This window comes from Theropithecus gelada, chromosome 8 (assembly GCF_003255815.1).
Source record: "Theropithecus gelada isolate Dixy chromosome 8, Tgel_1.0, whole genome shotgun sequence".
NCBI lineage: Eukaryota > Metazoa > Chordata > Mammalia > Primates > Cercopithecidae > Theropithecus > Theropithecus gelada.
Window position 1 is genome coordinate 27,426,359 of NC_037676.1, and position 71,032 is coordinate 27,497,390.

The 71,032-nt window shown below is 44.3% G+C and overlaps 2 protein-coding genes across 6 annotated transcripts in view; one reads left to right on the forward strand and one right to left on the reverse strand.

Moving 5' to 3' along the window:
- Positions 1-4,464: 4,464 nt before the first annotated feature.
- Positions 4,465-56,914, forward strand: EXTL3 (exostosin like glycosyltransferase 3). 2 transcript variants are annotated; one of them, XM_025394259.1, is made up of 7 exons: positions 4,465-4,651; positions 16,497-16,590; positions 18,933-21,553; positions 34,512-34,639; positions 40,816-40,960; positions 46,191-46,319; positions 53,857-56,914. In XM_025394259.1, the coding sequence occupies exons 3-7, from the start codon at positions 19,406-19,408 to the stop codon at positions 54,064-54,066; spliced, it is 2,760 nt and encodes a 919-aa protein (XP_025250044.1). In that variant the 5' UTR covers positions 4,465-4,651; positions 16,497-16,590; positions 18,933-19,405; the 3' UTR covers positions 54,067-56,914. The 2 variants fall into 2 exon arrangements, with proteins under 2 accessions (XP_025250044.1, XP_025250045.1); XM_025394260.1 differs by lacking the exon at positions 4,465-4,651 and adding an exon at positions 13,033-13,465 and having other exon boundaries at positions 53,857-56,911.
- Positions 56,915-69,642: 12,728 nt separating this feature from the next.
- Positions 69,643-71,032, reverse strand: part of INTS9 (integrator complex subunit 9) — a 123,454-nt gene continuing 122,064 nt past the window's right edge. For 2 of the 4 annotated variants that reach the window (XM_025393804.1, XM_025393801.1), the window contains one exon: positions 69,643-70,308. In XM_025393804.1, coding sequence (XP_025249589.1) covers positions 70,132-70,308 — 177 coding nt within the window. In that variant the 3' untranslated portion in view covers positions 69,643-70,131. Of the gene's footprint in view, positions 70,360-71,032 lie in introns of all 4 variants that reach the window. The other 2 variants (XM_025393800.1, XM_025393802.1) reach the window with 2 other exon arrangements.

Sequence of the window (71,032 nt, forward strand, 5' to 3'; positions counted from 1 at the left end):
ATTATCTTCCATCATGTGTAACTGAATTGATGATCACTCATGAATACTTATGAATACCGTTATGCTTTTTATCTGGTGACTTCTTTTTATGTGGTAACTTTCGTGGTGTGAGGGCAGGGCCATGTTTTACACATTTTGCATACATAATAGAATCTTGCATATATTTCTATAGATGCTCAACTATTTGCTGATTGAATGAATGAACAAATGAATGGTGCATGCCTCCCTCTTTTGGGAACAAGCTCTATTTAAGGTGAGGCCCCCAACTGTGATGTTTGGACCAGGATGACCTGCTGCTTGGCTAAAGCTGATTGATTAAAGGGGTGGACATGTGACCCAAGCTGGGCCAATGATGTCTCTCTTATGGGAGTTTAAAATTTGGAGCTGAAAGGAGAGTGGATGCTGCTGATGCTCGGTCCTTGTGATTGTGCTCCAGACAGAAGACCCACAGGCTCCTGCTGCTGGGTACCAAAGGTTCAATGCATCCTGCTTTTCCTAATTTCTAGATGTAAATAAATATCTACACACATCGCAGGGCTGGGTGCGGCGGCTGACGCCTGTAATCCCAGCACTTTGGGAGACTGAGGTGGGCAGATTGCCTGAGCTCAGGAGTTCAAGATCAGCCTGGGCAACATGGTGAAACCCCATCTCTACTAAAAATAAATTAGCCAGGCATGGTGGTGTGTGCTTGTATTCCCAGCTACTCAGGAGGCTGAGGCACAAGAACTGCTTGAACCCAGAAGGCAGAGATTGCAGTGAGCCGAAATCATGCCACTGCACTCCAGCCTGTGTGACAGAGCCAGACTCTGTCTCCAAAAAAAAAAAAAAATCTACATACATGACTGTTAAAAACAACAATGCAAAACTATTTTGGATTCAGTTTCAAAATACAAAGTAGAGATAATAAGTGCTGTAAAATGTCAAAATATGGAGAGATCAGTAAAGACAGTGAAGACTCACTTCATTGTGCATACTGTTGCCTTGGCTTCCTTCTTGAGGACAGCTGCTGTGAACGTGACCATATTTTCCAAGCCAGGATTTCAGTGTTAAGGGATGGGCCAGGAGGGGAGTTACGGGGATTGGGAATGAGAATGGGATGTAGGTGTGAAACTGTAGAGGATCAATGGTAGAGATCCTACAAGTAAAGGCTTTAAGTCTTGGAAACTGATTGAATGTGAAGGTAAAGAGAGAAGTTGAAAATGATGTCAGGTTTTGAGTTTCTGGGTTAGGAAAGATAAAGGTAACTATTTTAAACAAGGACATTTGAGAAGTGCAAAGTGGGAAGGGATAAAGATGAGTTCGGTTTGGGATATATTAAATTTAAGGCCCTGGTGAGATAGCCAGATGAGCTCAAGAATTAGGAAGATTTGGAGTCCCATGTGTCCTTTGCTCCATGCTGTGTGGTGTTGGACACCTTATTTATTTAGCTTCTTGAAGTCTCAGTTCCCTATCTGGCAGCCGATACCTCCCTGTAAGGATTGAAGTGAGGCAGTGAATAAAAGGGTTTAGCTTATTGCCTGGCAATTAAGTATTCATAAAGTATATATTAATAGGGTGATGACGGCCCTGGGTGGTGGCTCACACCTGTATCCTAGCACTTTGGGAGGCCAAGACAGGCTGATTGCTTAAGCTCAGGAATTTGAGACCAGCCTAGTCAACATGGTGAAACCCCATCTCTACAAACAAAACAAAACAAAACAAAACTTAGGCTGGGCGTGGTGGCTCATGCCTGTAATCCCAGCACTTTGGGAGGCCAAGGTGGGTGGGTCACTTGAGGTCAGGAGTTCGAGACCAGCCTGGCCAACATGGTGAAACTCCGTCTATACTAAAAATGCAAAAATTAGCTGGGCATGGTAGTGCGTGCCTGTAATCCCATTTACTTGGGAGGCTGGGGCAGGAGAATCACTTGAACCCAGGAGGTGGAGTTTGTAGAGGGTCTAGATCATGCCACTGTACTCCAGCCTGGGCAAAAAGAGTGAGACTCCATCTCAAAACAAAACAAAAGCAAAAAACAAAAATTAGGCACGGTGGCAGGGATGTATGGTCCCAGTTACTCCAGAGGCTGAGGTGGGAGGAACACCTGAGCCCAGGGACATCGGGGCTGCAGTGAGCTGTGATTGCACTACTACACTCCAGCATGGGCGACAGAGCAAGATCCTGTCTCCAAAAAATAAATAAAAATAAGGATGATGATGATGATGGGAGGGTGTCCAGAGTGCTACTGGCAACAGGGCCCCAAGCTCTGCTGTAAAGGACCAGCTTGCAGATGAAGATGATGCAAGGAAATTGGCTGAAATTAGCAAGAAGAGAGTGTGAGGAGGAAAAAAGAAAGTAGCCCCAGTCATATCGTTGACAGAGAACACAAGGTAGGAGAAGGAACAGGAGACAGAGAGGGGAGCAGGAGAGTGCAGGCTCACAAGATCAAAGCGGAGGGGGGGTCAGCAGCAGGTGAATATCCCTGTTCCCTAAAGCTTCATAATCTTTTTTTTTCTTCCCTAGACGGAGACTTGCTCTGTTGCCCAGGCTGGAGTGCAGTGGCGCAATCTTGGCTTACTGCAACCTCTGCCTCGTGGGGTTAAGCGATTCTCCTGCCTCAGCCTCCCAAGTAGCTGGGATTATAGGCGTGTGCCACCACGCCTAGCTAATTTTTGTATTTTTGGTAGACAGGGTTTCACCATATTGGCCAGGCTGGTCTCGAACTCTCCTGACCTCGTGATCCACCTGCCTGGGCCTCCCAAAATGCTGGGATTATAGGCCTGAGCCACTGCGCCTGGCCAGCTTCATCATCTTTAAAAGCAAGGAAGTCAAAGTTAAGGGCAGCAATGTGTTAAGTTACTCCAACGTAAAAGAAGACAGTCCAACAGGTAGCAGGTACCTGCATGTCCTCTCCCGCCAGTGTGGAGATGAACCAAGGCCTGGTAGTTCTTCCGTCTTCTGTGGTATCTCCTCCCACACTGCCAAGCCCCTACCTGCTACCGCCGCGTACCTTTGGAGGAGAGCCAAGTAGAGGAATTGTTTAAAAAAAAAATAGAATTTATGATACCCAGGCAACACTCACTCCATTTTCATTTCCTGCAATGCTTCTGATTTTTAAACTTTGCCTCCTCCTCCTCTCTTGACTTTCCTCAACAAATTGGTAACAGTAAGGGGTTGCGTATGTACACATCTGATGGCGATAAGACTTGGAAAGCGTTTGTTTATAGTAATCAAGAAGAAAGGACAGGAAAAGTGAACAGGAGAGGGGAAAGCAAGAGAAAGAGGATAGGAAAAGGAGGATCCGAGTAGGGACTGGTTTGGGGGTGGAGAGATGAAGAGTGTGCTCTAGAAAACAGGTTGCTATGGGTTTTTAAAGGTTTGTTTTGCAAATGTCATCCTTAGCCCAAGCTGTCCCCCGTGGGCATCAGTCTTCACCGTTTTCTCAGCCTCCTCGCTGGAGCACTGGGCCTGGGCTCCAGCAGGAAGGGCAAGTGGATAAGGCCGGCAGCTGCGAGCCTGTCTCTGGGGTGCAGTTCTTCTAAAGGCAGCCGACCACCCAAGCGCAGGGCCAGAAGCCAGCCTGGCCGGGCTCTACCCGGCTTCTCCAGGCCCTGTGTGTTTGGGGTTCCCTGGCGAGGAAACCCTGAAGTAGAAGCCCTGTGTTCTGGGTATTAAAAACATTAAAAAAAAAAAAATACATTGAGACAAATTTGATCGTAGCTCATACTGCAGTTACAGGTTTTAAAAGCTGGCTTCTAAGTTAAGCAGGTGACCAGGTAGGGTGCCTGCTCCCATCCCCATCCCCTGTTCCATTATCCAAGAGGTCTTGTCCTGATTTCGCCAAGTGTGGAAACACACAGTTACGTGTTCCTTGGGACTGTGGAAAATGTGCAGTTTGGGGCTCACAGGGGCTGGCTCTTCAGCATTGACACGGTGTCCTCCTTTCCTGTCTTGTTTTGGTGATATCTCACACGACTGGATTAACCTGTTGTTTTTGCAAAGCCCCAGGATTTTCCTAAGCGTCCAAGCCGTCCGGCCTTGTCTTTGTTATGAAATAGTCAAAGGGCTTCAAAACTGCAGGCCGTTGCCGCGCACGGCGCCCGTCCTTGGAGGCCTTTTCTCTGGGGATGGAGTTTTAGATTTCAGGGGTTTGTGACTTGACTTTTCCTGGGCCAGCGCTACTGCGGAAGCGGCGGTGGCTCGGGAGTCAGAGCCGGTTCCCGCGCCGCCGGGAGCATCCTCCCTGCCCTCCGCGGTCGCGTCTTCTCAACTGGGCCCGGCGGCCTTTGCAGGACGCGGGTTGCGAGGCTCCGAAGGCGGCCGGCGCGCCCCCCGCACCTCCCACAATCCCCGGCGCCCGGCCTCGCGCCCTGACCCGGGTGTCACCGTGGCGCTGCGGGAGGCCTCGGCGGTCTTCGGACGCGGTCGGGAAAGTGGAGAGCGCGTGCCCGCGTCCGCGCCCCCGCTCGCGAACGCCGGCTTCGGCCATTTCCGGCGCGTTGCCCTTCGGCAAGTTCCGCAGGCTTCTGTCGGAAATGGCTGCCGGCCGGCAGGGGGAGCGGCGGATCCGGCGCGGCCTGGAAGGCGGGCGGCTGGCAGCCCGAGCGGCTTCTGGGACGCTGACTTTCGCGCAGGCAGCGGCAGCGGCGGCGGCAGGTCCCTAAGCTGGAAGCCGGTAGGACTGCTAGCCGCGCGTGAGCCCGAGGAGCGGGGGCCGCGCCCGGAAGGGCTCGTGGGAGGGTGCCGGGGTTGGCCCCGAGCGCTGGGGACGCGGCGGGAGGAACCGGGTCCGCGGTGCCCTGGGGAGGCTGCTGCCCGGCGGCGGGAGGCGTGCAGCCTCCGAGCGGAGTAGGCCTGCCCGACGGCTCAGGGGCCCGGGGAGAGGCCGCCAGGCCCTCGGCCGGCAGCGGGGAAGGCTAACGGGTCCCTGGGCTGGGGCACCCCCTCCCCGCCCCCACACACCCTCTCTCGCCCCAGTTTGGGCTGCTCGGGACCCGCCTCCACGTCTTTTCTTGCACGCTCGGTTGCAGCTATTGAGCTTCCTCTGCTCCCTAAAGCCCTCCATCCTCTGTGGCTCGCGGCGTTTGTCCGGCTGCTGGCCCGGAGCATCTTCTGTCGGCGGAGGCGCAGCCCCGGACTACCCCCACCCCTTCCCGTGCACACCTTCCCACATCTGCCCCCTGCTTCTACACGCAGTCGCCTGCTGCCCTCCCCGCTGGCTCTTTTTGCCGAGCTCGCCTCCTTTCAGGAGCCACAGTCAGAGGAGCCGCTTCCTGTCCGATGGTCCAAGTGCTGCAGGACCCTGGCTCCCAGGCCCAGCTCCCCTAGAGCCGGCCTCGCGCTGCCCGGGCGGGACCGGACAGGGCTGCGCGGGGCGTGTGTGCGCGGCGGAGCTCCGAGCCCAGCGACGGGGACAGCACCTATTCCGAGCCCCTCGGAGGCGAGGCAGGGCTGCCCGGCTGCTGATGGGTGCTGCTTTCTCTTCCCCACATTGAGCGAGAGGTTCGGCTCCTTTTATTAATAAAATCTGTATGGCTCTCAGAAGACTTAAATTTTGTGGATTTTGCCCCTCCCCCGCCAGCCGCACCACCCCACCCCCGCCCTTCCCCGCAACCTGGATTGTTTTGCTTCCCCTTTTAAAAACTCCAAAAGCTTCATCAAGTCTTCTTGGTTCGACTGCTTTGGTGGAGGAGGAAGCGCAGAACACCACCACATGTCCATTTTTTTCCCCATATGTGATTTACTTAAGAGGCGTCTTTAGCATTTCTTGTCACTTTGTGCTATTCTTTGTCCAATTTAGGTAGCTTCATTTTTACTGGCCAAGCTCCCCGTGTGTTCTTTTGTTTTTAAAGGCATTGTGTGTTGCAGCCATGCAGACTCTGCAGTTTTCTGTATTTTGTTCGCCAGCGAGTCCTGCATTCTGATACGGTGACTGTGACCTGTGTGCTGGTATAGTAACAGCGGGGCACAGAGTCTGGAGCGAAGCGAAGCCTTTTCAGCGACTTGCTGTTTAGCAGAGGGACTTTTAAATATTTTGTGATGAAAGAACTGTTTTCTTAAACTGTTATTTGGTGTGTTAAAAATACCTTATCCTGTGGGAATTCCCCATTCTTTTGCCCGTGGGGGGCCCGAAGGATCATAAGAACTCACGAGCATGAGAGAATCTAGCTTAACTAAGTGCTTTCTGGAGGAGTCGGAATTGTGGCTCTTCTGACTTCCGGAAACGTGTTTAATATCCAGATGTGAGGGGCATACCTACCTAAAAAGTGATTGACAGGCATATGTCTGTATCCCTCCACCTCTGGCTTTTCTAGTGAGGGAAAACTCTGTTAATATTTGGTGTGTAGTTGGAATCTTTCAGTGATGAGGCCTCAGAGTTTTGATCTCAGAGTAAAAAGATTTCAAGTGAACAGTTTGGAGAGAAGTAAGTCAGGGGCCAGGCTGAGCATGGGAAATGTATTTTTAGGAGAGAGGGCAAGTCCAGAGGGTGGTTTGAAGCCAGCAGAAGAATGTCTTAAACTAGACAGAGACCGGTTCTTTTCCGCAGGGCCCTAGGCCAGCTGTGGATTGGAGGGTTATGGGTGATGAGGGGGTGCAGGAGTGATGCGGAGACCCTGTCTCAGTTGAGACTGGTGGTCTTCTGGAGGAGGGTGGGAGGGATTCCCTGTTGTAGACTCCGGTGTTAGGAGAAAAAAATGAAGGTCCCACCAGACCTACTCTTGGTAAAGGTTCGAGTGCCTTGGCATGTAGAGTGAGGCAAGGAATATGAAACCAGGACCTTTCATAACGTCTTAAAACTGCCCACTCCATTCACTGGTTATTAAGTTTAGCTCAGAAAACTTCTGTTAACATATTTCTGTTTTATTTTTGTTACCTCTTCATTTCGGCAACTATCATTTCGAAGACTTTCAATGATAGGGCAGTTGACTAAGAGGGAAGAAAGGATTTTTCACTTTAGAGGTTTCATGGAAATAGCATAGCCCAGGCAGAGAGAGTTGATGAGCTCCAGAGGGACAGAGGTGGGCTCACCTGTAAGCTTCATCTTTTCTTTTCTTGGCGGAATCAGTTGTACAGTCCTTTTAAATTTTCAATCATTCAGACCTCTTGGGTGATGTTACTAGGGAGAAGAGAAGCAGGATTTAAAAAACCTGTGATCTTGAAAATAGAAGAGGAATGTGGAGACTCATTACTAACATACTTCCCTCTCCCACACTTAGGCCATAAAGTGCAGTGTAGGATACTACTCACACCCAAATGACCCATTAAAAGTCTAGAAGTGGAGCCATAGGAAGATGAACTGTAGAGTCTGTTGGAGAGTGAAAGCATCATATACCTAATATATAAGAGTGCCTACTATACGCAGCCATACAAACGGAATCCATAACGGAATGAGCAAAGCTGTATTCCAGTGAACCTTTATCTACAAAAGCAGGCAGCTGCCACTTGCGGGTGCCTGCCTTAGAGCGCCACCCCTCACACACATGCCTTTTCTTTGGTATATTCCTTCATTTGGCTGTATCCAGTACCTTTTGGACTGGTCAATAACATTAATGGTTAACGTCCTGGATGTTTGCTTTGTTGACTGCTTTCCCTTTCAAACCTCTTCTCCAACTTGCTTTTACATGTTTTTTCAGCAATTTTGATGTACTCTTTCCAGCATGGCTTCCTTTCTTTGTTTTTCTTTTCTTTTTTCTTTGAGACAGAGTCTCGCTTTTTTCGTCCAGGCTGGAGTGCAATGGCATGATCTCAGCTGACTGGAAACTTCCGCATCCCAGGTTCAAGTAATTATCCTGCCTCAACCTCCCGAGTAGCTAACATTACAGGTGCGCACCACCACACCTGGGTAATTTTGTATTTTCAGTAGAGATGGGGTTTCACCATGTTGGCCAGGCTGGTCTTGAACTTCCACCTACCTTGGCTTCCCAAAGTGCTGGGATTATAGGCGTGAGCTGCAGCATGCGGCTTCCTTTGTTTCTGAAATAGAGCTGTAAAATATAAAAAGCACAGTGGCTTCAAATGCAGAAAATAGTTGATGGGATCCCAAATTATTAATGGAGTCTGTGGAAAATTAAGAGGGGCCTTAAAGGAAAGCCTTATGCTTGAAATCTTGGAGGTGAAACGAGAAGGAGGTCTTGGAAATGGCCTTGCTGCCTTGAGTAGATAGGGTGGTGAAATTTTCCCCACAGTAAAACATGTTTTGTGCTTTCTGGGAGCAAGACAATTGTCAGTCACTGAGGGCCTAGAGTCTAAAAGGATCTTTGAGGTCATCTGGTCTAACCCCTTAATTTATGAGTTAACAAAGGATAAGGAGCTTGTGAGTCAAGAAGGAGGAACTGGGAAGTTAGGGGACCTGATGAATCAGAAAGATGGTAATGATGATGGGATGGTAAAGCGTCTCAAGCTGAATTCACCCACGAAGGGTGAAGGAGGATGCCCGAGTCATAAGCTGATTTAAGGCTGGGCACGGTGGCTCACAACTGTAATCCCAGCACTCACCTTGAGTCCAGGAGTTCAGAACCAGCTTGAGCAACATCATAGTAAGACTCCGTCTCTTAAAAAAAAAAAAAAAACCAAAAACTGATTTATGCATGACTTAGCAAACTTGCCTCACTTTCTGTGTCTCATTCAGGGAGGCCCAGGGCACTAACGACATCAGTTGTATGCCTCCACAGCATAAAATAAAAATCATGTGTTTTGGAGAAGCGGAAAGCATTAGAGAGATTAGTTTATACTCTAGGCACTTGTATACTAAGTTGACTGTTCTGAGAATAAGTTAGCAAAATCCATCTGAAGACCGTATTTAAAAACCTTGTTTCTACATCTCTACCCAGCCCTTATGAAAATGATGCATCTCATTTTAGGAGGGAGAGTGAGAAAGATAGGAAGAATGCAGAAATGACCTATAATTTCACAATCTAGAAGTGCCTCTGTTGGTGTTTTTGCTTCTGTTTTTCTATTCAGAAATATATACATATGCATTTTAAACTTGTTATACGGCGTATACGGCTTTGAATCTGTATTTTTCCGGTTAACATTATATTGTGAACATCTTTTATTTTTATTTAAAACCATTGAAAAGCTTCCTAATGGTATGATAGTCATATCAGTGACAGTCACACATTGTTTAACCTTGCTCCTAGTCCTGGACATTTAATTTATATATTTTATATAGATGATAAAGAATAATGAGGTGATTGCATCTTTATATACAAATCTTGCTCACTTAAAATACATTCCTAGAAAGTGAAATTGCTGAATCTGAGATAAGAAAATTTTGAAGGTTTTTTTCTTACAAATGGCAAATTACTTTTCAGTTTACCTTTTTACTGACGCAAGAGTACCTGCCACATTGTGGCAGCCAGCATAGTTCAGAGTTGTACTGTACTTTAATCACTTTATTTTAATGTTTTAGTACGAACATTTTGGAAGTTAACTCTTTTTTCTCACTCATGATTCTTTAAGAATAATTTCTGGGATAGAATTACAGGGAAAGAGGACAGGCACAGTTTCACTGTTTCTATTACTGCCAAATTGTGCTCCAGAAAGGTGTGCCAACTTGCAATCCCAGCAGCCAAGTGTGGGAATGTTTACCCTGGATCCTGCTTAGCACCAGATATTATAATTTTACAATTCTTTGATGATTTATTAGTGGAAAATACCACAGTATCTTGTTTGAAATGTGCATTTCTTTGATCGCTAGGAAGGTTAAATATATAAACATGTTTATCACTTGAACCCTTTTTTGTGTAATTTCTTGTTTATATCCGTTGACCACTGTTGATTGCCTTTTTAAAATTCTGTCATATTGCGCAGGCTTCCCAGTTTTTAATCAAATTTAAGCTTTTTTTTTCCCTTCTGAATACTTAGAATCCTTTGATTCTTATAGAGTCAAACCTGTTGAACATTTCTGGATTTTAATTCTGCTTGGATTCCTGGAAAAGTGGCTACGCTTAACTTGAGATGAAATTACACTTATGTTTTCCTTTTCTTGTTACAGTTCATTTATTATAATTAACTCTTGAATGCATCTGGAACTTATTTTTGGATTTGGTTTGTCATGTAGTAATCTGACTTTATTTTTTTTTTCCAAATAGATGTGTCACATTATTTATTGAAAAATGTAGTGAGGTGTTTTTTAAAAAAGATTGCAACAAGGTAATATTTTTAATTACAAAAGTAATACATATTGATTGTAAAATGAATTAAGACAAAATGAATCCTCTAAGTAAACAAATGGTAGATAAGTGAGAAGCAGTATACAGGGCTGTAGGTCATACAGACCTGGATTTGTAACTTGGTTGCTGTATTGCGTTGAACAAATTTCCTAGCCTCAGTGATATGCCACTGCTTCATCGGTGAAGTGGGAAAGACAGTAATCCCATGTGGCTGATGAAATGAGATAATATGTGTGAAGTGTGTTATCTAGAGTACTGTGCCTAGCACACTGTAAATATAAATCAGTAGCAATTATGATAAAGCCCTCTTCTCCCCATCTTCCAAGGGCGTGTGGTGCATTGTAGTGTGGACTTTCTGCATTAGCTAAGGGATAGTGCTGTTTGTCTTCTTCAGCTGTCTACAGTTACATTGATTCGGCTGCCATCAATCTGAATCTCCATTACTATCAGTTCTTCATTAGACCAGTGGTTTTGGAGTTAGGGTTGTGTGCTCTGCATTAAAATCACCTGGGAATTTCGTCAAACTGCAGGAGTTTGGCCCCCACACCTAGGAATTCTGATTTAGTTAAAGTAGCTTGGGCCCCGGTTTATTATTTGAAAAAATTCTTAAGTGGTGAATCTGATTTTTACACCTAGTTAAACTTGACTGGTAAGACAATACGATTTGGATTTGTGGGACATTAGCAAACTGGTGGGAAGGGAAACAGGTAAAGCAATGGCATAATTTTCAAATTGACTTACCCAGCGAGTTGAGACTTCTGGGCTCAGGTTTGTTGCCAAATAAACAGATGACTTGGGGTAATCAATAGCCTCATTTTCCTTTTTAGTATCTATATATTGAGCAGCGGAAGGAATGCTCACCACTTATTGATGAGTCCCTTTTGTATTTTGTGATTTGTCTGCTAGTGGCATTTGTGGAACACCTTGGGATTTAGAAATCTGCTCTTAAACCCAAAGAATAACTTGTTTTCCCTTTCTAACAGCCATAAGGGTGGCTCAAACTCCGGTTCTCTGGTTGCATCATAATCTTCACTCTCGAGTCAGTAGGTCAAGGCACAACCAGTTTTTCACACTTCATTTTGTTTTTTAATTGCTGAGGATGTTCTATTTCGCTTTTTTCATCCAGGCTAAATTATCCGGTAAGAAACCACTGTGGTCGTTGGATTGTGAAAACATAGAGCCTTGGTCTCCTGTAACTTGGGAAGTGTCTATATGTAGTTCTTACAGCTTACTCTTTATCTACAGTTAGCTTCCCTGGGAAGTGCCTTTTTTTTAAACAGAAGACAAATCAGTGATCGCGTTGGGAAATGTGTTTTAGTGCTTATTAACATACTTCCTGACTTCACGAACTAGGTACTGTCTTGCCTTGACAGGCTGTTTGTCATGCCTGTACTTAGTAAGGAAATCAGGAAATGATGTTTTTTTGGGTTGTTAGTACTTAAAAACAAAACAATCCTCTGAAATACTGCTTTCAACGACCTCACTGAAATGGTTTCCTGTGGAGAACTCTCTTTACCTAATTGGAAGGGCTCCTGGTGATGGCAGCAATGGCAGCAACGTGCAGACAGCTCTGTAGAACCCGCACCTGGGTTGTCATGGAGTTCTGCCACTTGATGGGCCCATTTTGACCTAAATGAAAAAGAAAATGGTACTATAAGCACAGATATACAGGTGGGTCAAAGGCACACTGGCAAACATATTTTGCTCTAAGTCTGCTATTCTCTTTAGCAGGTAGATACTTTGAATATAGTGTTGACTTTCGGTTTTGGAGGAATATTATGTGTTTCAATTGTAATTATTATTCATGGTTACAGTGGAGTAGCAGTGATATGGAGAATGTAAAAATACACATGATAGGCATGTGTGTGTGCCTGCTTGCATTGTTACTTGTATTAATATAGACAGCGTAACATAATTAAGGCATTAAAGGTATGAGCCTTACAGTCAGCTTGCTTTGGTTTGAATTCAAGTTTCACCACGTAACAAGGGTGACTTATGGCTAATTAGCCTCTGTGCTTTGGTTTCCTCATGTACAGAACAGGAATAACAGTAAATCCACTTCACGAGATTGTTGTGAGGATTAAGTGAGTGTGTTGAGGAATATGTGGTAGTAGGTTTAACCCGGCATATAGTGAGCATTCAGTACCTGTTAGCTATTATCATAATTATTTAAGATATTAGAGGCCATTGAAGGTTTCACTGGGAACATCTGGAAAGCGTCTAGCCTGTTTCTCGCCCTGTTCTCCCTTCATACCTTCCACGCGGAAGGCATAACAGCCAGATGGAGCAGTGACTCCATTCTTCCCCGTTGCACCTCCTGTCTCTCCAGGTGAGTGTTTTAGTGTAGTTTAACTTTTTTTCTTTCTGTCAGAGCTGCATTGTAGTCTGATAATTTTCTGCGTATAAAATTATACAGTTTTATTAAAAGACGCGAAAGAAGACCTAAATAGAGACATATCCCAGATCCGAGATGGGAAGTTTCAATATCAGTGTTTTTGTTTTACAAGGAGAAAAGTCAAGTCCGTAGGATGGTTGTTATATCAACAAACTCTTGAAAGCAAGGCCGTGAGTAATGTTCCTGCTGATAATCGCAGTTTGCTGTTGAGATAAGGGATGCGAGAGGAGGAGGGCTCTGGTACTTGGAAGTGGAGGGGTGAGAAGGTGAAGGGGAACACCAGCACGTGCACAGTTCTGGATTGGAACTCTGAGCCCCCACTTCTCAGCCCACTGCTCAGACTCTGGAACGGAGTGATTACATTGTAGCTTTCCAGGGCTACAGCTTGGTTCAGCCCTTCAGTGAATAGCTAGCAGATAGAGACTTCTGCTTTGCATTTGTCACCAAAATGTCTAATTAGGGAAAAGAGTAAAAGGTAGGATGCTGGCCACAATCTGAATGATAAATCTCTGTATACAATTATTTTAGTTTTTTTCCCCCTGGGAGAAGACACTGTCACGATCCCCTTCTAGTCATAGAAGATGTGCTTGCTGCCATTGGACCTTTGACGTGTACATGGCTGTGTTGCTGACCACTGGAAAAAGGATATCAGGAGGGAGGTGAAGATGGGAAAAGTAAATTTGAGAGTCAGCCAATCGGGGGCTAACCGAAGCTCACTGGCAAATTCTGGGAGGTGAAGGCAGAGAAGAGGTCGAGGACAAGCCTGCGGGAACAGCTACATTTGGGGAGCAGTGAAAAGGGGTCAGAGAAAGAGAACCAGGAGAGGGCATGGGCAGGAAGTGTAAAATGCAGACTGCCTTAATATGAGGTGCACAGCACGGGTGAGAATGCAAGACACTTTGATAGGAGAAATGAAGGTGTAAGTGGAGAGACTTTTTATGCTTCTGGATAGGATTAACTATATTAAAATACTTAAGACTTCCCTACTTAAATGCAATATAATGGGATTCTTTTTATATGTCACTGAATTCTGTCCCTAATATTGTGTTGAGTTTTTTTGTGTCTATAGTCATGAGAGATTTTTTTTGTAGTTTTCTTTCTTTTCTTTTCTTTTTTTTTTTTTTTTGAGGCAGGGTCTTGCTCTGTCACCCAGGTATGATCTCACCTCCCACCTTAGCCTTTCGAGTAGCTGGGACCATGCCTGGCTAATTTAATTTTTTTTTGTTGTTGTTGTTAGAGATGGTGGGGTCTCACTGTGTTGCCAAGGCTGGTCTCAGGCCATCCTCTCCCCTCAGCCTTCTAGAGTGCTGGGATTATAAACGTGAGCCCCAGTGCCTGGCTTGTGGTGGTCTTTTTTTTTTTTTTTTTTTTTTTTAGTACTGTCTTTGGCTTTAGTGTCAGGGCAATGCTAGGTTTATAAAATGAACTGGAAAGTGTTCCTTCCTCTGGAAGAGACAGCGTAGAATAGGTGTTTAGTTTTCTTTAAATGTTTAGTAGAATTCTTCAGTGAAACCATCTGGGACTGGAGATTTCTTTTTTGGGATTTTTAGAAGTATGAAGTCAATTTACTTAATAGTTATAAAACGAATTAGATTATTCCCTAGTGGATGAGTTGTGGTACTTTGTGTTTTCCAAGGAGTTGGTCCATTTCACTGAAGTGTGTAGAGTTGTTTGTAGCCTGCAGTGATAGTCCCTGTTTCATTCCTGTTATTGGAAATTTGTGTCTTTTCCCTTTTTTCTTTGTCACTCTTGCAGGTTTGTCAAACCAGTGACAAACCTCTTTGTTTTCTTGCTTTTTGCTTTTTCTCTTCCGCTTTGCTGTTTTTGATTTTGTTGATTTCTGCTCTTTAGGTTTTGTTTTTTTTCCGGGTTCTTGAAGGAGGAGCATAGGTGATTGATTTGAGACTTTTCTTCAATATAAGAATTCGTGCATACATTTTCCTCTAAGCACTGTTTTAGCCATGTTCCCATTTTTTTTTTTTCTTCCATCTATAATATCTTAATTTGTGCAGTAACTTTGGCAGTAGGCAGAGATTTTCAGCCTCACTTTACAAAGGAGGAAATGAGCTCAGGGAGATTATGTAACATTCCGAAATTCTCAAGGCTGAGCTGCGTCCTGAGCCAGGTAGTCTAGCTGCAGGTCCATATGGCCATCCAGCTGCCTCCCGACTCTGAAGTTCTCTCTCTGTAGTTTACAGTGTATTCAATACATTATTTGTTCATGGATTCATTAACATTATGTTGAGAGCCATGGGGAACACGTTCAGTATGAGGTAGGAGGACTGGGTCCCAGCAAAGCAGAAAGGGAGGATGAGTCAGGGAAGTAGATGGAACACTAAAAACGCACAGCTTCCTGGAAGTCCAGGGGAGAATTGAGAGTTTGTAGGATGAGGAAGTGATCAGGGATACGACTCATTTATTTAACAAATATTTATAGAGTGTGTACAGTGTGCCGGACACTGGGCTGGGTGCTGGCCACGCAGCAGTGATCCAAGCACAAAGGGTTCCTCCCCTTGAGGATTAGGCTTTGGTGGGGAAGGGAGGGAATTAATAAATTAAAAGATACTGGGAAGTAAATCAGTGGGTCGGAGCCAGAGGGCATCAGGGAGTAAGAAAGGCAACTTTAAATGAGAATGCCAGGAAAGTTGAGACCTGAAGGATAAGAAAGAGTCTGCCAGGCAGAAGCCTGGGGAAAAACATTTCAGACAAAACAGGTGAGAGCGAGAAGCTTGGCATAGTCGAGGAGGTAAGAGGAGGCCAGTGTGGCCGAAGCTGAGAGAGCAAGGGGAACAGTGATGGTAACTGAGATGGGTCTGGGGGGCCCGGCAGTACAGTGGGCAGCCTTGAAAATACCAAGAGGGGAGGCGTGGTCTGAGTCACGTTTCAAGATGGTCCTGGTCGCTGTGTGTGGAGTGCATTGTAGGGGCAGGAATGGAGGCCAGCTGGCAAGTTAAGCATGAAATGCTGTGGCAGGTGACGGAGAATGAATTAGACATGTACATTGTATATGGAGTAAAAAATCTGAAGGTTGCTCCTTATCATTATTTCAGTGACATTTATTTCTAGAGGCTGATATATTTATTGTCATTTTCCAGAGAATGACAGAAGAGATTCTGAGAGTATTCTTTTTCTTTCGGCTTGAAATAATTTAATTAGCTGTTTAGGAAGGAATGCTAATGCTATTGGACATGGACGATGCTTTTGCCTGCCTCCAGTAAAAGAGATGGGAATTTAGTGGGGATGCATTCTTTTGAATCATTGTTGAATTATTGGTTTCTGTGAGAATGTTTGTTTTTACTCTCAGCTCTGCTTATATGTAAGTTGGTAGCACTAGAAATATTACACTAAGTATAGTCAGTCTCCAAATGACTTTTTAAAAACCCGTGTTTAGACACTGTATGTGGTATCTTTTTGAATTTTTGGTATGAAAAATTTCAAACCTAGGCAAAAACAGAGAGCCTGATATAATAAGCCCCCATGGGTACCCATCATTCATTGTCAACAGCAGTCAGTGTACGGCTGATCTTGGGTTCATTTCTACCTGCAAACACTCCCCGCCACCCTCATCCTGTTTATTTTGAAGCAAATTCCAATAATATTTCATCTGTAAATATCTCAGTATATACTTTCAACAAGTAAGGACTTTTCCATATTTTAGTGTTTGGTTTTATTCCACCTTAGAGCACATAAATAGGTAACGTCTGTCTGGATGGTTTGCCTGCGAGAGTCCCCTTGTATACCACTTGTCGCGGTGCGTTTATTAAAAGTCTACCTTTCCACTTCAAAGAGTCTGTTTGGACAGTAAATTATTCGGTGACCTCATATACATGAGAGAAATCTTTTCATAGGGGACAGTAAATAAGTTGTTTAATAGCACTTTCAGTATTGAGTATTTTTCTAATAGCGTGTCACTGTTCTATTTTTGTTTTTGCTTAATTTTTTTTAATCAGGAGAGCAAGCCCTGGAGGTTCACTCTTTCAAGAAATCATGTGTCGAGGTGTAATGCTACACAAGTCAGAGGAAGGAAGGATCCTGAAACACATGGTGAGGAAGGAATGAGTCAGCTGGATTGCGGTGATTACGTGATTAAGCCTTCTTTTCTTTTTCTTCCATTCTGTTGTTTCTTTGTTACAATTTGGTCGTAAGTGCAAAGAAGATTCTTTTGAAAGCAAGAGATTTAAACATGTGAATCACAAGGATAATGTAAATTTGAGTATTTGGTCAGCTGCTAATTATCCAAGTTTAGATTATCCAAATACTTAAAACTTTTATTAATATTACCATCAACTTGAGGTCTGATGTCTTGTCAGATGTTCTTTCTAATGGACGAAGTGACTCACACCATCATTTCCCTCCTCTCATTCTTTGCTGTTAGCCAATTCTAATATCCTCTTTTCTTTCTTTTTTTTTTTTTTTTAAGAGATGGAGTTTCATTCTTGTTGCCCAGGCTGGGGTGCAATTGTGCGATCTCCGCTCACTGCAACCTCCGCCTCCCGGGTTCAGGTGATTCTCCTGCCTCAGCCTCCTGAGTAGCTGGGATTACAGTTGCGTGCCACCACACCCAGCTAATTTTGTATTTTTAATAGAGATGGGGTTTCGCCATGTTGGCCAGGCTGGTCTCAAACTCCTGACCTCAGGTGATCCACCCGCCTTGGCCTCCCAAAGTGCTGGGATTACAGGTGTGAGCCACCATGCCCGGCCTAATGTCCCCTTTTCTTTAGAAATTGTTATTATAGGCCGGGCGCGGTGGCTCAAGCCTGTAATCCCAGCACTTTGGGAGGCCGAGACGGGCGAATCACGAGGTCAGGAGATCGAGACCATCCTGGCTAACAAGGCGAAACCCCGTCTCTACTAAAAAATACAAAAAACTAGCTGGGCGACGTGGCGGGCACCTGTGGTCCCAGCTGCTCGGGAGGCTGAGGCAGGAGAATGGCCTAAACTACCAGGAGGCGGAGCTTGCAGTGAGCTGAGATCCGGCCACTGCACTCCAGCCTGGGTGGCAGAGCGAGACTCCGTCTCAAAAAAAAATAAAAAATAAAAAAGAAATTGTTATTATAATTTATTGACAGATTAAAATTTAATATCAAATGTCACAATGAAATCAAATGTTACTTGAAAAAATGTTAGAATGTTTTAAGAAATCTATTCTGAAAAAAAAATTATGTTTATAAAAATGGTAAAAAGGAGAGAAGACTATTACACCTTTAATAGTTAAACATCTTTGACAGAGGTAGAGGCTAGAAAAAGTGGTTGTGCCTCTGTGAATTCCTACTCATCTTATGCTACGTGTACCCTTGTTTGTTTATATCTTATCTCTTAGGCTGAAGGAAGTTCCATGAGGTCAAGGATTATACATCCTAGATTCTCCCACAGTTATATTTAGCATGTCTCAGCCTTGTTAAGAGTATGGTGAATATTTTTTGGAAGAATGAAAAAAGAAACCGGGAATATTCCCTGGCATAGAATATTATGATTTGCTTCCAGCTCTGTTGAGTTTGAGGGAAAGCAAGTGGCAAGCCTCTGTAGTCAGTGGCAGTGAAGCTTGGTGAGAGAGCAGGGCTGGGAGTGTCGTTGAGGGACTGAGTCGCTTCAAGCATCCTCCTGTCCACTGCACTTTGTGTCGCAGCATTGTGGTGCACTGCCGTCTCCATGCACCTATCTCCATTTTAGAAGACTAGGAAACCGAGGTCTGATAGCAAATCTGTCAGCAAAGAATGAGAACGAATGTCTCTCATTTCTAAGTATAGTGTTCTTTCTAAAAGAGCAAGTTACTATTTATATTTTAAGAAAGAGCACATGATGTCTGCTAATGGAAGATAAATGAGAAGCAAACTGGGAAATACATTTTGTCTCAGGATTACTGCATCTACTACTGGATACAGATCAAAAGAGTTCTCTTCAACCCTTTCAACTCTATGTTGAACAAATTGAGCTTTTCAGAGTCTTTTTTTGTAAAGTATTTCATAGAAGACTTATAGGTTAGGAGTAAACATAAACTACCCAAGTTGGCTAGGAAGGTATTTCTCTTCATCTAACAGGTATGGAACAGATAAGAAAATGAGACTGTGGACATCTTTGTCCCGTGAATTTAGTTGGTCATTGTGTTATAGGGCTGTAATGCCACTCTAGATCCAGTTAAATAAGAAGTGGGGAGGGGTTGTAAACTGCAGCTTTTGGGGGGCACTTATCCATGTATTACCCCAAGTAAAATACCCATACCAAACAAAAAACAACATCTCTACATTGTCATTGTAATGTTCTTTGAGACACAGCCAGTGTTCTAGCCGTTGTTCCATCTAAGATTTAAGCATTTTCTAGAAATGTATGGTGGTGGGGGTGTTGAACATAATCTCTTCAAGACTGACATGGTTCTCTTTCTTTTGCAGGCCTGATTGTTGGCAAAGGCATCGTAAGAAGCTGGCATTTATTTCTGTTCTAACCCATTACTGTATAACTGTGAATTGACACTATGCATACTTGTTGGTCAGCAAAGCCAAGAAACGAGCTATGGCAGTTGAGAAAGTCTGTCTGATTCCAGGGTGTTTTTTCTGGGTTTCATCATCAGGTACTTCCTCCCTTTCATCGCAGCAAGAATGTGGCACCTTTTACCGTTTGATAAAGATTAAGGACATGTTCTTTGGTCAACAGCCAGAACTTAAAATCTTCTGGAATAGGGTCAGAGACCATTTCAGCTGCAGCTGAGGAAAATGAAATTTCCATTTTATTTGGTGCCTTGTCCAGGGAGCACACTAACTCTTCCGGAAACGCGTCAGTGAAACAGAGATAGTTTTGTGGAATAGCAACCCATGGTTATGGCGAGTGACCCGACGTGATCTGGGGGGCAGGCTGCAGAGGACTCATGACAGGCTATACCATGCTGCGGAATGGGGGCGTGGGGAACGGAGGTCAGACCTGCATGCTGCGCTGGTCCAACCGCATTCGCCTCACGTGGCTCAGCTTCACGCTGTTTGTCATCCTGGTCTTCTTCCCGCTCATCGCCCACTATTACCTCACCACTCTGGATGAGGCTGATGAGGCAGGCAAGCGGATTTTTGGCCCCCGGGTGGGGAACGAGCTGTGCGAGGTGAAGCACGTGCTGGATCTGTGCCGCATCCGGGAGTCGGTGAGTGAAGAGCTCCTGCAGCTGGAGGCCAAGCGCCAAGAGCTGAACAGCGAGATCGCCAAGCTGAATCTGAAGATCGAAGCCTGTAAGAAGAGCATCGAGAATGCCAAGCAGGACCTGCTCCAGCTCAAGAATGTCATCAGCCAGACCGAGCATTCCTACAAGGAGCTCATGGCCCAGAACCAGCCCAAGCTGTCCCTGCCCATCCGACTGCTCCCAGAGAAGGACGATGCAGGCCTCCCTCCCCCGAAGGCCACTCGGGGCTGCCGGCTGCACAACTGCTTTGATTATTCTCGTTGCCCTCTCACCTCTGGCTTTCCGGTCTATGTCTATGACAGTGACCAGTTTGTCTTTGGCAGCTACCTGGATCCCTTGGTCAAGCAGGCTTTTCAGGCGACAGCACGAGCTAACGTTTATGTTACAGAAAACGCAGACATTGCCTGCCTTTACGTGATACTAGTGGGAGAGATGCAGGAGCCGGTGGTGCTGCGGCCTGCTGAGCTGGAGAAGCAGTTGCATTCCCTGCCACACTGGCGGACAGATGGACACAACCATGTCATCATCAATCTGTCGCGTAAGTCAGATACACAGAACCTCCTATATAACGTCAGTACTGGCCGTGCCATGGTGGCCCAGTCCACCTTCTACGCTGTCCAGTACAGACCTGGCTTTGACTTGGTCGTATCGCCGCTGGTCCATGCCATGTCTGAGCCCAACTTCATGGAAATCCCACCACAGGTGCCGGTGAAGCGGAAATATCTCTTCACCTTCCAGGGCGAGAAGATTGAGTCTCTGAGGTCTAGCCTTCAGGAGGCCCGCTCCTTCGAAGAGGAAATGGAGAGCGACCCTCCTGCTGACTATGATGACCGGATCATTGCCACCCTGAAGGCGGTGCAGGACAGCAAGCTGGATCAGGTCCTGGTGGAATTCACCTGCAAAAACCAGCCCAAACCCAGCCTGCCGACTGAGTGGGCGCTGTGTGGGGAGCGGGAGGACCGCTTGGAATTGCTGAAGCTCTCCACCTTCGCCCTCATCATCACCCCCGGGGACCCTCACTTGGTTATTTCCTCTGGGTGTGCAACACGGCTCTTTGAAGCCTTGGAAGTTGGTGCCGTCCCGGTGGTGCTCGGGGAGCAGGTCCAGCTTCCCTACCAGGACATGCTGCAGTGGAATGAGGCGGCCCTGGTGGTGCCCAAGCCTCGTGTCACCGAGGTTCATTTCCTGCTCAGAAGCCTCTCCGATAGTGACCTCCTGGCTATGAGGCGGCAAGGCCGCTTTCTCTGGGAGACTTACTTCTCCACTGCTGACAGTATTTTTAATACCGTGCTGGCGATGATTAGGACTCGCATCCAGATCCCAGCCGCTCCCATACGGGAAGAGGCGGCAGCTGAGATCCCCCACCGTTCAGGCAAGGCGGCTGGAACCGACCCCAACATGGCTGACAACGGGGACTTGGACCTGGGGCCAGTGGAGACGGAGCCGCCCTACGCCTCACCCAGATACCTCCGCAATTTCACTCTGACTGTCACTGACTTTTACCGCAGCTGGAACTCTGCCCCAGGGCCTTTCCATCTTTTCCCCCACACTCCCTTTGACCCTGTGTTGCCCTCAGAGGCCAAATTCTTGGGCTCAGGGACTGGCTTTCGGCCTATTGGTGGTGGAGCTGGGGGTTCTGGCAAGGAGTTTCAGGCAGCGCTTGGAGGCAATGTTCCCCGAGAGCAGTTCACGGTGGTGATGTTGACTTATGAGCGGGAGGAAGTGCTTATGAACTCTTTAGAGAGGCTGAACGGCCTCCCTTACCTGAACAAGGTCGTGGTGGTGTGGAATTCTCCCAAGCTGCCATCAGAGGACCTTCTGTGGCCTGACATTGGCGTCCCCATCATGGTAATAGAAAAACGAAGAGTTCGTTTTGGTGCATGAAATAGTGTCACTCTTAATCCCTTTTCCATCTTCCTTCACTTTAGCAATGGTGACTTCTAGTAGAGGAGAATACATGCATACTCATGAAAAACCTGTATAGTTTCCTTTCTTCCTGAAGGATTTGCTTGCTGCTTTTTCAAGCCTTGGTAGTTCTGTTGCTGTTACTCACTTCCTAAATCTAGGATCCCCAAAACCGAAACTGATTGTATATTCAATATACAAAACCTTGTCGGTTATCCCATAGACTTCTTCCTTGTCACAACAAGATGATGATGATAATGATAAGCTACCATTTAGGAAGCACTTAGCATCTAGTCACTATAATAAGCATTTTGTGACATATCATTATCACTGTTTCTTCAACTTACTCATATGGGAGCTGAGGCTTAGGTTAATGAATTTGCCCAAGATCATGGTGAGTAATGGAGAAGCTGAGCTTTAGGGTGTCTGATTCCAGAAGCGGCAGCTTTAGTCACCTCCCAAAGGGTTTAGGAAGGCCTGTGTCATTTTCCAGGTATTCATAGAAGTCTTTTGGAAGACTGGGTTTGGGGTTTGATATTTTGGAGTTGGAGAACCAACTCCAGTGGAACCTTCCAGGGTGTCTTGTAGGTTCTTTCTCATTCTTTACTTCATCTCATGGTTAGGTGCTGTATTTTACAGGAAAAATAATAGCTAAATATGTAGGACAGGGCTTTAGTTCTGAGGAGTGTATCCACTTCAGAATGAAACTTGGCATTCTGGAAGAGAGATGGCGACCATCTCTCTTAAATGTGCAGCCTTAGAGCAGGTCTTAAGCAGACTGCCAACTATTTAACCTGCTGCATATGTAGTTACTTTCCGGCAAAAGGTAGCAAAAGGTCTAATGGGCCACACATTGCTAGAAGTCTAGTTTTTAAAAAAATGTATTTCATTGGGAAGCCAATTTATTTGAATTGTTTTTCTAAGCAGCAGCATGGTATAATAAGTATGAGATCTGGCGTGATACAGACCTGGGATTAAGTAGTCATTTTGTGATCTTTGATAATTAGCTTTTTTGATCTCGCATTAAAGAGGAATCTAAGATAAGACAACTAAGAATTCTAGAAAGGTGCTCACTTATTTGATTCCTTCTTGCCCCTTAATGTTAAAGGAGATGGAAGCCAGTATGTTTGTCTTGCCTATGCTGTGGGCAGCTTTAACTGACTTCACTCATAAAGGCTTCTTGTATCCTCTCTGCATCATTTCTGTTTGTGCCATAGTTGTTACTGCCTACTTCCTTCTGTGCAAAGTACCTCTTTGCTTTAAATTTTTTCTTACTGCTGCTAATCTTATTTTTTTATTTAATTGAATTTATAATCAGAAGCTATTCAAAGACTGTAGGGTTATAAATCCTTTTTATCCCTGTTTATTTTGTATATTAAGCAAAGTTTTGTAAATGAGTTTTTTTAATAGACTTCTCAAAGTTCACTTTTTTTCTTTCTGTTACAACTTTGTCATTGAAATTAAAGAAGGATTTGCTCTGTGAAAGATAGATGCTCCTCAAATAGTGGAATAATAGAGAAGCCGTTGTTTTCCATTTTTCCTGAGTTTTCTTTGATTTTGATAGGGACGTAGAGAAGCTAGTACCACCCCAGTTGACTGAAATTCATCGAGAACTTACCAGAATGAATCCTTTTTAAAAAACTCTCGTGGGAAATAAGTTGTCCTGACTGTTGGGCAGCCCGTCGCAATAATACCTAATGGAAAATGCCAGAAACTTTACAAATAGGCCATTCTAAACAGCTTTCTCATATTAGCATTACAGGTTTTTTTCTGATCCTTTTAAAAAAGAGGAAGTAGCTTCAGATGGAGAATTTCACTCCATCCTGCAAATATTCTGGTTGTGCTTTGTATCTAGGAGAGGCAGGTGTTCTGGCCTGCAGTTGAAGTTGCTGACATCTTGGATGTACCTGGGTATCAGAGCTAGAAAGAGACTGGTAGCTCTCTCTGCTATAGAAAAATGGCACTACTATGATACACCTCAGAGTGGGTTTTCCGTCAAGATGTAGATATAGCCAATTCAGTATGCTAGCTTAAACCAAGGTTCCCAGGCATCAGTGGATCTACCCAGGAACCTCCGTGCCATTTCAGAAAGTGCTGGGCATTACGGGCTTCTCTTATGCTCAGGTTCCCACTAACAATAGGCATAAGTGCTGGATGTTTGTAGGCTGTGAAGTTTATTGAGCACCAGCTATTTTAAGTGGAGAAGGATTGTCTTAGGGATCCCCCATAGGACTTACATGTTAAAATTCCTCGTTCTTTTAAATAATTACTTACATAAAAAGATCTAGCTTAGAGCGAAGGTGATCTTTATTGGCACCACCCTTGAACAGTCCTGTTTCAAATGCTCTGTGTAAAGAGAACTTCAGCACGAATGGGATGGTGGCGGGGCAAGGAGGCAGGACTTGTAGAGAGATAGGAGAAGTGTCACCAGTTGAAATGGGTCTCCCGTTGAATGGGGTAGGACTACTAAACAGAGGGGCGATGGTGGGTGTCTGCTCTCTCCCTGGCTCTTGTATATTTTGTAAACATGTGAATCAGGTCCCTTAGCGCCTGGAGCACAACAACAAAATACCTAATGAAAGCCAACTAGAGAGTATTGTTATGCCAAAGGATTTGAGGTCGAGGCTTTTGAAAAACTCTCCACTGTATTGGGGACCACCACTTTCATGGCACCTGACAGATGTTCCACTGTTTCCAGGCCTCTGTTGTTTCTGACAATATGTCAGTGGTTTTCAGATTTTTGTTTCCTTGTATGTAAGGTATGGTTTTCTCTGGCTACTTTTGAAATTTTTTTTTGTATTTAGTTTTCAGCAGTTTGTGGTATGCCTCAGCATGGTTTTCTTTGATGTTTATTCTGGAAAGTGTTGATATTTTTGTTTTTGTAGGTGGTTAGTTGTATTGACTCAGACTAAAAGCCCTGTCTCGTGAATGGCCACTCGCATGTTGAGTTATTTTATATGTAGCTGCTCTGCTTACAGCCTGCACCAAGCATGCATGGCTTAGGGGTGGGCCAGAGACAGAGCAGTTTCTACACAGAACTTGGAGCTCCCCCTCTCTGGCTTTCTCCTTTCTAGATTTTTCTTCTTTCTTTCTAGGGACTATGGTTACCTTATACATTTCCTTTACAGGCCAGAAAGACCATAGGTTTCGTATGAGAGTTTTAGCGGTCTTTCTTGGTACCAACTCTGGCTTGCTCTCAGGGTGAAGCTACAGTAATTCTCCCTGTACCAGTAACTCCCTCCCTCTGGATTTTAGCACCCCTCCATAATTGGTTGTCTTTTGTTGACTCTCTAGTGCCTTCTGGAAATTGCTTTTTTGGGATTTTTGTGCAGAGGTTATAGTTGTCATCTGAGGGAAGACTGGGTCTGGCAGAAGCTTACTCAACTCTCTGGAGGCAGAAACGCCAAGTAATCTCTTCTTGATAGATAGTCCCATTAAAAATTTTGGTTTCAGTTACTACTTTATTCTGACCAGTTTACACATCTTCCTTACTCTGCTTTATACTCTGGAAAATAGTAAGTAGGGTGGCCGTTTTAGAATCTGTCCTTTTAGAGTTGTAATATGTGGGCTGTTAGGAAAGGGACATCTTTCAGTTACTAACAGTGTAGTCTAGCTCACTCAAGACGTTGCTTCTCTTCACACTCTATACTCACTGATTGCTGAGACAGTCTCTTGGCAGCCCATCCCTGAGTCTTAGTTTTTCATTCTTTTCTTCATAAAGGGTATGGCTAATTTACACAGGGTGCCTTGGAAGGGCTCTTAGAAGGGATGACATTTAAGCAGAAGCCTGAATGAAGTGAGCGAGAACGCCACGTACATTCTGGAGGGATGTATGGGGAATGGCAAGTGCCAGAAGCAATACCCAGTGCATCTGGGTGGCACGTTTGAAGGAGGTTGGAGTAGGCGGTAGGGCCAGCGGGTGCAGGACAGCGCAGGTCGCGCTTGTCTGGGTTTTATCCTCTCTGCCTTAGGATGCCCTTGGAGGGTGTTGAACAGAGGAGGCACATGATTTTTATGGAACTATGGGGAAAAGAGCAGAAGCAAAAAGACTCGCAGTAGCCTAGGTGAGGAGCGGTGGTGGAGAGAACCAGTTCAGAGATCAGCATAGCACACATCCTTGTAGACTGCAAGGTCTGTGGAAGTGATGAGGTCAGAATGCACCATTTTTTTTTTTTTCCAAATGAAAATGATAGTGCCGGACACAGTGGCTCACGCCTGTAGTCCAAGCACTTTGGGAGACTGAGGCGGGCGGATTGCTTGAGACCAGCCTGGCTGACATAGGGAGACCCCATCACTACAAAAAAATAGAAAACATTAGCCAGGCATCATGCATGCCTGTAATCCCAGGTTCTTGGGAAGCTGAGGTGGGGGGGATTGCTTGAGCATGGTAAGTCAAGGCTGCGGTGAGCTGTGATTGTGCCACTGCGCTCCAGCCTGGGTGACAGAAGGAGACCCTGTCTCTAAAAAAAAAAAAAAAAAAAAAAAAAAAGATACAAGATTATTTTCCAGTGCCCTTTTTCCTGTCTCTCAGCTCTTGATATTCAAATTGAACAGGGAGAGTTCTTTGTTTGGGTGATGTAAATATCATTCCAGGGGAGTTATTTTCATGCTCTCTCCCCAGTAGCATCTGTAGTGCACTCTTGGCGTCAGGAACTTTCTGGATGGGGACTCTGCCTCTCAGGCTAAGAGGCTTGGCTTCTGGCTAGACCTTAGGCAAGAGAGTGGAGATCGTTCTCAGGGCTTACTCCTTCAAGTGTTGGTAAGCTGTATTTTTTATCTCTGCCCACTCTACTTTTAAAAATGTCCCTTGAACGAATGAGATGATAATTTCCTAAAATTGTGATAGCTAGGTGAAGCCAGCGGGAAAAACCTTGTCCAGCTTCTCCAGGTCCAAGACTGTGCAAGGTCTGGTGCACTTCACTAGGAGCTGGCACATCTGGGTGGTTGGTTTTTCTCTTTGACAACATTTGACTTAATAACTTGGTGGCTATAGCTGTGGCTTTCTGTTTGCGAATGGGCTGTATGGCTGCAAAGGAAAATTATATAAAACAAGGCTACCCCAAACCAACAATGAATAGCAAGAAATGCAGAAGTTTAAAGGAATTGCCGGAAAGTCATGTTGCATAATTTACTAATTGCAGCAAATTGATTCTTGAGGTAATGTCTTCCCCTCTTAGTTTATGTATACTCTTTTTACTAATTCAAAGTAAGGAATCTGAGACTGTGAGAATTCTGTTGCTTCAGGTCACTTGACTAATTGATGCCTGTATTACTCAGGACTTTTTTTTTTTTTGAGACACAGTCTCACGCTGTTGCCCAGGAGCGCAGTGGCATGATCTTGGCTCACTGCAGCCTCCGCCTCCCAGGTTTAAGTGATTCTTGTACCTCAGCCTCCCTTGTAGCTGGGACTACAGGCACACACCACCATGCTCGGCTAATTTTTGTATTTTTAGTAGAGTCAGGGTTTTACCATGTTGGCTAGGCTGGTCTCGAACTCCTGACCTCAGGTGATCTGCTCACCTCTGCCTCCCAAAGTACTGGGATTACAGGTGTGAGCCACTGCCAGCCCCAGGTCTTAGGACTTCTGACAATAGATATGTATTTTTTTTTCTTTTTTTTCTTTTTTTCCCACTTGCACATTTCCTGGAGAAGTACAAACTTGTTTTTTTAAATATGTATATAAATTATAGAAAATGTATAAATTAAAATACATACAGAATATAAAATATACATGTAAAGTGTATGACAGTTAAAATAGAGACTGTGCTAATATCATGTTATAATAATTGTTAACAGTTTTTGGGCATTTTCTGTGTGGTAGGCACTGTGGATGGTCTTTATCTGCATTCTCTCATTTGTTGACCTGCTAACCTAGGTTTTTTACCTGCACTTGCACTGGGATCATTGGCAACTTTTTCTCTTATAAGTTAAAACAGACTTGTCTCATTTAAAACATGTACAATTTTGTTTTTACTGTATGACATCCATATGTAAAGTTATAAATGGAAAACCAATGCACTGTTACCTTCTTATTCTCTTTCCTTCCTTTGCGTTTTCTTTCTGCCTCATCACTTGACGTTTATTGAATGAATCCCTTAAATAATGTAGTCCTCGGCCAGGTGCGGTGGCTCACACCTGTAATCCCAGCACTTTGGGAGGCCTAGATGGGTGGATCACGAGGTCAGGGGTTTGAGACTAGCCTCGCCAAGATGGTGAAAACCCCGTCTCTGCTAAAAAACAAACAAAGAAAAAACAAAAATTAGCCAGGCGCGGTAGCGGACGCCTGTAATCCCAGCTACTCAGGAGGCTGAGACAGGAGAATAGTTTGAATCTGGGAGGCAGAGGTTGCAATGAGCCGAGATCGTGCTACTGCACTCTAGCCTGGGTGACAGGGTAAGACTCCGTCTCAATGATGATGATGATGATGATGATGATGATGATGATGTAGATGTAGATGTAGTAGTCCTCGTTCTATCATCTTCTTTCTGTCACTCACCTCCCTCCCCAATCACTTCAAGCTGTGTTACCTAGGTCCTCCTGAGTTAGGTGGGCATGACTGTGTGCCTCTTCCTGGATCTCATTTTCCTGTCCTGAGTTCTCTGATGGGTTCCTTTTTTAAGTTGGAGGAAGGGGATGATGGAGAACTAAGATCAGTTGCCGTTTCCTTTCTTGCCTGTGTGATGGCTTGATGTTAAGTTTCATTCTCAGATATGGATTTGCTATAGGGATGTATTATGCATGTATGTGTTTTGTTGGAGGATGGGGATTGTTGGGCATGGCTGGGCTGGATATAATCTTAAAGAGAAAAAGGGCATTTCAAGTGTATTTAAATGGCCAAATTTCAGAGGTGGCGGCGTTCTAGGCCATGATTGCTGTCCCTTTTCCTTTGTGATGGGAGGTCAAGGGTCCCGTGAATGATATTGTGCAAAAGAGCAAGCGAGGCACCGTCAGGGAGCCCTGTGTGTGAGACAAGCCAAGCAGAGAGTGCTCCTGGCTTGATGTAGGTGGATGGGTTTTTTGCTATAGAAAACTACACTAAATACTAAGAGGTTTCCTAATTCCTCTCTAGTTACCATTCTTTATTACAGGTATTGAATGTTTACTTATAATTTTGATCTAGAAACTTCTCAAGTCTTTATTTCATACTCTGTAAATAGAATGGCAGGGCTAAATTATGTTCTATTTTCTGCTCATTCATTCATTTATAAAACCATTTGTTGAACATCTGCTGTATTGCCAGGCACTATGGTCTATCCATTTTAGTTAATGTCATACCAGTAATTAAAGCCGTAACTTGAAAGTGAGTTTTCCTGTTCACAAGTTACTAAGGTGTAATCATAAGGCATCTAATAGCAATATGCTAGAGTAACATGAAGAAATAGCCAGTATTGTGGGGTCGGGGGAAGAGTGTTGTTTTAATTTGAAACAAAACGACTTCAACAAAAATGGGAACCTTTCCTAAACATGACACAGTCCCTCTGGTTGACTGGTTTCTGTTATGTTCAATCTGTCTTTTCTCAGATTCTTAGAGGCCATGCTAATCTGTGAGTCTGCGTTTAGAAATTTTTTTATTTTTATTTTTTGAGACGGAGTCTTGCGCTCTCGCCCAGGCTGGAGTGCAGTGGCACAGTCTCGGCTCAGTGCAACCTCTGCCTCCTGGGTTCAAGCAATTCTCCTGCCACAGCCTCCCGAGTAGCTGGGATTACAGGCACCTGCCACCACGCCTGGCTAGTTTTTGTATTTTTAGTAGAGAAGGGGTTTCACCATGTTGGCCAAGATGGTCTCAATCTCTTGACATTCTGTTCCGCCCGCCTTGGCCTCCCAAAGTGCTGGGATTACAGGCGTGAGCCACTGCGCCCAGCCTGCATTTAGAAATGTTTGAGCCTCTTTGTTCTTCTGATTTTGGTGCCAGAATGGATAATAGTTGGTTTGCTGAGCTTTTGTTTAGCCATTAAACACTGCAGCTTTGAAGCAAAACTGTTAGAAGAAAACTTTTACTCTTCCATTTAGTTTTAGTTGTTGTTTGCAAAGTTTGTGAGGGCAGAAATCTTTTTGTGGTTATGGGGAAAAGGGGAATGTCTTAGGTAATGAACTGTAGTTACTCTTCCAAGCGCTGTTTGGTTTACTGTCTCCTGCAGGTTGACTCTAAATCAGGGTGTTCAGCAATGGCACAGTGACATTTTGCGTCAGATAATTCTTTATTGTAGGGGGCTGTCTTGTGCACTGTAGGATCTGGTAGCATCCCTGGCTTCTGCCCACTAGATACTAGATGCAAGTAGTGCACCCTTTTCTCCAGTTGTGACAACCAAAAATCCTTTCAGACATTGCCACTGTAGCCTGGGGCAAAATCATTCCTGGTTGAGAACCACTGCTCCGAATTCTTAAAGCTGACTTACTGACTGCAGTTACTTGTCAGCTAACCACAAATAAACTGTAGTGCTTGGTGTTGTGTTTCTGTGAATCTTTAACAGCTTTTCTGTTCTTTTTTTTTTTCTTTTGAGACAGTCTCACTCTGTGGCCCAGGGTGGAGTGCAGTGGTGCGATCTTGGCTCACTGTAACCTCTACCTCCTGGATTCAAGGGATTCTCCTGCCTCAGCCTCCTGAGTAACTGGGAATACAGTTGCCCTCCACCATGCCTGGCTAGATTTTTAAAAAATTATTTTTAGTAGAGATGGGGTTTCGCCATATTGGCCAGGCTGGTCTTGAACTCCTGACCTCAGGTGATCCGCCCGCCTTGGCCTCCCAAAGTCCTGGGATTACAGGCGTGAGCCACCATGCCTGCCCCTTTTATTCTGATTGCTGTTCTGATTATTAAAATGCAGTTCGCTCTACCTGAACAGCTGTTGTCATTCTAGCCCAGAGCAGTTGTGCTCAGAGGGTGAGCAGTGGTGGCAGGCGCCCTGTGTTCCTGGAGTCCTTAGTAGTAGTTCTCTTGTTGCTTCTTGATACCTAAGTAATGGACTTTAATAAACTTACTAAAAAAACTAGTGTGAAATCTAGGCCAAAACACTTTGATATTTGACCTCCAGCTCCATGACCCCACCGAAGTCTTCTAAAGCACAAGTAGGTTCTCTTGATTTGGTTGTTTAGATAATTTTGGATATGACCTAGATATCAAATCATTTTAGTTTTACTTGTTTTTCATTTGCAGGGGCAGAGTTAGGTTGTTTATAGGATTGTCAACTTTGGATGATAAGTAACTTCACATTTTTCAAACAGCATGATGCTATGTTGAGTTAGCAGAGAGGGTGCTTACATTCACACGTCTAGTAAGTGGAGGAGTTGGAATTTGAACCCAAGCTTTTCTGATTGGCTCCAAAGCCATGCTTTCTCCCTCTGTTCCAGTGCTTCTCCCCATTTAATGTGCACAGGAATCCCCCAGGGGCATGTTAAAATGCAGATTCTGACTCTGGGCTTGGGGTGGTGCCTGCACCCCTGCAGGCTCCAGTGGTGTGTGCTGCTGGTCTTCACTTCACACTTTGAACACTGAAGCTCCTAGTTATATTCCTGGTTTACTAATTGTGCCGTAGATAATCCATCTGAAGGTTAACGCACAAAACTGATAATCTTCAAGCCAATATTCAAGAACTGACATTTTCAAGTGGTTTTTCTTCATTTTAAGCTGTGTGTATTCACTGCTGCGGGTGACGGCGAGCTTTGTTTGGCTGAATTGGCAGAATTAGTTCTATACTGAGTGAATGCTAGGTGTGTTAGGAAGGTAAAGTGAATGATCGGGGGGAGTTTGTTGAGGGAGTTTGTGAACAGCTGCTATATGCCATCATTTCCAAGGCAGACCTTATTTTACATTTTGTCATCTCTGAAACTGAGGATGCGTCTTACAATGGATGGCCTCTTACCATTGCCGAGCTTGCCATTCAAGTCCAGCCCCTTCTTGCCACCCTCCCGCCCTGTGGCAAGCAGAGCCGACAGCTGCTAAGGTGAGCACTTGGCATCTCCTCTCCTTGCCGCTCTCTCTTGTCTGACCTAGGCCTCACTCCGTCCTTCGTTTTGTCATTGCGAAGTCTGAGCTTAAGACACCCTGGGCTGTACACTTGGGGATTTTTATGCTGGTCAGACATGCTGCAGGGCAAAGTGGATCTCTCAATCTGTTGCTTGGCTTGGACATCTGTTAACTGTGGTGGCGAATCTGTTGCAGATCCTTCTTTGTCTTGAGTTGGGCAGGAACTCCTCTGGGGCTGAAGTGGAGTCTTAAAGAAAGCTCTGGCTGAGAGTGTTGGCTGTCACCTGTAATCCCGTCACTTTTTTTGGAAGGCTGAGGGAGGGGGAATGCTTGAGACCAGGAGTTTGAGGCCAGTCTAGGCTACATAGCGAGACCGTGTCTCTAAAAGTTTTTTTTTTTTTTTTTTTGAAATTACCCAAGTATGGTGGTGCATACCTGTAGGTCCAGCTACTTGGGGGGCTGAGGCAAGAGGATCAATCACTTGAGCTAAGGAGCTCTAGGCTGCAGTGAGCTATGACAGCACCATTGCACTCCAGCCTAGGTGACGAATCAAGACTCCATCTCTTAAAAAAATTTTTTTTAAAGTTCTTTAAAATTTTTTAAAGTTTTAAAGTTCTAAAAAAATTTTTTTTAAAGTTACTTTTAATAAAGTAAACATGGGATCATCAATTTCACATGCCTTCTTAATTAGCAACATTGTTTTTCCTTGATGGTGCACAGATTAATAATGCATTTTCAGGCCAGGTGTGGTGACTCATGACTGTAATCCCAGCACTTTGAGAGGCTGAGGCAGGCAGATGCCATGAGGTCAGGAGTTCAAGACCAGCCTAGGCAATATGGTGAAACCCTGTCTCTACAAAAATACAAAAATTATCCGGGCATGGTGGTATCTGCTTGTAGTTCCAGCTACTTGGGAAGCTGAGGCAGGAGGATCACTTGAGTCTGGCAGATGGAAGTTGTAGTGGACTGAGATTGCAGCATGGCACTCCAGCCTGGGCCACAGTGAGACTCTATCTCAAAAAAAAACAAAACAAAACTGGGCGTGGTGGCTCATGCCTGTAATCCCAGGACTTTGGGAGGCCGAGGCAGGCGGATCATGAAGTCAGGAGTTCAAGACCAGCCTGGCCAAGATGGTGAAACCCCATCTCTACTAAGAATACAAAAAAAATAGCCGGGCATGGTGGCGGGCATCTATAATCCCAGCTGCTCGGGAGGCTGAGGCAGGAGAATCACTTGAACTCGGAGGGCAGAGGTTGCAGTGAGCCAAGATTGTGCCACTGCACTCCAGCCTGGGTGACAAGAGTGAGACTCTGTCTCAAAAAAAAAAAAAAAAAAAAAAAAGCATTTTCTATGGTGGCTTTGGTTTGAAGAACTTTATAAAGTTAACAGAAGTTTAGCAGAAGAAGTACTGGGTTTGGAATCAGAAAGTATGAGTTAGGACCGGGTGTGGTAGCTCATGCCTGTAATCCTTGCACTGTGAGAGGCCGAGATGGGAAGATCACTTGAGCTCAGGAGTTCTAGACCAACCTGGGCAACATAGTGATGAGACTTCAAGAACTTTTTTTTTTTTTTTTTTTTTTTTTTTAAAGGTGTGGATTAGAGTTTTGGCTCTTGCAACTTGCCAGTTGTATGACATCACTCTGGGCCTCAGTTTCTGCATGTATAAAGTGAGAGACACTATAGTCTCCAAAGCCCTTCTAGCTCTGAATTAATTGGATTTTAAGTGTGCTAGAATGAATTAATTGAAGTATGAGGGCTCTGCATTAAGAACACAGAATAAAAGATTCTCCTGGTAAGGAGGGTGTGGCAAGAGGCGTCTTAACTGGGCCTCCAGCGGGAGGATGGAAGAGAAGGTATTTGAAGCTGAAGAGACATGCTAGTAGGTCACAGAGCTCCTTGGAAACCATTCATAAATTTAAGTCCTCAGATGCAATTAATTAATCATGCCAGGTAGAGGTTGTCCTCAGTACAAGTAAAACAGCCTGTTGGAAGTAAGATGATTTTTTGTGGCATTCTAAAAAGATCATTCTTCATGAGATGCTCTTTGTTTTTGGGATTTGAGAACAAAATAATGGTTCCCCTTTGGTTGGACTAATTAGACAAAGATGCTCTAAGAATAAAATGAGCCATCCAGGTACTGACTGTGGTCATGATTTATATGAGTATTAGGTGGCAAGGTGAATAACACAGCTACTCACCCACATTGTAGGTAAACTAAACTGAGATATGGTAAAATTTGTTTTGTTATATAGTTGTACTGTTTGAAGCACCAATTTTTTTTTTATGAAGAAAATACTGCTTTGCATGTATGTAGAATCACTTAGATGTTTTTTGAATTGGGATTTGCTGAAGATGCAGAAGCTGTTGTACTGAGTACATGACACCTTGAAAAGAAAGAAAAAGTTTGTGTACGAGTAGTCAGCACTGTAGGTAGGAATTGCAAAGGTGAAGTAATTAATCTCGACCAGATGGGCTGTGCTCTTTTTTTGGGTTTATATCCCAAAAAGGCATTAGAATTGGGAGTCAGAAGTGACAGACTCACGAGGTTTCTGAGTTAGGTTTTAAAATTACTGACCAGGCTGGGAACTCCATAGCCATTGGAATCTCAGATCCACTCTGCCACCTTGTGTTCTCTGGGGAGAGTCGTTTTTAATTTCCCTACATCGTGTTTATTGCATGTGTAAAATAATCCTCAGCTTTTGCTTGATTCACAAGAAAATTAGCTAACGAATGAAGCTGAAAAGGTAAATCCATATACATTTGTTGAAGTGTAAGGCAGCTTTTATTCCTGAAAGGCACATGCTAGATTTTACAAGTGCGGAGATCAGTCAAAATTATTCAGTAAATCCAGCCATGATCTCCTTAGACCTAAATACACATTTTGTTTGACCTTCCATAACACAGCCTTGATTTTTAATGTTTTTCCTTCCTCATCACAGGTGGTCCGTACTGAGAAGAACAGTTTGAACAACCGATTCTTACCCTGGAATGAAATTGAGACAGAGGCCATCCTGTCCATCGATGACGACGCTCACCTCCGCCATGACGAAATCATGTTTGGGTTCCGGTGAGAGACTAATTTCCAGTCAAACACTTTAGGTTGCAAGTGACAGAAAACCTGGATTAGGCAGTAAAATGAATTTCTGATGGTAATTGGCTGATGGTAACTGAGAAACCCTTACAGGTAGTCAGGGCTGATGTGGGACGTGGCTGGATGCAGGCTTGTAGATGGCGTTGGAGGAGTCTGTCTCTCTTTACCTCTAGGCTCTGCTCTGCGTTCCTACAGGCCTTCCCTCTGTGGCCGGGGAGGTGGAATTCTTTGATTGGCTAGACCGTGGTTATCTGCCTGCTCCTGGTGCTGCAGGTGTATCATCCTTAAATCCAAACCACATGGGCAGAGAGTAGAGGCAATGGGTAGGGTAGTTCTCTAAAGGAAATAGGAGGGTTTCGTTTTTAGAGGAATGGGAAGTAACTTCCAGGCAGGCAGAAGTGACTTGTTACTGTGTGTTGGAGCAATGGAACAGTGCCAGGATCCTGGACCCTTCAAAAAGATTTGGGGGAAAGAGGGTGTCAGAAGCAATGATTTGAAAGGGAAAAGAAGGGAAGGAGGAAAAGGAGGTGGTGGTAATGATGGCAGCGATGATGATGCTAAACATATGTTGAACCCGTACTGTGTGCCAGGGACTAGCCTAGGACTTTTTCTGTCTTATCTCATTAATCCTTCTAAAATTTGATGACATAAATTGTAGCTGTCTCCATTTTATATAGGAGTAAATTGAGATACAAGAGAACAAAACCATGTAGAAGCTAGGAAGTGGCAGCAGAGCTCTGGGTTCAAATGCAGGTTTGTCACACTCCCGACGTTCACCCAGCCTTCAGCTCTCGTGCCTTCTTGAGTCTTAGGAATTGCTGAAGGATCCCACTTGAGGGTCACTGCGGGGAAGAGGATGGAGTAGATGAAGGCTACTCCAAGAGTGTCAGGGACTGGGATGTTGGCTTGGGGACAGTTGGTTACCTGTTTATGGTGAGGTAAGTACAAAAATTGAGGGCAAGCATTCAGAAACTTTTAAAGCAATTTGACATTTACTATGAAATCCAAGTATATGATTATTTTTCTTGTAGTTCTTTTTTTATGCAACATTTCTTCAATATAATTCAGACACCATAAAATTTCCTCATATTAGTGTATGTTTCAGTGGTTTTAGTATATTCAGAGTTGCACAAACATGACCATGGTTAATTTTAGAAATCTTCATCACCACTGAAGGAAACCCTGTACCTAGTACCTATTAACAGCCACTCCCAATTTTTCTCCAACCCCTCTCAGTCCTAGGTAGCCACTCAATCTTTGTGTCTCTATAAATTTGCCTATTCTGGACATTTTCTATGAATAGAACCGTACAACCACGCATGGCCTTTTGTGACTTTCTTCTTTCACTGAACATGGTGTTTTCAGGGTTCATCCATCTTGTAGAGGTATCAGTTCTTTTTTTTTTTTTTTTTTTTTTTGAGATGGAGTCTCACTCTGTTGCCCAGGCTGGAGTGTAGTGGCTTGATCTCAGCTCATTGCAGCCTCTGCCTCCTAGGTTCAAGCGATTCTCTCTTGTCAGCCTCCTGAGTAGCTGGGATTACAGGTATGGACCACCACACCCAGCTAATTTTATTTTTTGTATTTTAGTAGAGATGGGATTTCACCATGTTGCCCAGGCTGGTCTTGGACTCCTGAGCTCAGGCGACCTGCCTGCCTCGGCCTCCCAAAGTGCTGGGATTACAGGCTTGAGCCATGGTGCCCAGCCCAGGTACCAGTTAGTCATTCATTTTCTGTTGATGGCTGTTTGGGTCATTTCTATTTCTTGGCTATTGTGAATAATGCTGTGAACCTTCATGTGCAAGTTTTTGTATGAACATGTCATTCCTCTTGAGTGTCTACCTAAGAGTAATGTGGATAGCTGCTTTAACATTTTGAGCCTGTCAGATTGTTTTTCTGGGTGGCAGCCCCATACTGCATTCTCACTAGCAGTGTATGAAGCTTCTAGTTTCTCCACATCCTCGTCAACGCTTGTTATTTTCTATTTTCAAAATTTATAGCCGTCCTAGTCATTGTAAAGTGACAACTCATGTGTGTGTGTGTGTGTGTGTGTGTGTGTGTATTTTTTTTTTTTTTTTTTTTTGAGATGGGGGTCTCACACTATTACTGAGGCTGGAGTACAGTGGTGCAATCTTAGCACGTGGTAACCTTGAACTCCTGGGCTCAAGTGATCCTCCTGAGTAGCTGGGACTACAGGCTCACATCACCACACCTGGCTAATCTTTACTTTTTTTTTTTTTGGTAGAGATGGGGTCTCACTTTGTTATTCAAATTGGTCTGAAACTCCTGGCCTCCAGCAGGCCTCCCAAGTGCTGGGATTACAGGCATGAGCCACAGTACCCAGACATAGAGTTGTGATTTGCATTTCTCTCGATGTTGAACATCTTTTCATGTGCTTATTGATCAGTTAGTTAGCCTTTGTACACCTTCTTTGGAGAAATGGCTTTTCACATTCTTTGCCCATTTTTGTTTGGATTGTCGTTTTTTTTTTTTTTTTTTGAGACAGAGTCTCGCTCTGTCACCCAGGCTGGAGTGCAGTGGTGTGATCTTGGCTCACTGCAAGCTCCGCCTCCCGGGTTCATGCCATTCTCCTGCCTCAGCCTTCCAAGTGGCTGGGACTACAGGCGCCCGCCACCATGCCCAGCTAATTTTTGTATTTTTAGTAGAGACGGGGTTTCACCGTGTTGACCAGGCTGGTCTGGAACTCCTGACCTCAGGTGATCCACCTGCCTCGGCCTCCCAAAGTGCTGGGATTACAGGCATGAGCCACTGCACCAGGCCAGGATTGTCTTTTTATTATCATGTTATAAGAGTTCTTTATATATTCTAGATGCAAGTCCCTTATCAGAGATCAGAGTTGCACATATTTTCTCCCATTCCATGGGTTATTTTCTTACTTACCTGATGGTATTATTTGAAGCACAGAGTTCATGTTTTGAAATTCAGTGGATCTGTTTTCTTTGGTTGCTTGTGCTTTGGGTGTCATATTTAGAAACCAGGCAGTTCATTTTTGTTGTATTTTACCAAAGTATTAATCTGTAATAATTTTGGGGAAAAATTAGTTCTTCCCCACATCATTTGAAAACCACTGGAGGCCAGGTATAGTGGCTCACGCCAGTAATCTCAGCACTTTGGGAGACCAAGGTGGGTGGATCACCTGAGGTCAGGAGTTCGAGACCAGCCTGGCCAACATGGCGAAACCCTGTCTTTACTAAAAATATAAAAATTAGCAGGGCGTGTTGGCGCGTGCCTGTAATAATCCCAGCTACTCAGGAGGCTGAGACGGGAATTACTTGAACCTGGGAGCGGAGGTTGCAGTGAGCCAAGATCACGCCACTTCTAGCCTGGGCAACAGAGCTTAAAAAAAAAAAAAAAAAAAAAAAAAAAAGCCACTGGAGTAGATTTCTTTGGCGGTCTTGTTCAAATTAAGTGTGGATCCAGAATAGAGAGTTCTTTCTCTGTGCTTCCATTCTGTTCACCGAAGGCCTAACCTGACCTACCTGGCAATGGGGCTGCCTTTGGCTTAGGCTTGTAAGAGCAGATGCTCAGATAAAAAGAGCAGTGGCTTTATTGCTCATCTGTCTTAAATCCATCTGTAAAGAATGATTTGACACATTTCTGAAAAATCAGAACATCTGTTCTTATTCTCCTCCACCCAGCCTCTCACATTTCCTTTGACCTCTTGCCTAGTGTACTATTGAAGCAAGTCTATTGATAGCTGTGATTTAAAAAAATCCTTGTAAGCCGAGGTGTATTTTTTTTTACACGATAACAAATAGCTGACTCTCTCCATTTGTTTTTACGAAAGGAAAAAAGCCATGCAGTAGCTCCAGGCGTGTTTTGCTGCTGCAGGTGGTAGTGGTAGGGGTGGGCGGCAGGGAGTGTGTTTCTGCTGCAGCGTGATGTGGTTTGGAGCATGCTGAAGGACTGGTGTGGTGAGCATAGTCATGGGGTGTTAACAGGAGAACTGCCAACCCTTAGATCCAAGAATGATTTTGATAAGGAGCCCAGCTTTAAGGAGTTTGAAGCTTATTAACATAGCTGGCATTAACATAGCTTCCAAGCCCCTGATTTAGGGATTTCTGACCTTGCCCATGCTATTTTCCAGCAGATTTGCAGGTGGTGAGAGAGTAATGGGAAGCCTTTTAATGTGTCTCTTAACCGTCATTCATGTTTGAGATTTAGCCTCTGGTAATGGAGCTGGTGAATTATTGCTGTCTGTACATCCTAACCTTTTCCTACCCTGGCCCTTTTCTTATGCGTTTGGGCATCCTTTGATCTAAAGCCTTTCTCTTATTAATCTCCCCAATTTGCTTATTTCACCTTAATGGGAATGAAACAGACCTAAGTTGAAAGGAAAGGGTAAGTCTAAGAATTCTTTCCTCTGGCAGAGATAGATCTTGACTCACTTCAACTTATGTAGCTAAGAAAGAGATAGAATCAATCGTAAGGGACAGATAGAAAAGGTATACCAAGAGACTTGAGAGCATGTGTCCTTACAGAAAGGAATACATGAATGGCCAGAGCAGCATTATTTGTAACAGAAGTGCAAACAACACAGAGGGCTAAATACTGTGGTTCCATTATGTGAGGTCCCTAGGTAGTCATTCATAGAGACCGAGAGCAGAATAGAGGCTGCGGAAAGGTGGGAGTGGGGATGAGTGTTTAATGGGGACAGAGTTTCCGTTTGGGCAGATGAAAGAGTTCTGGAGATGGATGGCCGGGATGATTGCACAACACTGTGAATGTCTCTAACGCCACTGAACCATATATTTAAAAATGATTAAGATGGTACATTTTATGTTTATTTTGCCACAATTAAGAAAAAATCAGTTGTCTTAAAAAACCCACCTAGAAGGCTATTACATTGTGATAGAAATTGTGATTTCTCATCTTTTGGATTAGATTAGAGTCTTCCAGACTTATTAGGAGAGGAGCTCTTTTGAAATAAAATCTGTGTCTTAGGAACTGAAGTTCCATGTAAGTGATGAGGGAGTTTGCAGGCAGTTTAAATCTCTGGCAGCCCTTCTGCAGGCCTGTTGGGTTCTGTGGAGCTTAAAACGCTTTCAGTTCTCCAATTTATCCTGTGACACTGGGGACCAATTTTATTTGTTCTACTTTGCCTATAAATTTGGAGATGATACAAAAGTTTCTACTGAAACATATTGAATTCTCCATTTATTTCTGCCATTTAATGAAACCTTCCAGTTGTATGGTTCTGTAGACCACTTCTCACGATACACGTTTCTCCCTCAGCCCTGCTCAAATTTGGAATTAGGAGTGGTGCAGTTCAGTAGTCTTCTGTGGTTAAACCAGTGGTCTCCAAACCTTTTTATTATGTTCCTTCTTCATAAAAGAAAAGTGTGCAGTATATGTAAATTACATACACGCCTACTGAACTAATATGTCGTGCTCATTAAAAACAAAGCCTTTCTTAGAAAATGTTGGTTCATTCATTTTTAGAGCCAGGTCTTGCTCTGTTGCTCAGGCCAAGTGCAGTGGTGCAATCACAGCTCACTGCAGCCTTGAACTCTTGGGCTCAGGCAGTCCTTCCACCTCAGCCTCCCAAGTAGCTGGTAGTACAGTTGTACTCCACCATGCCCAGCTAATTAGAAACAATTTTTTTTTGTAGAGACAGGATCTTGCTATGTTGCCCAGGCAGGTCTCCAACTCCATGCTTCAAGCGGTCCTCCTGTGTTGGCCTCCCAAGTGCTGAGGTTACAGACATGAGCCACCCTGCCCGGCCCTTTCTTGGAAATTAAATAAGCTAATAAAATAATTGAAATTGATATCATCTTCCTGCTTCTTAGTAGATTATTGTACATACCCCATTCTGGAGACCTCCTTAGTAGATTATTGTACATACCCCATGCTGGAGACCCCTTTCCCAAGTTACAACTTATTCTTTCTGGAAGGGTTGGAGGATACTGACTGCTAGAGGAACAATGTGCAAGTGCTTATTAAGGAAGCTGAATATGGTACCTTATTTGCTTTTATCCTGTTTGGCTTGTTGTCGATTTTGTTTTATTTTGAAAGGATAAGAGAAGTAAAAGCCTAAGGGCCAGAGCTTGTAAGGTAGAGGCAATAACTGTGAACGCTTTTGATGACCCTAGAGCTTTGTACTCAGGTCTGTGTATGCACTTGTGTTTTTCAAGGGTGTGGAGAGAAGCTCGGGACCGCATCGTGGGCTTCCCTGGCCGTTACCACGCATGGGACATCCCCCATCAGTCCTGGCTCTACAACTCCAACTACTCGTGTGAGCTGTCCATGGTGCTGACAGGTGCTGCCTTCTTTCACAAGGTAGGAAAAAGCTGGTAATAATGGCATTGACTTGGTGAGAGTTTGGCCTTTGTGTGATAGTGGAATGCTGCCCTTAGCTTAGCTCTCCTAATGCTTCTTACGTGTTTCTTCTGTGCTAGAAGTCAGTTGTTTCCATTTTCAGAGACAATGATCAAGATGCTTAGAGCAACTCTAGGATAAAAGGTCAAGATGAGAGGGCTGCCTGTACAGTTGCATGTAGGCTATTTGGAAACCACTTTATCTTTCCGGGCGTTGGCTCTCCCTTTGTAAAACTGAGGGCTCTGGGATAAAAGACACCTCAAATACCTTCCGGTTTCAACATTGCCACCCCAGATGTGGCCCGGCTATCAGAAGGTGACCTGGGCACTTTTCTGACTTAGATGTACCATGCCTGTCCCAGGCCCCGTGATGAGCCTCTGTGTGGCTCTGCCAGTTCTTTGTGATACTTTAGTGCTTATTCTTTCACTGTGTCTCATAATCTGATTTTCACTGAATATCTGAAGCTTAGGACCCTGCAGTCTTTCCTCCTCTACTGTTCTGTGTTCTGTTTTTTTGCTCTTGGCCTGTCTTCCCTCTCTACTTCTTCCATTCTGTAAAGTGGCCCCTGACCACGTGTGGCCACAGAGCACCTGGCACATGACTGGTCAGAATGGAGACGTGCTGTTAAGTGTAAAGTGCACAACAGCCTTCGAAAACTTGTAACAAAGGATGTCACATAGCTCAGTAATTGTTTATATTGATTGCATCTTGAAATGCAGTTAGTTTGGATTACTGGGTTAAATAAAATTATTGAATTTTACTGTCTCTTTTTACTTTTTAACGATGTGGCTTCTAGAAAGTTCACAGTGCTGTATGTGGTCTGCCTTCTGTGTCCGTGAGTGCTGCTCTCTACCTCCCTCCTGAGGTCTTCCCGGGCCCTGAGGAGTCCCTGTTCTAAATTACCCTGGCATTACCCCCACTGCCCACCTCACAGAGCACCTCTTCTGTCCCGAGTCTTCTCTGAAGACAGTGCTCCCTTTAGCCTTTTCCTGTGGACTTTGAGGCACTCATTTCCCCACATCTGTGCTTTGGCACAGGGCAGGCGTAGGGAACGTTTTCATTGCTTACCAATGACACTTCCTTCCCAACTGGCACATAAAGTCTCATTTGCAGCTCCTGTCGTCTGTCTTCCTGCCATCAACTAGCCTTTTCATCGTGCCCTGACAGTTACCAAAGTTGGCGGCACCTGCCTCCTTCTCTTTGTCTGCATTCACACCCTCCATGGTTCTGGCGCCTTCACTGTCCTCACAGAAGACCCTCCCACCGCTTTCTCTGCATGGATGGTGAAGCGTCCCGGGGTCTAGCCTCTGTTGCTCTTCTTATTTTCCCTAGGCGTTCTCTCACACACTCAAGGTTTCGAGGCTTTTCTTAGCATCTGCAGGCTGGTGATTTCCTCTTCTGTATTCCAGCCTTGGCCTTTCTTGCTGAGGTTTGCGTTTGTGTATTTAATTGTTTTCAGCATATCTCCCATTTGCCTCTCAGACACTTCAGATAAACTTTTCCCTCACCGTCTCTCCCCAGCTCCTTGAAGTATTTTCTCCCTTACATAGCTCACATCTCAGGTGGCGGCATCTTGCCGGTCACCTCAAATAGAACAATACAATTCATTTTTATAGGGACTTTTTTGTTTTTTAAGACAGGGTCTCACTGTCGCCCAGGCTGGAGTGTAATGGTGGGATCTCGGCTCACTGCAGCCTCAACCTCTTGGGACCAGGTGACCCTCCTGCCTCTGCTTCCTGGGTAGCTGGGACGACAGGCATGCATCACTACACCTGACTAATTTTTTTTTTTTTTTGGTATTTTTTTGTAGAGACGTGGTTTTGCAGTGTTGCTCAGGCTGGTCTCCAACTCCTGGGCTCAAGCGATCTGCCCACCTTAGCCTCCCAAAGTGTTGGGATTACAGATGTGAGGCGCTGTGCCTGACCTATAGGGACATTTTGAACCAGCCTAAGCAGTCATTAAACTTTCAGCTGTTCTTTTAAAAACTTAATGTGTGAAGTTGATACACTCATCCCATTCTTGCACTTCTCCTCAGGACTTCCTTTCCTTGGGTGGGCTTTGTTTGGGGAATTGCAAGTAGGGTGAGAGGAGCAGGGTGTTAGCAGCTGGTCAGCTAAGAAGGAGCCACTGACTGATCTTAGCAGTGTCTACTCATACCTTGAGGATGTACTTTTCTTCTGAATTGCCTTCTCAGATTCAGATTGTTCTTTAAAACCACGAACGGTCAGGTACCTCTACTTTCAAGAAATCATTTACTTAATGAAATTTAGTATTTTTCCTGTGTGAAAATCTATAAAGAAGTTTACAGACTAGCAGCCCCCAAGCCTCAGTTGGCTTCCAGAGAGATTTTTGGGCCCTCTAGTGTTGTCTTATACACTGACAACTTTTAAAAATCAGAAGATTTCATAGAAGACCTGAGCTGCAATACAAATGAAGATCAGGTCCTTTGAGGCCCTGGCTGGGGCTTCGTGGCAGCTGCTCCTGTAGTTGGGGCCCATGATGGGATCTGTGTGCGCTCACCTGCCTGTGGCTCCTCGTTTTTCTTACACTCATTTTGTTTTTATTTTTTTGAGACTGAGTCGTGCTCTGTGGCCCAGGCTGGAGTGCAGTGGCATGATCTCGGCTCCCTGCAACCTCTGCCTCCTAGGTTCAAGCAATTCTCCTGCCTCAGCCTCCTGAGTAGCTGGGACTGCAGGAGCATGCCACCACACCTGGCTAATTTTTATATATTTAGTAGAGGTGGGATTTCACTATGTTGGTCAGGCTAGTCTTGAATTCCTGACCTCAAGTGATCCATGCATGTGATAGATATTTTTTAAAGGTTGAAATAAAGATGAAACAAAATTTTAAAATAATGTGATCACTAAAGTCTTAAATTTTAGTGAAAGCAGTATGATTGAATATGTTTTTTTATTTTTGAAAATCTTGATACTGTGTGTTACAGCAAGTCAAGTCTGTTTCTAAATTAAACTTTTTTTTTTTCTTCTTTTCTTTTCTTTTTGAGGTGGAGTCTTCTCACTTCTTTGCCCAGGCTGGAGTGCAGTAGTGTGATCTTGGCTCACTGCAACCTCTGCCTCCTGGGTTCAAGCAATTCTTCTGACTCAGCCTCCCTAGTAGCTGGGATTACAGGCATGTGCCACCACGCCTGGCTAATTTTTGTATTTTTAGTAGAGATGGGGTTTCACCATGTTGGCCAGGCTGGTCTCGAACTCCGGACCTTAAGTGATCCACCCACCTTGGCCTCCCAAAGTGCTGGGATTATAGGCGTGAGCCACTGTGCCTGGCCTACATAAATCATTTTTGACAGGAGAACCACATGCTGATGGAAATAACTGAACATTTATTCTGATAATGCTTTCATCATAGTTTTTAAAAAAATTATTATTAAAAGCTAGTTCTTATTATTAAAATGTCACTTCTTTCAAGACATGAGTTATGTTAATACATTCTCATCAGCATACTAAGGACAGTCACTGGCCATTTAAAGGGTCAATAAATTTGAATTACCTTTTTAAAAAAATGTATTATTTTTTATTTTATTTATTCTTTTTTTTTTTTTTTTTTTTTGAGACGGAATCTCACTCTGTCACCCAGGCTGGATTGCAGTGGCACAACCATGGCTCAGTGCAGCCTAGAACTCCCAGGCTCAAGCGATCTTCTCACCTCAGCCTCCTGAGTAGCAGGCATTACAGGCACATACCACTACATCTGGCTATTTTTTTAATTTTTCGTAGCTGTGAGGTCTTCTCCTTATGTTGCCCAGGCTGGCCTTGAACTCTTGGGCTCAAGCATTTCACCCACCTTGGCCTCCCAAAAAAAGTGTTGGGATTACAGGCATGAGCTACCATGCCCAGCCTGGATCACTTTTTTGTTTAAAAAAAGAAAAAAAAAGTACAATTCATTTTTTAAGTTCACCAACTCTTAAGTACTTTGCTGTTTAAGTTAGTTTATCTTAAACGAGCACATTTGTTCTGTGTTACAAAAAAATTTTATTATTTTACTAAATAGATTGTATTGTAGGTAATGAAATATGTTAATCAGTTAATCAGTTTAGCTGGGCACTTCACCTATTCATTTGTTCATTACAGCAAATTGCGACATATAGCAGTTAACATGTGCCCTGTCTTGTAGTATTTGCTGATTTCTGTGGTATGAATAAATATTCTTACCTTGGCTGATTTGAAGTTATCAACATGAGTCACTGAACATGGATTTGGGAAGAGATACACAGTTGTACACCATTACATAGTAATTTCAACATAAACAGTAGATATAGGTAACCTCAAGTTAATAGTAAAATACAAAGTTAGGAAGTAATGAGTTGAAGGTATTTATTGCATGGATTTTTAATATAATTATTTAATTTGAAGTTTATGTAATTACGTCTTTAATGGCTATGTTTAACAACAAGCTCACAACATTCTGAAAATGTAGCGGTCGGCATTCATGAGCAGGTGTGAGTGGCTCCAACATGCCCCTCTGTGGGCCTTGTAGGACAGTCTGAGAACTTTGCCTTTTACTCTGAGTGAGATGGGAAGTGTTGGAGGCTTTGGAGGGAAGGGGTGACATGTTCAGTTGGCTTGAGTGTTAACACAGTCACCTGCTGTGCTGGGACTAGCACATAGGGAAGAATATGGCAGCAGGGAGAATCTTTAGGAGCTGATGTGGAGAATCCAGACAAGAGATGAAGGTGGCTGGGAGCAGGGGGTAGCCAGGGCCGATAGCGAGTAGTGACCAGACTCAAGAATCTGTACAGGAGGCAGCGAGGGATCGTGTGTTTCATGGTTCTGTGATTTATTGAGATCTGAGAAAATAACCAGGCTTTTTTCCCTCACTTATCTTTTTTTTTTTTTTTTGCCATTGTTAGAGATAAAATAGTGTTCAACTGAACCAGCATCTGACCTAGTTTGACAAATCTTTATACTGATTTCAAAATTGCTGCGGTACCAAGAAGATGATATGACATTGTTACTAAAGGGGGTGATGATGCCAATTTGAATGGGATAATTCCTCACTGCAGAAGATCCACACGACAGGATGTCTCGAATCCCCGGCCCCAGCCCTGAGTGCCAGGAATACCTCCTAGTTACTGCCACACCCAAACAGCCCCTCCATCCATGCATATTTTGGCTGAAAGCCAACAACCTGTGTCTTCTAACACAGCATGTGGTTCTTTTTCTTCCTCTGACAGTATTATGCCTACCTGTATTCTTATGTGATGCCCCAGGCCATCCGGGACATGGTGGATGAATACATCAACTGTGAGGACATCGCCATGAACTTCCTTGTCTCCCACATCACTCGGAAGCCCCCCATCAAGGTGAGGTCCCGCCGCTGGTGGGACTGTGGATGCGCGCATGTTTACTTCACTTGTTTTACAGTAGCGCAGCACGTAACTGCACTGTACCTCAGAGTCCTCATTCATACGATAGGGATGATACTACCTACCTCATCAAAGGATTGTGGGCTTAAATGAGTTGTTACGACAGGGGCCCTTCATTCCTAAGGGCAATGGATAGAAATCAGAAGGTTTGGAACTTGGGTGGGAAAGATGTTGCATCATTATTTTTATTAATCTCTTACTGGAATTTAGCATTTTCTTCAATTATGAAACAGGCTACAGTTCACAATAGTATTTGTAGTAACTGATTTGTCACCAGTAGAAATCATAGATATCTTCGTATCACATTACCTTTGTTGGAATATCTGCAAAAAGTATTGTTTCTATTTGTTACCACTTTGAATTCATGGCAGTTATTCCCTTTCCCCTAGATGTTGTTATTTAATGCATTAGGAAAAGAGCATGTGTGTCACTGTGTTTTACTGAAACTTCCTTCCTTTGTCATCCTGTGTATTGCAGTTTATATATCTAAAAACATTATTTTGAGGAGTCCACAGCCTTGACCAGATTGCCAAGCCAGAGGCACAGGCGATGTCCATCAAACAAAAAACTTAAGAATTTCTGAGTTAATATATGTAAGGCTCTAAGAATAGTGTTGGCACATAAGTACTATGTAAGTTATTTGCTCACAACCAAAAATACCCTCAGAATTTCTAGAATTCCTCTGACAGTATTATGCCTACCTGTATTCTTATGTGATGCCCCAGGCCATCCGGGACATGGTGGATGAATACATCAACTGTGAGGACTACTCACACCTGTGAATTCTAGAAATTCTGAGGGTATTGTTCTGTTTTTTCTTGGAGTTATTAACAAATACACTCAGTACACGGAAAGCCTGGTTCCACCCCCTTCCTGTCATCGTTGAGGGCTCTGTCAGCAAGTTAGAGCATGCTGGTAAGGGTTAGGATAGCTCAGTCCTTGGAGAAGCAGACGTTATTAGAACCAGTATTACTGTGGAGTCTGTCACTTCAAATGAATATTTGTGACTGTGCTTATGTCTGTGTTTATGTCTGTGTTTATGTCTGTTTCATAATTGAAGAAAATGCTAAATTCCAGTAAGAGATTTGTACCTGATGTCTTTAGAAGGGTCAACAAACTAATGAGGTCATATTTTCATTATAATCAAAAAGGTGTATTACTTAATTTTATGAAATAAGTTTACCTTCATGGGTGTCATTGCCATGAGTAAATAGTTCTGTTCAGCCTGGCGTGGTGGCTCATGCCTGTAATCCCAGCACTTTTGGAGGCCATGGTGGGCGGATCGCTTGAGGTCACGAGTTCGTGACCAGCCTGGTCAACACGGCGAAACCCTGACTCTACTAAAAAATATACAAATTAGGCCAGGCGCAGTGGCTCACGCCTATAATCCCAGCATTTTGGGAGGCTGAGGCAGGTGGATCACGAGGTCAGGAGATCGAGACCATCCTGGCTAACACAGTGAAACCCTGTCTCCACTAAAAATACAAAAGATTAGCTGGATGTGGTGGCACGCGCCTATAGTCTCAGCTACTCAGGAGGCCGAGGCAGGAGAATCACTTGAACCTGGGAGGCAGAGGTTGCAGTGAGCTGAGATCATGTCGCCATACTCCAGCCTGGGCGACAGAGCGAGACTCAGTCTCAAAAAGAAAACACACACACATACACGCACACACACACACAACACTACACTAGCTAGGCGTGATGGCATGCGCCTGTGATCCCAGCTACTCAGAAGGCTGAGGCCGGAGAATCGCTTGAACCCAGGAGGCAGAGATGGCAGTGAGCTGAGATCGTGCCACTACACTCCAGCCTGGGTGACTAAGTGAGACTCCATCTCAAAAAAAAATTAATAATAATAATTGGTTCTAGACCAAGTACCCACCAGCATATACTAATAACGATAATGAAATCATATGTTTAGAAGCCAGGTGCAGTGGCACACACCTGGTAGTCTCGGCTACTCAGGAGGCTGAGGCAGGAGGATTGCTTGAATCCAGAAGTTCAAGGCTGAATGTTCCATGGGCGTGTCTGTGAACAGCCACTGCCTGGGCATCTTAGTGAGAAGTAAGTCGTAGCTTGAGTGCTAAGCAGAGTGGCCACCAGAGGACGCTGGTTCCCTGCAGCAAAGCATAACAAAGATAGAAATGTATTTGGAGGCTAACTGTGGCTCCTGGGTAGAATGTCACTCCTGACTGTCCCAGGGTTTCTTCTGTCCGAGACTTCTGCTAAAGTCTCACAAGAGAAGAATAATTAGCAAAATAATGTATCAATTTTTTTTAACTGTGAAAAATAATAGTCACAAGTATTTATATAAAAATAGTATGTTTTCCAGGTACAGTGGTAGGTCTCATATTAAACAGTGAAAAGACTTTGTAGACTTTGAGGTAGGGAGGCAAAGGTTTTAGAAAGCAATGAACAGTGGGTGCAATTTTCTTTTCCTTATGTTTCCTTTCTTATGTAGCCAGGGACTGGATTTGAGTCAAGATGTGTGCATCAATTTATGCCTCTCTAGTAGACCAGAAGACATGGTCCATGAAAATTTAAAGTATCTGAGTGATTAGGTACCTAATGATAGCATCAGTTACCTGAGCAGGCACAGACATGGGGGATTTTTCATCTTTGTAACGTGTGTTTGTCTACTGCATTATTAGGCCAGTGTTTCATTAGCTAAGCCATCTCTTCAGTGCAGGGGGAAGTCATGTGGGCATGGTGCACATGATTCTTACCAATTGAAAACTTCAAAACCGAGTATTCTCTCTGAGTTTTCTTCATCTTTCTGGAATATATGAAGAATTCAAGATTGGGATGAGTTTTCAAATTCAAAGGCTGAAATTAAGTGTGTTTTCAAACTCAGTAATTCCTTCAACTTATGAATCTAATTATTCATAATAAAGAACCAGTTTGAATTAAATATTTTATTTACCTAATTTTAATGGTATCAGGTGTATGTACTATTGTATGTTCAAAAATAGTAATTTTTTTGTTGTGCTTTAAATACCTCCAATTTTTACTGTCAAACTATTCCCTGTTTGAATTAGGGAGGTCTGACTGCTTTGTATGATTGGCAGTGTTCTTTCGGTAATGTTAATATCTTAATGATATTGACTAAAGAATGGGGAGTTAATGTAATATTATTGCTTTGAATAATGTACTACTTTTGCAAGGAGAACACAGAATGTAAATAGGCTTCATTCAGGATAAGAGATTAAAAAACCACCCGTAAAGTTTTGAGAAAACAGATGGCTTAGGTGGTAAGGAAGCCGAAATGCAAGTGAACGTCTTGGTTCTTTGGGGTAATATAGGTTCTTGGCATCTATTGAGGATTTTCCTCATTGTTACTAAGCATAAAACGAATATTTCTCTTAGACTGAGTTACCTGGAATCTTCCATGTAAACTGTGATCCACGATATTGGTTAAATAAGTAAATGTCCAAACTTCAGTTTATATTATAGTTATTTCATTCTTTTTAATTTTTTTGCATGTTTTATTATGCAACATAGTTATATATTTACAAATATATTGGGGATGCAGTCTTAAGTGGTTTTTTTTGTTTTGTTTTGTTTTGTTTTTTTGAGATGGAGTCTCGCTGTTTTGTCAGGCTGGAGTGCAGTGGCACAATCTCGGCTCACTGCAACCTCTGCCTCCCGGGTTCAAGCGATTTTCCTGCCTCAGCCCCCTGAGTAGCTGGGACTATAGGCATGTGCCACCACGCCCAGCTAATTTTTGCATTTTCAGTAGAGACGGGGTTTCACCATGTTGGCCAGGCTGGTCTCGATCTCTTGACCTTGTGATCCGCCCGCCTCGGCCTCCCAAAGTCCTGGGATTACAGGTGTGAGCCACCGCGCCTGGCTTAAAAGTTTTTTTACTGATGGATTACATGATTAAAAACATTTGGAAACCACTGCTTCCGTGAAAACAACAGTTATAAAGACACTTTTTGTGTCACGTGGAATAATATGCAGGCTAAAGGGCATTTCTCCTGGGGCTGGATTCTGGTGTCTGGGGTGAGAAGGGTTTTTAGATCCAGTGAGAGCCCCATGGAATACTGGACATAGATGCTGTTTGAGAACATCCTTCCCCAGATTCCTGACCCCCACATCCTGTTCCAGGGGGAACCATGGGAAGAGCAGTAACTCGGTGTTGACATGACCCCAAAGGGTTCTAAGGGAGCAGCCAGTGAGTGAGGGGGGATGTGAGGAGACAGGTGGGACCTGGAGGGGAAGCTGTGGAGGTCATGACTGCCCAGAGACTAGATTCTGAGGTGAGCCACCCTTCGAGCGCTGGCCTGTGTCTCCTCCCAGTTTAAACTCTGGGACCTGGGCTTTGACGGTGAATACTGGCCGTACACAATGATTACTCTTCTGCTATTAAGTTATGGGATGTGTCTTTCAATTAAAAATTTTCCACTTAATTTATAATAGAAATTTAAAAATTATTTGGGAAAAGAGACATGCAGAAAGAAATCAAAAGTGCTAAAACTTTTGGCTTCTTTTGGTTCTCTGGTATCCTGTCTATTGTGGTGACTTATTTATCCATACATACATATACACAAACACACACACACACACGTATGTGTGTAAAAATACATATATACATATTTTTTCTTTTTTCTTTTTTTTTTTTTGAGATGGAGTCCCGCTCTGTCACCCAGGCTGCAGTGCAGTGGCATGATCTCAGCTCACTGCAACCTCCGCCTCCCAGGTTCAAGTGATTTTCCTGCTTTAGCCTCCATAGTAGCTGGGATTACAGGCATGTGCCACCATGCCCAGGAAATTTTTTTGTATTTTTAGTAGAAGCGGGGTCTCACCATGTTGGCCAGGCTGGTCTCAAACTGAGCTCAAGTGATCCATCCACCTTGGCCTCCCAAAGTGCTGGGATTGCAGGTGGGAACCACCACACCTGGCCTTATTTTTGTATTTTAAATTTATATACTTGATTTGCAGTCTGCTTTTTAAAAACTTCACAGTAGGCTGGGCGGTATGGCTCACACCTGTAATCCCAATATGGAGGCTGAGGCGGGCGGATCATGAGGTCAGGAAATGGAGACCATCCTGGCTAACACAGCGAAACCCTGTCTCTACTAAAAATACAAAAAATTAGCCTGGTGTGGTGGCAGGCACCTGTAGTCCCAGCTACCTGGGAGGCTGGGAGGCTGAGGCAGGAGACTGGCATGAATCTGGGAGGCGGAGCTCGTAGTCAGCTGAGATCACCGCACTGCACTCCAGCCTGGGCTACAGAGCGAGACTCCGTCTAAAAAAAAAAAAAAAAAAAAACTTTACAGTAAATTTTCTCGGTTTTTGTTATATAGTGGACTAGGTAATTTGAAATAAGTAACAAACTTCTTTTTTCAGTGTATAGTTGAGCTAATAAAAAGGTAAGAGAATTGCCAGAAAGGAAGCAGACGGGAGGACTAAAACTTAGGGTGGCAAGCATGGGGGCGTCACTGAGGCCATCATGGGGAGCTGTTCTCACCTCAGCTGTCTAGAGGGTTGGGTTTTATCACTCATGTGAAGGAGTGAAGAGCCTGTTAAGGGCGGAGAATTAGAATGGAGATCTCCTACCTGTTGCCCCGGGGAGATGACATGCACCTTGTTTATTTTAACCTGGACTCTGACGGGGCGGGGGGCGTGAAGTGTAGGTTGAGAACGTTAAATAGTCTTTTGAGCCTCCATGGGCTTAGGTACTCACTCTGTATGAAATCTAGATCCAGGGCCACATGAGGTGGCTCAAGTCTGTAATCCCAGCACGTTGAGAGGCTGAGGCAGGAGGATTTCTTGAGGCCAGGAGTTCCAGACCAGCCTGGGCAATGTAGGGAGTCCCCAGGGAGAAAATAACAAAAGAAAACTAGACCCAGTCATTGATACCCTTGGACTGTTTGACAGAATAAAACCAAAAGTCTGTTGTAAGGAGAAATTACTCTCAGCAGAGGAAGTTCCCACTTCAGAAAAAGAAATTTCTTCACCTCAGGCCACATAGGACATGCACAGGAAAAGCCTCATTGAAAATGAGCTTGAAATGTAAAATTACCAGTTAGCCACCAAGGAAACAGCTGATCATGAGCAAGAGCGAACACACATAATAAACAGGTTATAGTTCTCCAAGGATTTCAAGTAATAAAGCCATTAGGTAGACTCTAAAACAAGTAGGCTTAAAGTGACTAACCTGAAAACATAAAAAAGCAACAAATCACTCCAAAAAGAACAGATTGGAAAGCCCTAAATGGAACTACTGAAAATGAAAATCATAGTTATTAAAATCTCTGTCAAAAAGGCATGAAAAGATCAGACTTAGGTGAAAAGAAAATTAAGGAAGTAGAAGATAAATTTAAAGACATTTCTGCCCCATGTTTCTTTGTGTGGCGTCCTCCCCTCCCTGCTCCCCTCCATCCTCCCTTCCATGGAGCCAGTGTTTCCAAAGCCCGCTTTGCAGGTGTTGCTTCTTCAGCCCATTGAAAACCCAAGTTCATGGCTATCTTGCAGGATTTGCTTTTTCATTGGCCTCTGAGGATTTCGTTCATTCTTTCATTCATTCATTCATTCTTCATTGTTTATTCATGCATGCATGTATGTATGTGAGTGAGTGACAGGCTCTCACTGTCCCCCAGACTGGAGTGCAGTGGTACCATCATAGCTCCCTGCAGCCTCAAACTCCTGGGCTCAAGCAACCTCCCAAGTAGCTGGGACTACACCAAATAACTGGCCTGCTGCCACACCCTGCTAATATTTTTATGTTTTGTGGAGATGAGGTTTTACTTTGTTGCCCAGGCTGGTTTTGAACTCCTGGGCTCACGCAATCTTCCTGCCTTGGCCTCCCAAAGTGCTGGGATTAATCATCAGGTGATTTCATTTCTTATTACAGGCTCAGCCCTGTATTTAAAGAGGGTTTCTGTATTTCATCTTGCGTGTTCAGGTGTTCTGAGGGACTTCTATGCCATTCGGCCTGCCACATTGTAATGAAGCTGTCCCTCTTCACACTTTTCTGGTTAGACATTTTCTAATTAATAACAATATGACTAGACTGTAGTATGGCCACTTTCCCATGGCTTTAAATGTAGTTAAGCATCTTTTTTATGGACAGTATTCAAGAATGATTTGACTAGCCCCTCTTTGGGTAGTCTTCAGTATTTTGATTCAAAACATTGACGAAACAAACAACTCAGTACCTAACTATGGCTCTGCAACCAAGTACATACTAGGAGTGGACTTACTGAGACAGCTGACGCTACACACGTTAAGGCTTGTGGCATCTGAGAAGTGCAGGGCGTCTGGACAGAATACCTGACGATGTTTGGAGACATCTGGTAGGCAGGAGGCCTGGGGCGGGGCTCTGGCTCCTGCCGCACTCTGCAGGCTTGTTGCCTCTGGGGGATCAGCGTCTTCACCCTGGACATGGGGGTTGTGGGATCGGTTCAGCTGCAAGGGTTCTGTTGGTATTAGCTGGGATTCCCACTCTGTGTGTCTCTTCCATTTCCAGGTGACCTCACGGTGGACGTTCCGATGCCCAGGATGCCCTCAGGCCCTGTCGCACGATGACTCCCACTTCCATGAGCGGCACAAGTGCATCAACTTCTTTGTGAAGGTGTACGGCTACATGCCCCTCCTGTACACGCAGTTCAGGGTGGACTCCGTGCTCTTCAAGACACGCCTGCCTCATGACAAGACCAAGTGCTTCAAGTTCATCTAGGGGCAGCGCAAGGTCTGGGGAAGAGGATGGGCAGAGGGAGGAAGATGGCTCCCAAGGTTCCTAGGCATTGCAGGACCTTGGGGACATCTGCTGGGTGGGTGGCCCAGACCCTCTGCTGGGAGGGGCAGCATGAAGAGTGGAAGGAAACCGCTGCCTTTATCTTGAAGTCGGCCACACTGGGCCTGGAGCCCTGGGCGGAGGCCCCGGGGTTCCCCACACAGGGCACTGACTGATAGCTTACACTGAGGACCGTGGAGACTCTGCAGAGTCACTCACACCGTTCATATGCCCAGGACAGCTAGTTTGTGGTTTTTAAATTCAGTAACAACTATTATGATTATTTAAAAAGAGAAAGTTTCAGATTTGCCATTCACGGCTTATTTATATATATGTGTGTGTATATAAATATATGCACACACACTCGCATACATATATATTTTTGGCTAGGGGAGTGTGAGTTTTGCCTAAGGGAGGGACTGCGCAGGCTCCTTTGTTCTGTATTCTGGTGGAGATGGGTCCTGGCCTTGTGTCACTGGCTTATACTTAAAGATCATCTCCCATCCTCCCCAGCGCCATCTGTGTGCAGAAACCGGAAAGGGATGAACTTGGCCCTCTTACGGGCCTGGACGAGAGAAGACCTGTGGGTCTCTTCTGTACCCTTTCTGTTGCCAGTCGGCAACCTGTAACTCCCATTCTCTTCCCAGTGAATCCCTGGGAGCGCCTGACCCTGGTGGGCTGCTCAGCTTCCTGCTGCTGGGGCCAGTGATTTTTGAGGATTTATCTTTAGGCCAGGCTTGCCTCAGTACTTATCCCTGCTCTCCCATTTCTCCCTTGTTTGAGAGAGAATGAGGAAGCAAAGAGTGACAAAGAATAGGGCCTCAAGATGCTACTCCCAGATGGCTCTTTCTGTCTTGTTCTTTTGTTGAAACATACGTGCTGTGGGCCTCAGGCTTTTCTGAAGTGCTCTCTCTTGGATTGGACAGGAAATCAGCAGGGTGCACGTCTGCTGTGGTCTGAAGTGCTTTGCAGGTCAGCCTCCTCTCCCTGGTGTAGAGCAAGCCAGTGTCCTTCGAGGACCCCACCCGGCTGGCCGGGAAGTTTTACAGCAAGGCGCCTGCCTTGGGATAATTCCTTGGTGAAATTCACCTTCCCCCTGCCTCTGTCTGGAGCCCCATCCTGTGTTATCTGTGGTTTTTGGACCCCTAATGTCAGCTTGGCTGTAGGACCCCCTGAGGTTTGGTATGTGCTAGAACAATGGGAGGCCGTGATTTGCTGTGTAAGCTCACATCCAGCCTTCGAATCTTAACAGGCATTCACAGCCCGAGTTACCACTTTCCACTCCCTGCGTAGGATTCTGTTCCCTGGGCTGAAACTGAAATAAGCTAATTTTTTGGGTCATAGTGGCAGTAGGGGAACCTAGGAGGGTGTGAGTGGAATTGGTCAGGGATTTAGCCCATGAAATCTGTTTCTTGAACCCTACTTTCTTGAAGTGGAGTTGACTCGAAGGTTTCTAGCAACTGAACAAAAGCTCAGGTCTGTCCTGGTCATGCACATGCCTTAAGCCAGTTCCGTCTTCCCTAGACCTTGGCATCCTGTGCTTCTATTTCTCGGAATACGTTCTCCTCTGACCTGCCTGTACCACATGGGTCCTCTTCAAGTATTGTTTTGAAGCTGGGCTCTTTTGGTAGCTCCCACCCACCTGTAGGGCTAGCTCGGCTTAAGGGAATGCTCCCCATCGGCAAACCGGACCTGGCTACTGCCAGGACTGTGTTTCCAGAGGTTCCCCCTGGCAACAGCCTGTAGCTCCCCCGCTGAGGCAGCGACCTAGGAAGTGTGGTTTTGTTCCCAGCAGTTGGGGGTTGGACGCTCTGCCTCAGAACTTTCTAGTTGCGCTCTCCCTGACTCCTGACTTGTATTCCTTTTAGCAGTAGCCTTCTTCCCTTGGGGAGCCAAAGAGTGTGGTGTGTGGCGCTATATTGTGGCTGCTATTTTATCTGGTTTATTTTAATGTGAGGAACTCATATACTGACTTTAGTGGGACTCGGTGAGCCGGGGCCGTCTGTGTGGTGGGACCCCCTTTAGAGGGACTTGGTGAGCAAAGGTCGTCTGTGTGGTGGGGTCAGGGGCCTGTCCCTTTAGTGGAGCCAGGTTGTCGGGCCCTGAATGTCACTGGTGGATCCAAGAAGGGCTGAGTGATCTGACACCAAAACGTGCTGTAGGGAGGGCTGTGGTGCCGGTGCTTCCAGCAAGGACAGCCGTCCTTGACCCTGAAAGGAACACTGGCTTGAAGGACTGCAGACAGGTTCGGAGGGGCATGCCCTCCTCGGCGAGAGGCAGCAAGGCGGCCACGGTGTCACTGGTCAGGTGCTTCTCACCACGGGAAAGCCGCTGACCTGTGACTCATGCGAGACGGGAAAGTAGCGCCACAGACGCCGGGTCTCCTTGGCTGTCTGTGAGCTGCCCGTGGCCACCTCGTCCTGGCTCGCAGGGTGCAGGACCGCCTCGTTCTCTGGGTGGCCAGCTTGCTGCTCCGGTTTGGGCTGACCTACTTTAACGCCATCCCAGGGCTCCACAGGCCGCTGTGAGCGCTGGCTCCCTGGGCAGTGCTCCTCCGTGTGGACGGTGCCTCGGGCCAGGGCTCACCAGCTGGGGTCCTGTCCAGAAGGATGGGATCTTTCTGGGAGCTGCGCCGGACCGAGTGGGGAGCTCCTAGTTTGGAGGGGGGAAGCTTTGATATCCATGCCACGTCCATCCACCCCACCCCTTTTCGTCACGAGCACAATGGTCTTACATTGGATTTTTGTAAAAAAAATAAAAATAAAAATAAATGGAGACTTTAACTCAAGCAGCTTGGAGTTCTTTTGTGGTTTTCCTCAGCAGGTATGGAAGAGTGACCTGAGAGAAGGCACCTGCTTGATTGCTTGATTCCAGGTCGCCACCTGCGTACATCAGCTGGGCCCGCTCGCAGAAGAAGACAGGAGGCAGTGTGACCAGGCCCTGGTGTGGGCTGTGGACCAGAGATGGGTGAACACACTCACATTCACGCGGGCATACTTGCCTGCGCCCGGTTCCAGGGCAAGTCATTTTGACTAAACAGGAACTTAGGGGCTGTTGAGGTGCTTTGCAGGATGAGGAAGGGCATGTGGCCCATATATGCAAAGTTAATTTTTTCATGGGAATTTAAAAGCGTGTGTGTATATGGAGTGGTTGTGGGGAGCTGTGTGTGCCTGTGATCCCAGGACAGGCGAGGCCTCACTGTGAATGGCTCAGTTCGGTCCATAGGTCATGCCCCTGACCTACAGGGCACTAAGACACCTGTACCTGCACCGAGCTGGCGCTCCCTGACTGCACAGCCCCTTCCTGTTGGTGCCCACAGGCCTAGAACTTGTGCTTGGCTGTGGGATCAGAGGCTTCCTCAGGAGAGGGCACTGAGCTGTGGGCTTCGGGGAGAAGGATGGAGAAGGGAAAGGGGGTAAAGGCGAGGGCTCCTCTCCTGGGCTCTGCAGGTGGCATTTTCGGTCACACTGACAGTCCTAAGAATGGGTGAGACCTAACGGTCAGTGTCCCTCCTCAAGTGGGGTTCACGACTGATCAGGCAGGTTTGCAGCAGCTGATGGGTGAGATGTCATCTAGGGGCATTCCTCTTTGGGTCATTCCTCTTTAGGTCTGGAGTTTTGGCTGTCAAGCTGCTATTCTTCCAGCCATCCGTCTCCATGTTACGATTGTCCTGGGACCGGAGAGACTTGAGAAGGTAGCATGAGGCTGTAGAAAATGCATCTTCCTATATACACAGAGATACGATGTCTGCTTTGAGTCTCTACTTGTCGAGTTGTGGCTTGGACTTATGGTCACCCAAGGTGGTGAATGTGAGCTGTTGATGGGATCGTCACTGAAGTGGAAGGCTCCACAAGGTTTACAAAAATGTGTGAAGAAGAATGTTGATGGCGGGGTGTGGTGCCTAACGTCTTAATCTCAGCATTTGGGGCGGCAGAAGTGGGAGGATCACATGAGGCCAGTTCAAGACCAGTCTGGGCAACATAGCAAGACCCCCATCTCTACAAAAAAAATTAAAAATAGAATGTTATGAAGATACCGAAAAGAAGAAAGGAGAATGTAGCGGGTCAAGGTCTGGATCCTAGAACAGACTGGGTGCAGATCCTGGGCTGCCCATCACACTGGTGGAGAGCAAGTTATCTATTAATATTTTAGGCTCTAATCCCACTATACGATGGCAAAAGTTGTGCCCATCTCCTAAGCATATGTTAAAAGTTAAATAACATAATATATGTAGAGTCCACTGTTTGACACAATAAAAATGAACTGTTACTGGAGTAAAATACTGTCCACTTATTCATGGCTCTTTCTGCCTTCCACTAGGTTTGAGCACCAGCGCCTGGCTGTGTGCCCTGCCCACCTCCTATTAGAGCTCCCATGCTCTGTCGCCTCACCATGCTGTGTGCTGGCCACTGCTCTGCCTCCCACACCAGACTGCAGCCTCTTGAGAACGCAGCACACAACAGGAGTTCCATAGTTTTCTCATGAATGAATGCTTTGACAGACTGAAGAGGGCCACTTAGAAATCACAGCTTAGGCAAACTGTTTTACCTTTCTTCATCTGTCTTCATGTTTATGAAAGAGTACAGGCTGGGCATAGTGGCTCACACCTGTAATCCCAGCACTTGGAGGCCAAGGCGGGTGGATCACCTGAGGTCAGGAGTTTGAGACCAGCCTGGCCAAAATGGCAAAACCCCATCTCTACTAAAAATACAAAAATTAGTCAGGTGTGGGGGCACGTGCCTGTAGTCCCAGCTACTCAGGAGGCTGAGGCAGGAGAATTGCTTGAACCCGGGAGGTGCAGTGAGCTGAGATTGCGCCATTGCACTCCAGCTTGGGCAACAAGAAACTCCGTCTCATAAAAATAAGAAATAAAAAAGTAAAGTACAACTGCTGGTCCTGTTGTAGGACTGTCATGTTAGCATTTAAACTACTTAAATTCTATTGATGTAAACGATTGGTCCCACATTTCAAACATACAGCAATGTTGAAATTATTTCTGGGGTATAAATGTATATGTCTGTCATTTTACTGGACCTGCCTTGGAGCGTCCTATCTTCCCATGCCCTGTCCCTTCACCCATTCCTTCATTCATCCTTTCACGGTGCACTGGGTGCATTTCTGAGTAAACTGGCAACATCAATGCATTTCCTTCTAAATACGTGGGCATACAACTGTCAATTATAGGGCAGTAATTTGTTTTTTTAATGTAAAATTTATTTTAAACTTACACACATCTTAAGTGTGCATTCTTTTGAGTTCTGACAAACGCACATGCCTGTGTAACCCAGACCTCTCTCAAGATACGGAACACTATCATCAACCCAGAAAGCCCCCTCATGCTCCTTCCTCCTAGTCAGTCCCCACATCCTCCATCCCCAGACATAGCCAATGCTGATTGTTTTTTCACTTTGGATTAGTTTTCCATATTCTAGAATTTCATATAAATGGTGTCATACAATTTCTACTGTTGTGTTTGTCTTCTACACACCTAGCATAACATTTTGGAGAGGCATCCATCATTGCTGCATAGATGGGTGATTAGTTACTTTTCATTGCTTAGTATTCCCTTGTATGAATCGAATAAAATCTGTCCATTCTATTGTATAGGTGCTGGGGCTGTTTCCAGTTTTTGGATATTACGAATAAAGTTTCTCTGAACTTTCATGTGCAAGTCTTTCTGTGGATTTTTATTTCTCTTGGGTAAATAGGAGTGGAACTGTTGGGTAATATGATAGATGTATACATGTTTAGTTTTATAAGAAACTTCTAGACCTTTTCTCAATGCGATCATTCCATTTTGTACTAACACCAGTAATTATGAGACTCCCAGTTCCACATCCTCACCAATCTGTGGTCTTGTCAGTCTTTTTAATTTTAGCCATTCTGGTGAGTAATGGTGTCTTACCGTTTCATTCTGCATTTTCCTAATGATTTAAGTACCTTTTCATGTGTTTATGCCGTTTATATATATTTCCTTTATGAATTATCTGTACACATCTTCTGCCCATTAAGAAAAACTGGATTGTCCTTTTTTGAATTGCTTTCTTCCTACATTTTTAATAGATTTTGAGGGGAGCAGTTTCAGATTTACAGCAAAACTGCATGGGAAGTACAGCGTTTTCCTCTTCTTCCACCTCACCCCTCACTTGCCCTTTATTAACATCTGCCATTAGTGTGATAGATTTGGTACAACTGATGAGCCAGTGTTGACACATTATTCACTCAAGCCCATGGTTTACATTAGGCTTCATTCATTGTGTTGTATATTCCGTGGGTTTTGACAAATACGTAATGACAAATATCCACCATTATAGTATCATACAGAACAGTCTCACTCCCCTAAAAACTTCCTGCGCTCCACCTATTGGTCCCTCCCTCCCTCTCTGAATCTCTGGCAACCACTGATCTTTTTACTGTTTTCACACTATGGCCTTTTCCAGAATGTCACATAAAATCATACAGCGTGTGGCCTTTTCACATTGGCTGCTTTCATGTAATATAATATGCACTTAAGGTTCTTTTGTATCTTTTCAGTTTGATAACCAATTTCTTTTCTCACTGAATAACATTGTATGGATGTATCATCTTTTTTATTGCTGAGTGACAGGAATTCTTTGCCCTGGACACTAGTCCATTGTCAGATATGTTTTGTAAATTATTTTTTTAATTTGTGGCTTGCCTAATCATTTTCTTTATGGTGTCCTCTGATTAGCAGAAGTTTTTAATTTTGAGGAGGTACAATTGTCTTGTTACTGCTTTCAGTGACCCAAGAAACCTGTGCCTACCCAACATCATGAAGATATTTTCAGTGTTTTTCACCAAATGCTGTATGGTATTAGCTCTTGTAATTAAAGATCCATCTCAGTTTTTATGTATGGTGTGTGACAGTGGTCAGGTTTCTGATGCTTTTTCTATATGGGCATTGCGGCACCATTTGTTAAAAAGACTTTCCCTTCCCCATTGGATTGCTTTAGGGCCTTTGTTGAAAAGGTGGCCATTATAGAAGTGGGGCTCTATTTCTGAGCAACCTTTGTTGTTACGCTGCTTGGTTCATCCTGGTGCCAGTTCCATACTGTCTTGATGAACGTAGCTTTCCAACTTTGTTCATCTCCAAGATTGCTTTCAATATTATAGTTACTTTGTATTTCTCTGTCAAGTTTAGAATTAGTTCTATGGTATTAGCTCTTATGCTTATATAAAATCCATCTCAATATTGCCAGTCTCTTCTAAGAAACCTGGGATATCAGATACAAAAATGTAAACATAAAATTTGCCACGTTAGCCATTTTAAAGTGTACCATTTAGTTCCATTAAGTACCTTCACAATGTTGTGTAATCATCACCAATAGCTAGTTTTAAAACTTTTTCATCTCAATTTCTGTACTCATTAAACAGTAACTTCCCATTCCCCCACTACTTCCAGCCTCTGATAACCTCTATTCTGTCTCTATGGATTCATCTATTCTGGATATTTGAATATCAATGAATCATAAAATATGTGGTCTTTTTTGTCTGACTTTTTTCACTTAGCATGTTTTCAAGGTTTACCCATTGCAGCATGTATCAGAATCTCATTCTTTTCTGTGGGTGGATAATATTTCATTGTATGTATATTACACATTTTGTTTATCTGTTCATCTGTTGGTGGATACTTGGGTTGCATCCACCTTTTGGTTGCTTAGGTGGGGAATAATATTGCTAAGAACATAGGTGGTCAAATATTTGAGTCCCTGCTCTCAAGTCTTTTGGGTATCTATATAGCAGTGGAGTTGCTGGACAATATGGTAATTCTGTATGGTAATTCTGTATGGTAATTTCAATTCAATATGGTAATTTAACTTTTTGAGGAGCTGCCAAACTCTCGTCCATAGCAGCTGTGTCATTTTACATTCCACTGGCAGTGTATGAAGGTTCCAATTTCTCCACTTCTCCCAACACTTTCTTTTTTTTTTTTTTTTTTTTTTTGAGATGGAGTCTTGCTCTGTCACTAAGGCTGGAGTGCGATGGTGCAATCTCTGCTCACTGCAACCTCCGCTTCCTGGGTTCAAGCAATTCTCTGCCTCAGCCTCCCAACTAGCTGGGGTTACAGGAACCCGCCACCACGCCGGGCTAATTTTTTGTATTTTTGTTTCACCATCTTGGCCAGGCTTGTCTTGAACTCCTGACCTCGTGATCCACCTGCTTTGGCCTCCCAAAGTGCTGGGATTACAGGCGTGAGCCACCATGCCCGGCCCAACACTTACTTTCTGATAAAAAATTTAAAAAAATATTACAGCCATCCTAGTAGGTGTGAAGTACCTCGTTGTGGGTTTGATTTTCATTTCCCTAATGACTAGTGTTGAATATCTCTTTATGTGCTTATTGGCCATCCATGTATCTTCTTTGGAAGAATGTTTATTCAAGTCCTTTACCTACTTAAAACATTGCGTTAGGTTGTGGTGTGGCTGTCTGCTGGGATGGTATTGTATCAAATCTGTAAATCAATAGGCAGAATTAAAATGTTAGTATTGAGTCTTCTAATCCATGAATATGGTATATTCCTCCGTTTATTCAAGTCATTAATTTCAGCAAGGTTTTGAGACTTTTAGTGTAGAGATCTTACATATATTTTCAAAAGTTATCTCACACTATTATGAATGAAGTTGCTGTTTCAAAGACATTTTATTTTCTGGCCAGGTTTTGTGCCTCACACCTTTATTCCCAGCACTCTGGGAGGCCAAGGTGGGTCTCTACAAAAGTAAAAAGAAAAAAAAAAAATTAGCTGGATGCGGTGGCATGTGCCTGTGGTCCCAGCTACTTGGGAAACTGAAGTGGAAGGGTCACTTGAGCCTGGGAGTTTAAGGCTGCAGTGAGCCATGACTGTGCCACTGCACTCCAGCCTGGGTGACAGAGCAAGACTCTCTCTCAAAAACATGTTAATATATAAAATACAGTTGACTTTTGGATACTAACCTTGTATTCTGCAGTCTTGTGAACTTATTCCAGTAGTTTTCTAGATTTCTTAGAACTTTCTATGTAAAAAGTCTCATCTGAAAACAGTTTTACTTCTTTCCTACCTTTATGCTTTCTCTGTTTGTATGCCTGCCTGCCTTCTCCTCTTCATTTTTGCCTTACTGCAATGACTGGGACTCCAAGAACACTATAGAACAGTAGTATGGATCGGCACCTTGCTTTGTTCTCAATATTTGGGTAAAAGCTCTAGTATTTCACTGAGCTGTAAGTTTTTCATACATGACCTTCATCAGGTTGAGTATGTTCCCTTTTATTCCTGTCTGCTGAGTGCTGTTAGAGAATTTCATCAAATGCTTTTTTCCTGTATCTATTGAAATGATCATATGGGGTTTCTCCTCTATTCTGCTATTATAAATTAGATTGGCTTTCAAATATTTATCCTTGCATTCCAGGGATAAACCCTACTTGGTCATGTCATATTATCCTATTTGTGTATTGCTGGATTCAGGTTGCTGATAATTGAAGTTTTTTTGTTTTTGTTTTTGTTTTTTGCATTGATGTTCATGAGATATATTTACTTCTCATTTTCTTTTTTGGTAATGACTTTGTAAGGTTTTGGTATTAGAGTTATGCTGGCCCCTTAAAAGGGATTGGAAGCATCCCCTCTTCCTCTTTTTCATAGAGGTTATACATGATTGGTGTTATTTCTTCCTTAAATGTTTGATACAGTTTCCCAGGGAAACCATCTAGGCCTGGAGTTTTCCTTGTGAGAAGATACTAAATTTAATTTCTTAAGTGAATATCAAGTTCTTTTTCTTGTTGAATGAGCTTTGTCTATTTGTGTCTTCAAAGGAAATTTTCCATTTTATCTGTGGTGGTAAATTTGTTGGCATAAGTTGGTATTCTTTTTATCCCTTTAATATTTGTAGGCTCTTTAGTAATACCCCCCTTTTCCTTTCCGATTGGTTGTCGTCTTCATATCCGTAGGATCTGTAGTGATGACCATAGTTTTTTCACTGCCCATATGGGCAGTCGGTCCTGTCTTTCCTTGATCAGTGTAATGAGGTGTGTATCAATTCTGCTGATCTTTTCAAAAATCAGCTTTTGACTTTGTTAGTTTTCTCTATTCTGTTTTGTTCATTTGTCCTTTTATGATTTCTTTCCTCTATGTTCTCTGGGTTTACTTGGCCCTTTTTATAGTCTTCTAAGGTAAAAATTTAGGTCAATTTTAGGCTTTTCATTTTTTCTGTAAGCATTTAAAGGTATAAAATGACTTTTAAGCACTACTTTAGCAGTATCCTATACATTTTGAGCTTTATTTTTCTGTTCAAAATATTTTCCAATTCATTTTGTGATGTCATCTTTGATCCATGAGCTATTTTAGAAGTGTTTAATTTCTTTCTTTTTTTTTTGAGATGGAGTCTTGCATTGTTGCCCAGGCTGGAGTGCAGTGGCACAATCTCAGCTCACTGCAAGCTCCGCCTCTCAGGTTCACGCAATTCTCCCGCCTCAGCCTCCTGAGTAGCTGGGACTACAGGCACCCGCCACCACACCCGGCTAATTTTTTGTAGTTTTAGTAGAGATGGGGTTTCACCGTGTTAGCCAGGATGGTCTCAATCTCCTGACCTCGTGATCTGCCCTCCTTGGCCTCCCAGAGTGCTGGGATTATAGGCGTGAGCCACCACGCCCAACCAGAAGTGTTTAATTTCTAAATATTTGTGGTTTTCCAAAATATTTTGTCGAGTTTGAATTTAATTTCATTGTGGTGAGAGAAGGTTTTGTGTATGCATTCAGTCCTTTTAGATGTAATGAGATGTGTTTTATCACCTAGCATGTGGTTTTCATGGTAAACATTCTGCTGCTGTGGAGCAAGTACTCTAAAAAGTATCAATTACGTCAAAGTTTTTGACAGTTTTGTTCAGGTCATCTAAAGAATTTACTTTTTTTGTCTAGTTGTTTTAATAATTATTACCAGGGAGATAAAATATGCTAATGGAATTGTTTTTTGTGGTAGGTTGTTCTGTCTACCTACTTACCTAACTACATACGTCCGGAGTTTATAGTTTTATCTCTAGGAGGGTCAGGTCTGATGGGAGCTGTTACATCGCCATTCCATTATTTGACCATTACTTGAATAAGTACTACAGAAATGTTCCAACACACTGAGCAGGGATTGGCGTACTTTTTCTGTAAAGGGTCAGCAAATGTTTTAGGCTTTGTGGACCACATGTGATTTCTGTTGCATCTTTTTTCCAACAAGTCTGCTTGTGGGCCAGATTTGGCTTGTTGGCCACAGTTACCGACCTCTTCTCATCAGGAAGCTGCCCACTGAATCAAGTAGCTATTTTAAAGCACGGGCTAAATGATAGGGATTTTTACACTTATGTGCAGGTTCCCATGTTTAGAATATTGCAGTTAAAAAACTGACCCACCAGGAAATGTTGTTTTGCCCTGTAATTCCTAAATATTTCTGAAATTTTCTTTCCTTACCTTCTTCCCCCAAGCCTCATGCTAGGACAAGGTGGAAAAAACAGACTCTGTCCTCAGGGTGCTCATGGTCCTAGAAATGTGCTCCTCTCTAGCTGTAAGTCTGGGAGAAGGGCTTATCTGTGACGGTGAGCTAAAGCCATGATAGACAGCACAACACACTGAATATGTGAGCAGGTGCCGACTAATGCCCCCTGATGACTGGAAGGTGCTTCCCGATGACTGGGAAAGGCTTTGTGAAATGAAAGGCCATTATTTCCAAAGTATGTGAAGCAACTATGAATAGTTACTAGAGTAAAAACTTAATATTGGATAATTTAACAAAATGTTAGCAAACTTAATTGATAATGTGTTTGGTAACTCAGAATGAGAAGTTACTTTTTACCGGTGATTGATTTGATAACTACATCAGGGAGACTTACACATGGGTTAGGAATGTTTATTGTAGAGAAAGGTAAAGGGTAAATCCTGCTAACACAAACAACATTACGTGGGGGCTACGCATTTTTTTTTTCAATGGCCTGCAATGCCAACATAAGAGAAGCAAGAAATATTCTACATGCCTAAGGAGATGGGCGTTTACACCCCTTTCAAAGATCTGTGGTCCTGTGACTCAGAAGTTTACGTTTAATGTGTGTGTGTGTATATATACACACACATATATACACACATATATATACACATATACATATATATACACATACATACACATATATATACACACACGCATATATATATATATATTTTTTTTTTTTTATTTTTTTTTGAGACAGTCATGCTGTGTCTCCCAGGCTGGAGTGCAGTGGTGTGATCTTGGCTGACTGCGACCTCCATCCCCCCGCCCCCTCCCCGGGTTTCTCTGCCTCAGCCTCCCGAGTAGCTGGGATTACAGGCGCCTGCCACCACGTCTGGCTAATTTTTGTATTTTTAGGAGAAACGGGTTTTCACCATCTTGGCCAAGCCGGTCTTGAACTTCTGACCTTGTGATTCGCCCGCCTTGGCCTCCCAAAGTGCTGGGATTACAGGTGTAAGCTACTGCACCTGGCCATAATGTATATCATGTTTTATGATGTGATTAAAAGCCATAATGGGCTGCCAAGGAGCAGTAGAGACTCTGGTATTTGATCTTTAGAAGATCAGTTCCTGACGGAGGCTGGATCGAGTCTTCAGTGAGACTGGCCCTCCGGCTCAGCTCAGCACTGCTGGTCTCCGGGATTTACCTGTGACTTCCTCCAGGATTGTCGTTGGTTATTTCCACTCTATTTTAGGTTCAAAGAAGACTACTGTTATTTATCTGTAGTCCCACTGCAGTGCGTTTGAAAGGTAAGTGTTGTCTACCTTCTTATAGATGGCCTAAAGCAGTGAGGCAGCATTCGCTTCTCTTGGCTTCAGGAAAAAAACTGGACTCAGGGCCAGAGGAAGAGTGTGCTCCTTTCCTTCCCACTGGTTGCTTGGCTCCTGTTAATATGTCATTATGCAGGTTTAAAGGTTTCTTCACTCCTGTTTCTGTTGATACTTCATTACAGTTTGGAAACGCCTTTACAGGACAACTGTGGGGGCCAAAAGCTTCAAGCTCTCCAGGGATCGGGAGAGACGGAGTACATGTGACTTGAAAAGCAATGGCCTAAAAGACAGATTTCCATTTCCTGGCCAGCTGCTGACCTGATACTCACCCATGGTGTTGTGGTAAGGCAGAAGCCACTCACTGGCTGTTCTGCGGAAAGTTACTTAACCTCTGTTCCCTCACCCAACACCTGACTGCAGCCGTGTGAAGAGGAGACCCTGAGCCAGGGTCGACCAGCTAAGCCACACCACACCAGATTCCCGACCATAGAAACAGACGAGAAACGTCTGGTTTTTTTGTTTTGTTTTTTTGAGACAGAGTCTCGCTCTGTCACCCAGGCTGGAGTGCAGTGGCGTGATCTTGCCTCACTGCAGGCTCCGCCTCCTGGGTTCACGCCATTCTCCTGCCTCAGCCTCCCGAGTAGCTGGGACTACAGGTGCCCACCACCACGCCTGGCTAATTTTTTGTATTTTTAGTAGAGATGGGATTTCACTGTGTTAGCCAGGATGGTCTCGATCACCTGACTTTGTGATCTGCCCACCTCGACCGCCTCCTAAAGTGCTGGGATTACAGGCGTGAGCCACTGTGTTTGGGGTAATTTGTTGTGCAATAGATACCTAATATATCACTTTGTACTAAGACTTAAATAATATGAGGTCTCTGCACTATTGTTAAGTTTTTTTCAATTAATCACTAGGATTCCACTGGGTTTGAGTACAAACTTTTCTGGATGGCAGAGTCTTCACCAGGTTGGTGTCAATGTCAGTCAATATCAGTTAGTGTCAGTGAGCCGCATCTCTGATACAGCCAGGCCACATCTGCTGCTCATGCCACTTACGCCACTTCTTCTGAGTCTTCTAATCAACCTGGCATGGTATCCAAATACCTGAACTTTAGGCAATTACTCCTAACTGCTCTTCTCATACCTGGAAAGGCCGGCTCTGGATTTTTCTCTCTTCTCTATAAAGCATGAGTCTTTGCTGCTTCCTGCCTCTGACTGTTGCCACTAAGTGGGTGGTGATGACTTGATTAAAACCTCCTAAGTTTCACCCTGCTCATTCGGCACCCACTGACTCACTTGTTCCTACTGCTTACTTCTTTTGCAACCCCCCTCAAGGGACCAGCACTGGGCTCTCTGATCAAGCCCTTTCACAGCAGACAGGCTTGACAGATCCCATCATTCCTAGCTAGCATTGCTAGGACATTTAAATAAAACCAAAATTTTTGGTTTCTCCTGAGCTCTAGCTTACACTGTTTTTGCATTTCAGATTTTTTTTTATATGGAGTCTCGCCCTGTTGCCGAGGCTGGAGTGCAGTGGCATGATCTCAGCTCACTACAACCTCCACCTCCCGGGTTCAAGTGATTCCCCTGCCTCAGCCTCCCGAGTAGCTGGGATTACAGGTGCGTGCCACCATGCCTGGCTAAGTTTTTTTGTATCTTTAGTAGAGACGGGGTTTCACCATGTTGGCCAGGCTGGTCTCGAACTCCTGACCTTGTGATCTGCCCGCCTCAGCCTCCCAAATTGTTGGGACTACAGGTGTGAGCCATTGCACCTGGCCCTCAGATGTTTTTAAAATTTCATTTCACTTGATTCTCTCAAAGGTTCTGTTGGAAGTATGCCTGCCTGGGATGCAATTCTAAAAAGAAAACTAAATGTTCATAGCCATGGCACATTCATCTCTTGTAATGTCAGTCCTGCCCCATGGTTGGAAGCCTCGTTTATTTTGTAGCCTATCCCTTGACTGGAGTGGACCCAAACCTTGGAAAATAGAAACCTGCTTAAGCATTCCTGTGCCCAGGTTTGGTAAGGTCGGAGATGGCAAACTGAAGCAGTCATTCCCACCGATATGGTCGTTCCAAGAGAAGTGATAATGCGCCATAAAGCCAGAGCAGTCAGTTCTGCAGCTGTTCATGTTATGTATTTATCGGGTCACTAAATCCCCGTGTGCTGTTCAGCAGTCAGCCGAGTTGGAGGCTGACTTCTGACTGGATTTCAATCACTCCAAGACGGTTAAGAACAGCCTGCACTGGGCATACTACCTAGCATGGCCCGCCAGGGCTAAGACTTGTTCTTAAAACTCGCAAAGTGTCCCAGCTCATGCTATCTGACCTGGCAACTGTTGGTTTTATACACTTCAAAAGCAGTCGTCTTTTGTGAGGTTACTTTTGTCTGAAAGCTTCCTGTGACGAGTGGCTCTGAGGGTATCCGTGAGTAACACTCGGTTTAACGCAGAGACTGAGGCTCCGTGGGAGAGGTGGCGCGGGTGGAGCCTGAGGCTGGGGTACCGACCTGCATCACTCTCCATGCAGCCACAGCTTAAAGGTGAGCACCTTCTTACGCAATTTAAGAAGAAACAGATCTGTGTTTTTATAAACTGCAAATTATATGATTTAACATACACATCAAAATTCAATTTGCTGTGGTGGTTTCTAAGTTCATGCTGTCTGTATATTTTCATATTTTTTCAGCTACTAAATCAATATATAGATTGTAGATTCAACAGAGGACAGCTAATTATATAAAAATAAGTTTTTATTAACAAATGTGCTCAGAGTAGAAAATGCAGATAGATAGGTTCACTTTACCATATTTTGGGATCATCTTATTGGGTGCAGCACTGTAGGCAAGTAAACGAAACCAAAGGCTGGCTCCCCTGCCCGAGGCCTGGGACCCATGTGAGACAGCCAGCCGGTCATCTCCGCCTCCCTGGCTCCCATGAGCCTCTTGGAAAACTGCTTCCGTTCCACTTCTGCCACCCTTCAGCTCCTCGGGAGAGCCAGAGTTGAGAAGAAATTAGCCTGAAGTTGAAAGGGAAAGTTCTTGCCTGAAACAGTGCTGGGAATAAGTCCAGACCATTTCCCTCAAGAGCCACCTCTTCACTCCTTAAGCCAGAGGACACCACAAAGACATGGTTAACGGCCTCTCATGCCACTCGTCAGGTGGCTTGTGAGGGCAGCCAGTGAGGGCCTGTAGGATTTCAGGGAAATGGCTCAGACGGCCCACTCAGAACTTCTGTAAGAATTTGAGGACAAGGTCCCGCAGTCGCACTCTGAGCATCTCGTCATTGTCGCAGATGATATGGGTCGAGTCTTCTTCAATCTGGATGAGCGTCTCAGCTTCCTGGAGCAGGACGATATGGCCCTTGGCTGTGTCCTCCACCTTAATATCACTGAAGCCGTGCTGCTCCAAAAGAAAAGAGAGAGCGGGGTGGGCGGACTGCAGCTGTGAGATCTACAAACAACACTTCGCAGACTTGACCGAACTTTCTAGAAACTGACACACCTCAACATAATTCTTCAGACTAGTCATAGGGCCTTTGATAGCAATAGTTTCATATACTTGAAAAGAGACCCAAAACATGCAAAATCTCATGCAAAACAGAACAGAATTTCCACAACCTGCCTAAGCTTTGTGAGCTCTTTGAGGGCATGTCCAAGCCTTATGTTCAGGAGTCTGGGACGCTCGGTTGCTTGCACCATGCCGTCCCCTGGTGACAAAGCTCCCTCCTAAGTTGCAGCTCTCTGAGCTTCCAGGAAAATGCAAGATACCCCTGACTGTGGGACTTGGCAGAGCCCTCTCAAGAGTGAAGGAGAGAAGGCAGCAGAGCAAACTTTCCTCAGCTAATGCTAAGGCCAGAATTTCCTTCCAAATCAGACGTGACGTGGAAAGGAGGCATGTGCCTGAAACACACACACAGCAGGTGAAGGGCCTCGGTGTGGGGAGGCCACCTGTACTTCATGGCTGCAGGCTCCCCTAGGGACTTGGACAGGTGCTTGTTCCTCCTGCATAGAGGAGCCGAGGTGGGCGTGCCAGGGTGGAACACTGGGTCAGGACATAGGCCGGGCCAGGCAGAAGGTCCTCATCTTAAGTTTTAAAAAGTCCAGCTTGAGGCCCATCGATAGGG

Bases quoted from the DNA above. Each gene is read 5' to 3' on its own strand.
- EXTL3 (XM_025394259.1), top strand. From the start codon at position 19,406: ATGACAGGCTATACCATGCTGCGGAATGGGGGCGTGGGGAACGGAGGT. The intron at 21,554-34,511 runs GTAATAGAAAAA...TCCTCATCACAG, and splicing joins ACATTGGCGTCCCCATCATG to GTGGTCCGTACTGAGAAGAA. The intron at 40,961-46,190 runs GTAGGAAAAAGC...TTCCTCTGACAG, and splicing joins GTGCTGCCTTCTTTCACAAG to TATTATGCCTACCTGTATTC.